A 71620-nucleotide genomic window follows, 5' to 3' on the forward strand; every position below is an offset into this window, starting at 1 on the left:
CCTGGCCCCTCCTGTCCTGCCTTGATGGAGGTGACGCGGACCTGGCCCCTCCTGTCCTGCCTTGATGGAGGTGACGCGGACCTGGCCCCTCCTCTCCTGCCTTGATGGAGGTGACGCGGACCTGGCCCCTCCTCTCCTGCCTTGATGGAGGTGACGCGGGCCTGGAAGCTTGGACTGCTCAGAGCCCTGACAGGCTGAGTCACACGGTCTGGCCCAGGGACGTGAGAAGGCACCGACACTGTGTCATAGCGTCGGAGGAGGCCAGGCCTGGTGGGGCCTTGTGCAGCTGAGCGTGAGAGGAAAGGCGCCTGTGGGAGGAGAGCTGGGGCCGGCTCCAGGCCGCCTGGTCCCCACACAGAGCCAAGGCTGCACTTGGGCGGCCTCCGCACGCACAGGCCAATACAGACCTGACCTTCCCTCCTGGAACCTCCTCCCTGGCCCTGCCTCTCTGACCCTCGGGGTGGTGGTCAAGACTGAACTGTCCCATACTTCTGTCATTTTAACCCTCTCTGGGCTGGGCCTCAACAAACTCACTCTGACACGGAGACCGTCAGAGTCCAGGTAGAAGACATAATTCGTTCTGGAGACCTGAATAGAGGGAAACTGCTTGGAAAGACACTGAAAGAGGAAAGCGCAAACACGGGGAAAGGTGACCTAGAGGGCACAGGACAGGGAGGCACCGTTCCTGGGCTGCGGACGGAGAGGAGGTGGTGCTTCCAGAACCCGGCGAGAGCTAAAACCGCGGACAAGATTCCCTGGCAGGGCTGGGCCCAAAGGCGGAGCAGTCAAAGGCAGAGAGCTTCCTCCCTCTTCCTCCTCCCAGTCTCCTGGCAGTGGGAGATGGGGACCTTGGCAAATGCAGCTTGCAGGGATAGGTCCCTTGTGATGAAAAGAGAGTAGAGGGAGGGTAGGGCATGGATCTGAGGCCAAACAAGCACCGGAGTGACCTAATCGTCAGCTGGTCAGACCTTCACAAAAGACCTGAGGCAGGAGAATTGCTTGAACCCCGGGGGCGGAGGTTGCAGTGAGCTGAAATCGCACCGCTTCACTCCAGCCTGGGTAACACAGTGAGACTCCAGTCCCTGCCCCCCCCCCCCCAAAAAAAAGGAAAGAAAAGGAAAAAAGTCCCAGGAGAAAGAAAGAAAGAAAGAAAGAAAGAAAGAAAGAAAGAAAGAAAGAAAGAAAGAAAGAAAGAAAGAAAGAAAGAAAGAAAGAAAGAAAGAAAGAAAGAAAGAAAGAAAGAAAGAAAGAAAGAAAGAAAGGAAAGAAAGGAAAGAAAGGAAAGAAAGAAAGAAAGAAAGAAAGAAAGAAAGAAAGAAAGAAAGAAAGAAAGAGAACGAACGAACGTCGCATCCCTTCATCCAACGGGGAGATCCAGAGGACTAGCCTCTGAAAAGTAAACTTACCTCTGGAGATATTCCCAAATCCTCTATTGGTGATTGCAATTTGTGGTAACATCCAAACATTTTCTCTGTCCAGAGTGAGGCAGAGAAAGAGGATAATTTTTGGAGAATTATCTGTTTTCTGTGCATTTCTCAAAAGATAGGGGAACTTCTGATAGTTAAAACACCAGGTATTCTGTTAGACCCTAACGTCCATCTTCAAGGATGAAGAACCTGTGGCCAGCAGTGAGACAGACTGACAGGCATGGGAAGAGGGGGTGCTGGACCTTGAACCCAGAGCCTGAGGATGTCCTAGCTCGACCGTTCACTTGTCTTGGAGCCTCGGGCTCTGCATCTTTCAAAGGGGACTCTGTTTTTCAGGGTTCCGTAGAAGTGAACAACAAGATGGAAGCCAGGGAGGCTGTGGATGGAGAGTGCTCTGATAGAAGGCTTCTGCCAGGAAACATGCACTCTCCGAGGGCAGCTGCTCGGCTGTGTTTTGCAGCTAATATCACAACATCCTTTGCAGAGGGCACCTATAATCTTTACCTCGTAACAGTGGAAACAGAGACAGCTGGATTCAAGAGTCCAACCTCTCCCTTAAAGGAAGAATTTGCTCTGCAAAATACTCAAACTCTTGTCCTCCCTCCATCTTTATCTTCTATCCCCTTCCCGCTTTTCCTTCCTCCCTTCCTGCCACATGTACTTCGGTGCAGTGACTGTTTGTCAGGCACTGCGCTGGGTGCTGTGTCTGCAGCAGTGAATGCAGACAGATGTGGGGTGCTCCCCTCACGGAGTTTACAGTCTAGCACTTCAAAGTTTCTGCAAGCAATCTCTGTTGAATACCCCTGGTAACAGGACGCTCACTACCTTCTGGGACAGCCTATTTTGTGGGTTGGTTTTTCCTTATTTAAACTCTGTCTCTCTGTTATGCTTATTCAGACCCTTGGAGTTATATAGCATAAGTCTGACTCCGTTTCCTATGTCACAGCCCTTGAAACATGGGAAAATAAACACATTATACCCAGCAAGTATTCTCACTCTCCAAGTTGCACTTGTGAAAGGGAAGCTCCGTGAAGTTAAATTTTGTGAGGTCCTGATAGCCCAGGGCAGGCTCTCATCTGTGTGCCTGAGCTCTGCTCCTGGTGCACCTGAGGCCAAGGGAAGCTCTGGGGTAGAGACTCGTGAGGGGACACCGGCGGAGGTTCGCAGGTGGTGAGGGAGGCGGACTTTAGTAGAGCGAGGGGGTCCATCAGTCTGGAAGGTGGGGTGTATGTAAGGCAGGCTCTGGCCATCTGCCCAGGACAAGCCTGAGCTCCAGCGTTTCTGCTCTGATTCACAGCTTCCTCTCTTCCCAAAGGAATCCCCTTTATAGCTCTCTCAGCCTGACCTCAGCGTCCCTGTGAATGTCGACGGACAGCTGCGCAGAGTGCAGCGGCGGCGGCGGCAGCTCTGCCGGGTGCCAGCTGGACGTGCTTGGCGGCCAGGCCCTGGGAGCCACCTCTCGGGATGTCAGAGGAGAGCTGCAGGCCGCCCTTCCGTCAGCAGGAAGCCCAGCCACAAACACTTGGACAGGAACCCGCGTGCTGGCCAGCTGAGCAAGCTCTGGTTTCTCCTGCGTCTGAGGGTTTGGCCCAGGGCAGAGGAAGGCGAGCCAGGTGCTGCGGGCTGCACTGCCGGGGCCGCGGACTCCCCCTTGGGCTGGGAATGTGGGTTCAAGGGTGTGAGCGGAAAAGCATCATCCAGGCTGGGGCAGAAGGAGGTGCTTCCTGGAGGAAGGGCGAGGGAGCAGGGAACACAGCGTTTACCAGTGCAAGGCCAGCTGGCTGAGGATACGCAAAGACCCCGGTGTGATGGCGTCAGACAAAATGTGTTCCTTGGGCCAGTCCTCCAGCACAAACCCCTGGGAGCACACACCGCAGTCCTCCAGCACAGACCCCTGGGAGCACACACCGCAGTCCTCCGGCACAGACCCCTGGGAGCACACACCGCAGTCCTCCGGCACAGACCCCTGGGAGCACACACCGCAGTCCTCCGGCACAGACCCCTGGGAGCACACACGGCAGTCCTCCGGCACAGACCCCTGGGAGCACACACCGCAGTCCTCCGGCACAGACCCCTGGGAGCACACACGGCAGTCCTCCGGCACAGACCCCTGGGAGCACACACCGCAGTCCTCCGGCACAGACCCCTGGGAGCACACACCACAGTCCTCCGGCACAGACCCCTGGGAGCACACACCGCAGTCCTCCGGCACAGACCTCTGGGAGCACACACCTCAGTCCTCCGGCACAGACCCCTGGGAGCACACAACGCAGTCCTCGGCACAGACCCCTGGGAGCACACACCGCAGTCCTCCGGCACAGACCCCTGGGAGCACACACCGCAGTCCTCCGGCACAGACCCCTGGGAGCACACACCGCAGTCCTCCGGCACAGACCCCTGGGAGCACACACCGCAGTCCTCCGGCACAGACCCCTGGGAGCACACAACGCAGTCCTCGGCACAGACCCCTGGGAGCACACACCGCAGTCCTCCAGCACAGACCCCTGGGAGCACACACCGCAGTCCTCCGGCACAGACCCTGGGAGCACACACCGCAGTCCTCCGGCACAGACCCCTGGGAGCACACACCGCAGTCCTCCGGCACAGACCCCTGGGAGCACACACCGCAGTCCTCCGGCACAGACCCCTGGGAGCACACACCGCAGTCCTCCGGCACAGACCCCTGGGAGCACACACCGCAGTCCTCCGGCACAGACCCCTGGGAGCACACACCGCAGTCCTCCGGCACAGACCCCTGGGAGCACACACCGCAGTCCTCCGGCACAGACCCCTGGGAGCACACACCGCAGTCCTCCGGCACAGACCCCTGGGAGCACACACCGCAGTCCTCCGGCACAGACCCTGGGAAGCACACACTGCAGTCCCGTGGGGCGGACGTCCACACATGCCCAGCTTGAAGGACAACTCCTCTCCAGGGAGGCCGCTTTCGAAACTTACCAAGCTTCATTGAATGAATTTATTTAAAATAGTATGTGTTCAGCCAGGGACAAAGGCAGCTTTCCATCCAGGGCTGACATTTTTTCTTTTAAGTTCTTTTTTTTTGAGACAGAGTCTCGCTCTGTCGCCCAGGCTGGAGTGCAGTGGCGCAGTCTCGGCTCACTGCAACTTCTGACTCCCGGGTTCAAGCGATTCTCCTGCCTCAGCCTCCTGAGTAGCTGGGATTACAGGCACATGCCACCATGCCCAGCTAGTTTTTGTATTTTTAGTAGAGACAAGGTTTCACCATGTTTACCAGGATGGTCTCGATCTCCTGACCTCTTGATCTGCCCACCTCAGCATCCTAAAGTACTGGGATTACAGGCATGAGCCACCGCACCCGGCCTTTGCTTGTAGGTTCTGTGCATGATTATCTTCGAGGCTGTCTGTGTGCACATACAGCTCATACAACTGTCGTGAACACCCTCCAGGTTTGCAGACAGCTTAAACTTTTCACAAGTCATTCAGGTATTTTTTTCCCTCACACTTGCTTCTCACAGCCTGCTAGGCCAGTGAGAGACGGCTGGTGTCAGGGGACAAGGAGGTAAGCGGGTTGGCTCAAGGTCACATAGCTGAGTGGTGGCAGAGTCCCGCCCACCACAATGACTTCTGCTCCTCTGGAAAGAGAACTGAATGACTGCTTCCCGAGCATCTGAGCATCCTCCATCTTATTCTGGCTTGTGCGCAGGCCCGCCTGGGGGATGCGCTCAGGACTGGAGTCTGCTGCTAACATCCCATTCATTTGTCAAAGCCCAGTTGGAAGACCTCCTCCTGAGTGCATCCTGCCTGTGGCTTTAGTCGCTCTCCTCGACTTGGTCACAGCTCTTTATTTGTGCCTTTTTAATAATCTACATTTTATTGTACTCCATGGCCTCTGTGGTTCTGACTCTAGACCTGGAATCGGCAGTTTTTAAAATAAAGGGATAGATAAATATTTTAAGCTCTGTGGGACATTATGATCTCTGTGGCATCTACTCAACTTTGCCATTGTGGTACAGAAGTGGCCATAGACGATATGTAAATGAATGAACATGGCTGTGATTCCAATAAAACTTTATTCACAGAAACAGGTAATGAGCCAGAATTGGCCCCCAGGTCTTTGTTTGCTGACCACTGCTTTAGAACTCCTTGAAGGCCAAAACTGTTATTTTTGCTTATGCAACCACAAGCATTATCTCTACCCCAACACCCATGTCAGGTTGACCACATTTATATTTTGTATATATATTAGTGCATATACCCTTCTAGTTCTTGTATATTAATAGGAGTTCAGTGTTAATTCAATGAATGAATGAATGAGTTTTGCAAATAATACCATTATAGAACTGGTTAGGCTTCAATTCTGACCTTTGCCTGCAGTGATATAATGTGGTGAGTGCAGTCTCATAGAAGGGAATGCGTAGGCCTGGTTTGAGCACCAATTCTGCTACTTTCTAGCTGTGAAAACTTGGGCATGTAACTGGCTCTTTCAGTCTTAGCTCTCAGTTTGCCCATTTGAAATATGTGGTGATACCTCACTCAAAGGGCTGTTATAGGATAAGCAGAGAGTGGAAAGCTTGGGCACCAGGGCTGGGCACATAGTAGGTGCTGATGAGATGGTGGGAATTGCTACCTGGAAGAATGCATTGTTACTACTGAAAGCCACTTGTGCTGAGGGTCAAGTTCCAGGTTGGGCCTCAGCATCCCCTTGCCCTGTGACATATGAAGATACTGTGGGAATAAGTGGAAAGATATCCCTTAATCTGGAAAAAGGAGGCTCCTATAAACACAAGCAGTCTTGCAGAAGTGTCTCCTCCATTGCCACTCTTGTAGGCACCTAAACACACTGTCCAAAATGACCTCTTCATCTCCACCCTCCACCTCTCAAACTGCTCTTTCTTCTCCATCTCCCAAGGTCTCAAGCCAGAAACCTGACGTCCTCTGCATCGGGATTTCTCCCTCCACCTCAGGACCAGCAACCATCAAAGTAGCCGAGCAGCTCCATGATCCTGCCTGCTCTGGGTTTTGCATCTGTGGGCTTGCAGTAGCTGCTGCTTCTGGCTCTCTATGCCATCCATTTATCCACTTTGCCATTTGATTTATGTTTCAAGAAACAAATCTGGTCCTGTCCTGCTCAGCCTCTATAATCATCAATGGCTCCCCACTCGCAGTGGGCCAATGTCCAGTTTCATGACCAGAGCCTTATCCACTGGTCTTTCCAGCGTCATCCTTTGGCATTCTTTGCTTGGCACATGTTTTTTAGCCTCGCAGATGGATCTCACTATATACATTCTTATCTCTTGCACTTTAATGCCAGTTATGTCTTGTCTCCCTGCCAGAATTTCCATCTTCTCCAAGATATCACAAATCAGTCATTCAATGTATCTCGTGACCCCAGAGTTTTTAAACACGTTGTTTAGAGGCATGTTACTCAGTTCTGTTTGGAATTCAGCTCTGAAAATCTGCACCAATGGTATACTTTGAGAAAAGTTTTTTTTTTTTTTCCAACTGAAAGGAAACTTAGGTTTCAGATGCCTTCTTATAAAAAGCTTCCTTGATCATAAATACCCAGGCAATGGGCTCATGGCACACATGAGGCTTCCAGCCTGGAAGGGTAATGGCATGGCAAGTAAGGATGCTGTATTGGAGTCAAGTGGCCTCTTCTGGATTTCCTCTTGTGTCACAGAACAGAGCCTTGCAGCCCCAGGACCCTCCAGTGGAAGCTGGCATTCGCTGGCGTGTCAGTGTGGGGCCACTCATGAAACAAACAGACCCACAGCTGATTTTTGGCCTCTGCGACTTCAAAGCCCTCAGCCCAGTGAGTTTGGAATGAAGAATAAGGCCTCCAGGCTACAGGAAGGGTGAAAAATCACATTGGTGTCCTTTTTGTCCTCCTGTGACAGGTGATGATAACTCTCATTGCCCTTGAAAAGGTCTCAAGTGCAAACACCTAGGGTTGGTCCATCCGGGTCTCTCCGTTTGCCTCTCTCCACCCCCACCCCCAGCCCTGCCAGTAGTCCAGCCTGCCCTGTCCGGGTTCACTGAAATCCTACCGGCTCCTCTTGTTCTCCTGAGAATAGGAGACGAGGACACGGTGCTCTGCACAGTGTTGACTGGACTTTTACCCCCACCTGTTTGCATTCCAAAGTTAATTAATCAAGTCCTTTTTTTTTCAAAGCTTTTTTTTTTTTTTCTTTAGAAAAGCAATGCATAAAGGTGCAATTCTTCTCAGAGGTCAGCAGGGCTGAAAACTTGAGCAAATGAAATGAAATGTTTTTCTTAAAAAGTAGAAGAAGACACTTGTTTTTGCTTAAAGTCTGCTACTCCTAACCTCTCTGATACAAAATTCCTATTCAGTTTAAGAGCAGTGAAGTGTAATGGACACAGAATGAAATGGAAAATTTCCCCTTAGTTGCGGAAGGAAACTAGCTCATCTCTATCTTATAAGATGCTGCCTTTGATACTAACTCACTTACATTACGTTCTAGGGCTGTTAAGAAAATCATTTCTGGATTAAATTTGTACAGTGTTTTGCATTGTTAGTAAGAAAGTACTGTTGGAGGCATATTTTGGTTTTAGAAACCCGAATTACTAAAACTTCAACTTATCAAACATACAAGTTGATGGATTTTGGCTTTGTAAAATAATCCACAACTTTAATAAATGAATATCACAATGCACTAGAAATGTAATTCAATTTACCGAGGTTTAGCTTAACATTTTAGGTAAACTTTATATGGCCTAAAACAATTATAGGACTTAAAAAAATTGTATTGATAGGATTAGGCTTGGTATAAACGAGGTAGAAGTTTGGTTCTGACTCATGTAAAAGTCCAGGTGGGTGGTCTGGGGCTGACATTGCCTCCCTGGTATCGGAGACCCAGGCTTGCTCATTCATTCATTCACTTAGCAAATATTTATTTAGCACCAACTAGGCATTGGGATAACAGCAGTTGGGGAGTGGGGAAAAGACAAAAATCCCTGCCCTCATGACATTTACATCCTGTTGGTCCACTCATGGCCTTGACCTCATGGTCCAAAATGGCAACATCTCTTCATTCTAGACAGCAGGATGGAGGAAGGAATGAAAAAGAGGAAGGCAAGGGGTGAACTGACATAATCTCTTAAGGAAGGTTCTTGGAAGCTGCACAACTGTCTCCCTACGTTTCATGCAGTGTTTAGTCACACAGCGTGTTAGGCTGTTCTTGCATTGCTGTAAAGAAATATGCAAGACTGGGTAATTTATAATAAAGAAAGAGGTTGTGTTGGCTCATGGTTCTGCAGGCTATACAAGAAGTATAGTAGCACCTGCTTCTGGGGAGTCCTCAGGAACCTTACAGTCATGGCAGAAGGCAAAGCTGGAGCAGGCACTTCACATGGAGAAAACAGGAGCGAGAGAGAGAGAGAGAGTGGGCGGGGGGAGGGGGTCACATGATTTTAAATGACCAGATTTTGTGAGAACTCACTATCATGGAGACAGCACCAAAAGCCATGAGGGATCTTCCTCCATGAGCCAAACACCTTCCACCAGGCCTCATTTTCAGCAGTGGGGATTACAATTCAACAGGAGATTTGGGCTGGGGTAAATGTCCAAACTATATCACAAGGTCTCACCTAGCTGCAAGGGAAGCTGGAGAATGCAGTCTTTATTCCATGTGGCTACCATATGCCTAGCTGGAAATCTATTATTAAGGAAAAAGGGGAGTTGAATAATTGAGAGAGGGATGCTCCCAGTCTTTTTTACAAATAAAACTTGAAATGTAAAAAATAACACATTTTATTTAATCTAATGTGTCCAGAATATTATTATTATTGTTGTTGAGGCAAAGTCTTGCTCTCTTGCCCAGGCTTGAGTGCAGTGGCACGATCTCAGCTCACTGCAATCTCCACCTCCTGGATTCAAGTGATTCTCGTGCCTCAGTCATCTGAGTAGCTGACATTACAGGCGTGCACCACCATGCCCAGCTAATTTTTGCATTTTTAGTAGAGACGGGGTTTTGCCATGTTGGCCAGGCTGGTCTCTAACTCCTGGTCTCAAGTGATCCACCTGCCTGGGCCACCCAAAGTTCTGGGATTACAGGCACGAGCCACCATGTCCAGCACAGTATATTATTATGCCAATGTGCAACTAACATAAAAATTATTTCATATTCTTTTTTTGTACTAAGTCTTTGAAAACTAGTATATATTTTAGACTGACATCACTTATTTATCTCATTCATTCACCTACATTACGTCCCTATTCAGACTAGCCACACTGCAAGTGCTCGGTAGTCATATTAAACAGTGTTCTGCAGCCTGGCAGCTTGCAGTGTGGTCCATGGGCCAGCAGCATCAGCATCAATGGGGAGCTTGTCAGAAGTTCAAGACTCCAAGGCCCCACCCTAGATCTCCTAAATTAGAATCTGTATTTTAACAAGATCTCCACGTTATTTGAGTGCGCATTAAAGTATGAGCTGCACTGTTCTGTAATAATTCTTCAGATAGGATTTCCATTAGAATCTAACAAAAGAGTCTAGACAAAAGAGACACTACCTGAATGAACTCTGAAATCAAGCATGGAAACTTGTCAGATCCCATTTTTCCTTTTTCTGATCCCATTAGACTGCTAATTAGACCTTCTAAGAAGGGGTGATTTTAAAGTAGTTACATTCAAACGAATCAACTTAATAATGGTTAACTGACCGGGGAAAAATTTAAAAACCCAAACAATATAGAATTGTTGGACTGCGAGTGGATTTAATTTTCAAGGCTAACCTCCAATGCCATGAGCAGAGCTTTAAAATATGTTGGATTTCTCCTAAACTTCTCCCCTGTTTTTTAAATAGCTTTATTCAGATACAATTCACATACCATACAATTCACCAATTTCAAATGTATAATTCAAAGGTTTTTCATATATTCACATAGTTGTACAGCCATCACTGCAATCCATTTTTGAACATTTTCATAACTCCCAAAAGAAATCCTGTACTCATTGACAGTCACTCCCCATTTCTTCCTAGCCCTAGGCAGCCACTAATGTACTTTCTGTCACTATAAATCTGCCTATTCTGAGCATTTCATGTCAATGAAATCATACCACATGTGATCTTTGGAGACTGGCTTCTTTCACTTAGCCTCGTATTTTTAAGGTTCATCCATGTTGTAGCATGCATCAGTACTTCATTCCCTTTCATGGCTGTATAATATCCCATGATATGGATACACCGCATTTTGATTATCCATTCATAAACATATAATGTTTTAATACAGAAGCCAGAGAAGAAGGGAAGAAAACAGTAAGCGGGAATCAAGGAAATAATAGCTCCTACTGGATTCAGAGTCACAGAAAGTCAGAACTGAAAAGAACCTTAAAACTCATACGGTGAATTGTTGTCCATGTGGAGAACTAAGACCCAGCAAATGAAAACCCTTTGTCCAGGGCTCTCCAACATCAGGAGGCCCAGCTGGGACGAGGATCCAGACTGTTCTGACTCCTGGTCCTCTGCGGTACTCTGCCACCACAAACACCCAGGGCTTCAGGCTGTGTCTCAAGGTAGCCATGGGGACAGTAGTCCTGGCAGCATCAGGGGGAGGCACAGGTCTTCATCTTAGTCTTGGTCTCAATTTTAGAAAACCATGTGGCGTTGAGAACCCCAGGGTGGATCTGGAGTTAGTTTTGGAGAGCTGTTTTCAAGCTCTACAGTAAAATGTCTGTCTGATATTCTGAGCCTCTTTCCATGTCACATTCAGATATATCTCTGTTTTTCTCTGAGACAGAGTCTCGCTCTGTCACCCAGGCTGGAGTGCAGTGGTGCGATCTCAGCTCACTGCAACCTCCGCCTCCCAGGTTCAAGCAATTCTCCTGCCTCAGCCTCCTGAGCAGCTGGGATTACAACACACACCATAACACCCAGCTAATTTTTGTATTTTTATTAGAGATGGGGTTTCACCATGTTGGTCAGGCTGGTCTTGAACTCCTGACCTCATGATCCACCCGCCTCGGCCTCCCAAAGTGGTAGGATTACAGGTGTGAGCCATCACGCCCGACAGATATATTTCTTAATCATCAGAACGAATATATTAAAAGCTCAGGAATCATAGCCGGAATAATCTTGATGCCTTCTCTCCAATAGAGGCCCATAGAGGGAAGGTGATTGCTGACGGACCTCCTCCAGCATGTGACAGCCAGTGTTCCCAGGGCACCATCTGTCTGTGCTTCTCATACCAGTTGGTGCCTTGCTGCTAAACCACAGAAGCTGGTTCTCAATCATGGGATCCCTGGGATGCTTGCTGCCTCTCTGCTGGACTCTTGACTCTGCTGCCACCATCATACATCAGCTCTGACAATCTCCATGTCCTTGTACTTTCCTATTGGATTCACAATCTCAGGCATGAACGGGTGACTGACTGAGCGCCTTGAGGTGTGGAAAGTGAAGGTCTGCGACCCTTCCACCTCTGTGACAGGAGGCGGGGCCAGAGGCGGGGTCAGAGGCGGGGTCAGAGGCGGGGTCGTACTTCTCACCTATTTTGGAATTCTTCTAAATTAGGAAGACAGGATGCTGAGTCATCAAAAACAACAGGTGTCCACAACAGTTACAAATATAATATTCTCAAGTGAGAAAAACACCAAAGCTTTGTCCCACCAAAAAATACCAATGTTGTGCAACGACTCAGGGAGGCAGCAGCTGGTGAAAGACAGGAGACAGGCATTTCCAGAAAGACTGAGGACCTTTCTAGAATGTGTTCCACTCTGGCTGTCTCTCAGAGAGACAGAAGCAAGTTGAGTGGGGGATGGGGGCCAATGGAAGATGAGGTGTTTCTAACAACCAGAAATGCCCACCACGTAAATGGAGTGATTCAGAAGGTTGAGCCGTCTTCACACCTGGAAGTCTTTGCACTGGGACATTGTCAAAGGGAGCAGATCCCCTCAGGCATAGGAGGCCCTAAGGCTGTACTGTCCATGACAGAAGCCATTAGCCCCATGTGCACTCTGAGCACATATTGAAATGATCATCTGCTTGATTGAACTAAGTAAAATGTATTATTATAATTAATTTTCCCTGCTTCTTTTGATTTGTTGATGTTACTAGGGAATTGACAGTCACCTATGTGACTTCATTATATTTCTGCTGGGTTGCTAGAAGTTCTCTTCTGGCTCTGAAATGTCTCCATCCCTAAACCTGCTGACATCTCCTCCCTTCAGGGCTGCACCAGGTGTCCCTGTGGTGGGGCTCTAGGAAGCCCGATGAACAACAACACCCTTTCTTCTTTCAGAGTCCAGAACCAACTGAGAGAAAGTGTTTCCTTTCTCAGTAAATTGGAGGAAGATGCGGCTTCAGGTATGGCCAGGCAGGCTGTGCTAATACATCACGCCTGGGACAGACAGCCTTTATTACCTGCTAGGGCCTGGCGCAGCTGGTCAGCTGCCAACCCCCCCCCCAGGCTGGAGCCCAGCACAGAAGGCTGCCTTCTGCTCCAAGAGGCAGAGGGATCGAGCCCCACAGGCGCAGGTTTTCTCCCAAACTCATGAGTCAGACAAATCATCCTGCTCCTGGGGAGAAGCGAAGTTGGGAGTAATGTTGAGGTTTCTCCCAGGGATACCAGTGTAAGGAGGAGTGGGAGAGGATGCAGACTTAGATTTTCTCAGCCTTAAACCTCCAGAAATAGTTCAGTGTCCAGCATGATGAGATTCAGGGAAACTGGGGCTGGCCTTTGGGCAACTTACTCCAACTGTTTAAGCTCTGTCTTCTGACTGGTGCTAGGAACACCCACATGGGCACGAAATGTGACGATGCCTAGTAACGCACATCACCTTGCTGAGTGCGGACTCAGGGCTGAGCACAGAGCAGTTACCGCTTCTTCCCTGCTGCTAGCACTCGGTGTGAACAGTGTATCACAGGGAGCAAACTGCGGGCGGAGCCAGGGTTTGCCTATCTCGTACCGGTCTTGTATCTAAGACCAGTCATAGAATTGTGGGATTTCAGAGCCGTTAGAGATCCCAGATACCATCTCGTCATGTGGCAGATTAAGTAACTGGTCTGTAAGCGAGGAAGGGAGGCCACAGTCAGGAAGAGGGCCATATGGGGGTGGTAAGTGACACGTGCAACCTCTCCACCCGCCCCCACCCCGTCGCCACACTTCCTGGACCTCGTAATTCAGGAAGGCAGTCTGTCTGACCAAAAGGCAGGAAGTCCGCCGGGCCCACTCCCATCCCGGCGGCGTGGCGGCTGGGCTGTATTCTCAGGCTGCCAGCACCGCACTCCCAGTGGGCGTGTCAGGCAGGTCCTGGCTGCTCACTTCAGTTCTAGAATCTGCCACATTCAGAGTCTGGTTCTTAGTTGTTTCTGCTTTCCTCATATTTTATATCACTGGGACACCCTCAGGGCATCTCAGGTTCCAGTGGAGCTGTCCCAGATCCAGCATCTGAAAAGAGATAAAGATATATTTTTGTAATTCTTTTTAAGATACTTTTTCCATTTACTTTATTGTTTTTGAAATGGAAAATATTAAGTTGAATATTTTAATGCAAATCTATTTCTGACTCCAATGATGTGATACTTAAATATTTTTATATTTTTAAAAATCAAATAATCAGTGATACATTTAATAGGGTATGCATTACAAAAATTATGTGTGTGTGTGTGTGTATATATATATATATATATATATATATTTTTTTTTTTTTTTTGGAGACAGAATTTTGCTCTGTTGACCAGGCTGGACTGCGATGGTGTAATCTCAGCTCACTGTAACTTCTGCCTCCCAGGTTCAAGCGATTCTTCTGCCTCAGCCTCCCGAGTAACTGTGACTACAGGCATGCACAACCACGCCTGGCTAAATTTTTTTGTATTTTTAGTAGAGACGAGGTTTCACCATGTCAGTCAGGCGGGTCTTGGACTCTTGACCTCAAAGGATTCACCTGCCTCGGCCTCCCAGAGTGTCGGGATTACAGGTGCGAGCCACCGCGCCTGGTTTACAGAAGTAGTTTTTATCTTAAAATAAATTGAACGAGGCCAAAATTTCACCTGCAGTTAACCACAGTGAGATGTATTGATACCACCGAATCCACGCCTCTGTCTATTGTCGTTTCTCTAATATTCTTTCTGTATACACAAAATACATCCTAATCATGACTCAAGATAGATCAACTGCTTGGAGAGTGATAGAGATTGATGACAAGGAATAAACGATTTTCTGTTTGGAGAGAAACATAGACGGATGAGCTTGAATTTGCTGGCAGTCCTCTTCACAGCACAAGTGGGGAGCAGCATCAGAACTGGACTCAGAGACCAGGGTTCTTATCTCCGCTTTGCCACCATTAAACTGGAGATCTGGGGCAAGTCACTTCCCTCTCAGCTACCTGGTCTCCAGCCTTAGAAGACCAGCCCAGCTGAGCCTTGCTGGATAAGGACGGCTCTGGGATTGAAGGAGGAGCCCTGGTGCTGTGCCCTGTGCCATAGTGAATTGCAGGGGTGGCGGCTCTGAGGTGCCAGTGCAGGTCACCCACCGTGAAGGGCAGGGGAGGAGACCGTTCTTCTGAGTAGGGCAGTCCTGCAGCTGGCCACCCATAGCCTTTCTGTCCTGTTTTATGAGATCTTGCCCATGTTATGAGCGTCCAAAATTCATGACCCAGTCCCTCTAGTTTTGTCTTCCACGTTGTCCTACCCACTGATTAAATAGCCTTTCTTTGGTATACACTTTTGAAACTTCCCTGTTCAAATGAGACCCCTCCCAAGGGGGTCCGCGTGAGCAGAGAAAATGCTTTCTTTCCACCTCTGGTTGGCTGTCTGTTCTCATGTGTTCCCGGACTTCAATTTCAGCCTGATTGTGGGTATTTACGTTAAGCAGTCAGCCTGGACTTCATCGACAGGGCAGTACTTTAGGGAATCTAGTTGTAGGTCGAATGTCTGGGATTTCAAAGGGTGTAAGCTTGAGTCTCTGACCTGAACGCCGGAGACTAAAGGTTGTCACTGAAACTGCCGTCTTTGTGGAGGGTGGACAGGGAGAGGGTATTTAGTAAATGGGGCTTTCTCCTAATGTGGTTAAAGGAGACCAGCAGCTCCAATTCAATTCAAAGGCAACTCAGTGAGGGCCCAGTAAGGGTCTAATGCCGCATTCATCACTGGAGTCTCCTGCTTTTGGCTGAAAGTCTATCCGCTCCCAGGAGAGTGTTAATTGAGCACTTACTATCTGACCAGCCCTGTGCCAAGTGCTGTGTGGGATCTAGTGGTGGTGGTAGGCAGGGGCCTAATGTACAGAAGACTACACCATGTAGATGCTGGTGGCTTTCAGCTGTGCAAGCTTCATCCAGACAGAGGGTTCCTGCAGCTGGGCCTGACCGGTCCACCAGCAAGAAGGGGCTGACATGGTTTTCCTGTCACAGTCCTGGTACCCGAAACACCTGGAATGAGCTGGCCTTTTGCCTTTAGCACTCTTGTTCCCCAGCTCAGGCTGGAACCCTGTCCTAAACCCTGCTCCTTTTAACTGGGATTCGGGCAGCCAATCTCTTGCCACCTTCTTGCCACTGCTCTCTGTATCTTCATCTGGGGGTCTGCTGTCATCCGGATGGCTGTCAGCTTCCACCTAGCCCCTATCGCAGCCCTGCAAACAAGCAAGACCAATGCAGACTCATCATTGTCAACATTTCCCCCACGTCCTTCGATCTGCTGCCATTTCTGTGTTTCCCCCTCAGGGAGGGACACCTTCTCCACCCAGGCACCCAGCTAGAAACCTGAGAATCATCTGAAATCATTTCTTCTCTCTCACCACCATCGTCCAAATACAGTTGATTTGTGATCTCTCAAATCTACCAGTTGCTCTCCATTCCCAGTTACAACCTTCGTTCAACCCACCCGTGTCTGCTTTGCTCACCGTTGCAGTCTCTGCACCCAGCACAGGACCTATGAAATGGTTGCTCACACCATTTGCAGAATGGAAGATGTAAGTGAGAGTGAATGAGCCAGCAGAGAGGGGCTGCCAGGATGACCTGACCCTTGTTTACCTCTTAAGCCTCATCTCTCTCCTTCACCGCCACTTACTCTTTACCTGGCAGCTCTCCTGAGCTCCTGGAAGGTCCCTCCCTGTACAGCCTGGGTTCTTGTCCACTTCCTCCAGAAGCCTCCTCTTTTCCTGTCTGAATTAGATGGTCCCTCTGTGCCCCAAGTGCCACACGCCTAGCCCATTTCCTGGGGAGCACACATCCCACGACACTAGCATTGCCTGTTTGCATGTCAGTTGTTCTCTCTTGATGTTAAGTTCCACAAAGCGGGCTCTGTGTTTTACGCATCACTGCATTTCCAGCACTTAGCGCAAGTAGGTGCTCCTTAAATATTTGTTGACCAAAGGTCTAGAAACTCCTACTTTGGTGCCTAACTGCTTCCTGCCTCATGTCTTTCCCCCAGCCCTCCACCCCCAATCCATCTGGCTTCTGGCACTGGTCACTCTGAGGTACGCACCTGTATTGGGTGGCCAGTGACCAGGCCTCAGGGTCAGGCTTCCTGCGCAGCAAGTCGCCCAGGGCTGTGCAGGCTGGTGCTGACTGCTGTCTCCCTCCCCACCCCAGGGGCCCTGGGGAAAGGGTGCCTTGCTCCTTCTCTGCCCTGCTCTCCCCATATGGGTGCCCCTCATTCTTTTCATCAAAGTAAGCAGCACGACTGCAAAGTGCTTTATGTCCCCTCCAGAAAGGCCACGAGCCAAAGGTTTGCTGTCTTCCTCACCATCACCGCCACTGTCTTCCTCATGATCATGGCCACCATCCTGCTTGCCCTTTCCCATATCCGAACAAAGCTGCAGAGTGTACACCATGTTCCTTCATTATCCCATTTTGACCATCACAGCTGCCATTATTCACTCTTACATTTAAGGACACAGAGGTTCAGAGAGGTCGAGGGGCTAACCCAAGTCACACAGCCCGACTTGAGGTGGAGGGAGGGAGGATGGATTAGGAAATCTGCTCTGGAATCCCTCTTAGAAAGTGTCAGCAGGGCACAAGTGGAGTCTGCGTGTGCACCTGCGTAAGTGTGTCTGTCCTGATTCTCTCTGTGTGCACCTGTATCCGTCTATGTCCTGAGTGTGCTGTCGTAGGTGTGGATGTGTGGAGTTGTGCTGGGAGTGTCCTCAGGGTCGAGTGTGTGTGCATGTGGCCGGGTGCAGACACATGCGTGCACATGGATGCTCCACCCGCTTCTCAGATGTCTTGGCTGTGGGTTTGACAACTGAAACCCAGCTGCGCTCCGGCCGGGAAACATCCGCTGTGGAAACCTGGGAGGAGCTGACAGTCCCTAAAGAGGGGTTACACATGCTGGCAGCAAGCGCGCCTGGCCCACTGCCTAATTCCCTGCAAATGTTCTTTAAATCTGTTTCTAATTTGGACTCTGCCTTCCCCGGCCCCCACCCATCCCTTCCCACCCTCCCAGCTCGCCTGAAATCAGTCAAATTATGCTGAATAATGGCTGCAGAGGGGGGGAGAGTGCTAAAGGTCGCCGATGGGCTGTCAGAGGGTGTAATAATGTCACATTTTAATTTACACAGGGAACGGCGCACGAATCAAAACCAATAAATAATTCGGGCTGCACCAGCAGCTGCAGCCAACAGTAACTCCTACAGGTCATGCCACTTCCCGGGGAGAAATCACTAACTGTCACACTCCAAAGTCCACTATGCTTGAGAAAACCCATGTGCGTAGGTACAGATGCAAAATACAGCATTTTCTCTCTGCAAGGGACCGTATTTGGAGACTTGCAGCATCAGCAAGAATCTCTCCAGTTGTCTCAGTATCACCCAGATGTTCTGGGTATTAAGATTCTAAACCAAAATATGCCTTCTGTATATTTTGCTGCTCTGTGAAAGACTCAGCTCCAGGCTGACCCAGATGCATGGGAAAGTGTATACAAAGCAGGGCGAGGAGCGTGGAAAGCAGGACTGTATGTCCACATTGATGGCAGCTCTGAAAAGCCAACCTCCATGCGGAGACAGGTGGGAGGGGCTGCTGGGAGAAGTCTGTTGGAGCTTGTTCATGCTGAGAGGTTGGGGGTGTGATTTGAGGTACAGTTTTTTCAATAATTAGTATGAAGTTAAAAAAAAAAAGCATGCATTCTTTTGAAGGCAGGGGCCTTGCTCTACTGACCCCTTTTGCTCCCTTGTGGACCGAGGAGTCAGGGTAAGGGAGCCCAAAAGTGGGGAGGTCCTGAGATGGTTCTCACCGGTGTGTTGTGGCTGGTTCTCACCTGTGTGTTGTGGCTGGTTCTCACCTGTGTGTTGTGGCTGGTTCTCACCTGTGTGTTGTGGCTGGTTCTCACCTGTGTGTTGTGGCTGGGTAACTGGGTAACCTGGGAAGCCGGGAGGAGGACGAGCTGCAGGTTTTGACGGCATCTGGAGGCCTTTCCTGGGAGGCCCTGCCTGCGGTGTTCTGGTGAAAACCCGTTCCTTCCCCCGAGCCTCCTGAGCATCTGCAACTGGTATGCGCTCCAGGGGCTGCCGAGGGGGCCTGGCCTGCTGCCCACCTCTTAGCTGGCTCTGCAACTGCAGGAAGGAGGGGTCTGCACCCCACGGGGCCACTGCCTTGGAAGCTGTGAGGCTGTCAAGACTCTGGATCTGCAACTTCTCCATCTGGCTGGAAAGGAAGCAGGGGAAGAAGCTGCTGGGATGGAATGACGCCCTGAGGATTTCACTCCCCTCTTCCTACCACACACCAGACCGGGCCACCAGGATGCCTGGGTAAGAAAGGGGGGGGCCCACACTTGTACTGTGCACCAGAGCCTGTCTCCTATTTCATCCCTCAAGGCGCTTCCCATTCATATCTTTTTCCATTTTCAAACTGTTGGCCATTTATTTAGTCGTGTGTGATACTAAGGACGCTGCCTATGTCAAAAGCCTCATTTAACCCTCAGAACACACCTGCAGAGTAGAATAAACTATAAGAAACTAGAAGAAAGCTAGCTGTGCACTGCAAGGGCGTACTTCTTCTTCCTTTGTGGTTGAGTTCCTGCTAGGATAGAGCTGCTCATTCTCCCACCCCCTTACAGTGAGGTCCAGTCCTAGGATCAGGCTCTGCTCAGTGGAGTGTGAGCAGTGGAGTGGGTTGCTCCATGCCGGAGCCTGCCCCTAGAAACCTCCCAGCAAGCAGTCTCCAAGCTCCACCCCTTCTGCCTGGATGGAACAGGGGCAACCTGCCATGACCTCGGAAGCTACAAACTTAAAATGGCAGAGCATCTGTCGCCTTGGGGTTTCGAATGGCTGTGTGGAGAAAGACTGCCCAGACAGCATGTTCCCTGCCCTGTCCTGAGCAAGAACATGAACTTATATCCTAGTGTTTCCCAGCCGTTATGGTTTTTGGGATTTGTTTTAGCAGTGAACTTACCCCTCAGTGATTGATTAGAAATTTTCATTCCTGTTGTAGAAATGAGGAAATCGAGACTCGGAGAGGGAAATTCATTGCCCAAGGTCATATATTCAGTTAATAGTCAAGTCACGATGCCAGTCCAGGCCTTCCTGGCTCCAAAGTCATGCTCTGGTTATGTGAGTTTCCCCAGGTGTGTTCCAGAGAACACTGTTAAAACCATTGCCACCACCACCACACCACCCCCACAGCTCCTGTGCTCGAATAAGTTTGGGAAATGCCAACTTCAGGTCAACAGGTTTCTTTGCTGCAGTCCTTTCCAGGGTGTCACCACGCTCATGAAACCTGTGAATTACCACCAGGGCCTCTAACATGAAGGATCTTCCAAATGTGTGAGGCTACAGCGCCCCTTCTCCACAGAGCTGCTTGTGAGACTGGCATGCTTAGAGCTCATCTTGGTAGAGGCTAAACTTCAATATGCTGTCTGATATGGGTTGAACTGTGTTACTCTCTCAACCCCCAAAAGGATTCATTGAAGTCCTAACACTTGGGACCTCGGCATGTGACCTAATTTGGATATAGAGTCTTAGCAGATTTAACCAGGTGAAAATGAGGTCCTTAGATGGGCCCTACTTCAATATGACTAGGGAAATATAAACACAAAGACAAGCAGACACAGAAGGAGGATGACATGGAGACACCCAGGGACACACAGCAGATATGCCATGGGAAGAGGGAGGGCTGGAGTAGTGCGTCTGTAAACCAAGGAATGCCAGAGATTGCCAACAAACCCCAGAAACCAGAAGAGGCAAGGAAGGATTCTCTGTCAGAGCTTTCCCAGGGAGCACGGCCCTGCTAACACCTTGACTTTGGTCTTCTAACCTCCAACACTGAGCGCACACGTGTCTGTTGTTTAAGCCACCCAGTTCATGGTAGTTTGTTATGGCACCCCTGGGAAATGCATACACAGCCTCTGGCTCTTTTCAAAACCAGAAACCAAAGCTTCTGGGCAATGTTATCTTACTGATAATCATCCAAATGACAAACTGTGGTGGCTTTAGTTTACTGACAAACAGGTGAAGGAAAAGAGAATCTGGAGGGACAAGGGGTAGCAGCACAGCGTAGCTCAGGCCTTCAGCTTTGGCGCCGTGCAGCTGGCTTTTGTTGCATCCTGGGGCGCAGTCCTCCACCGCTCTGAGCACAGTTGCCTTTTCTATAAGGGTAGGGCTGACACTCACCTCGTAGGTTGAGGGGAGGGTTAAACAAATTCACATACCCTAAATGTTTGGTCTAGTACCTGGAAGATACCCAGTATCTGTTCTTTTGAAATTGCACAAGCAGGATTGCAGACCTGCGCTTGAACCCAAACTCTGCTATTTACCAACAGTGTTGCTGTGGGCAATTTGCTCAATCTTTCAAAGTCTGGATTTCACCATCTATACAAAGAGAAAATAATGCCTGTTGTTAAAAAATGGTTTTAAAACAAGTTAAAAATCATGATTCTACAATAGATAAAAATTAGCACGTTATTATTGTGAACGAGTGAGCCAGTGATGTTACAACTGATTCAAAGAAGAATCCAAAGAACAGATGTGTTTATGGTTATGGAATGTGGATTTTCAAGCGGTCGCAATGATCTCGCTTTTGCCCCGTGTAGGAGGGTGGATGGAGCTCATTTGCGGGTCCACAATTCAGGGTCACTGTGTGTCCTCCGTTCCTTAAAACTTACAGAGCAGTAAATTAGCCCAAAGGCTGGGATCAGATAATCCAGAGAGTCTACTCTCAACAATAAGTAGTTTTCTCTTGGAGAAACCCTGTAATCTTTGCTTACTTCAGATTTCCTTAGAGTCTCATGTATTTATATGCCTAGGATTGGGAAAAGATGCATACATGGAAAAAGCAAGTTGCTGAATCAGGTATAATCTCACTTTTATAAAAACAAACGAACTGTGTGTATGCGTATACATGTGCACACACGAGTGGGTGTGTATATATAATGATTAAATATACACAAGTGTCAGGAAGAATACACAAGGATTGTAAACAGTGGCTACCTCTGGGGGGCAGGTCTGGTGATGGTGATGGTGGAGGGAGACTTTCATGATGTATTTTCTAAACTTCTGTGTTGTTTGAATAAAAACAAATACCTACTTCACCGTATATTGTGAATAAGGAATGTCTGAGTGAGAAAAGCATCCATTGTGCTTCATCACGCAATGGGTAGCATTCAACAGATCACAGGTTTCATCATTGTTATTATTTATCACAGGTTTCATCATTGTTATTATTTTACGTTCAACTGTCCCAGAGCCCCCTAAGCCTATTCCTGGGAAGGAAATTGCAAACGAGAACAAGGCTGTTGCAGCCCAAGGACTTCTCCCTTTGTGGGAGGCTAGTTTTGAAATCCTAGGCTTGCATTTTGACTCCCTGGAGACTGGAGGAGACCTCCATGCTGAGCTACAGCCTTGGAGTGACTCTTGTCTGTTTTATTTCCTTAGCCCCCACCAGCAGCCCCACACTCAGGCCCACCCAGTGTTCAGCTGCGACAAACTCCTCGGCCACAGGGGGGAGGTCTGGCTGGGGCCAAACCGAAGGGCGAAGGGTTGCCTAGGCCCCGTGCCATCCTCTTGCCCAGACTGGGACTAAGAGACACCCATTAGCTCCATTTGAGTCTGGTTACCATCCCCTACCCAGGGAGGTGGTGCTGGTCACAACAGGCAAAGAGACAAAATAAAGTTTTTGATCACACAAAGCTAAAGATCTAATTTCAGCCTCTGACTCATCCCCTAAAGGGCGGCATTGGTGCCTCCAAAGGGCTTGGGATGGAGTCAGGAGACCTAACCCTGGTGCAGGTTTGGCCACTAACCAGCTGCATGTCCATGGACTGTGTCTCAGTTTCCCTATCTGCCTAATCAGAGTAAGAAAAAGGTTTACCTCCAAAGGCTATCATGAGGCTCAGCCGAGGTGATGTCTGTGAGCTGTGGGGTGCTGTAGAGATTTAATTTTGGTTGATGCAACAAGGTACTTCAGGGTGCTTAACATGCTTTAATAGCAAATGTTATATGGCACGTACAACCACATGCAAGGTCCTGTTATATCTGATTTACATATATATAGTCATTCAATATTCCCAGCAGCCCTGTGAGGAATGCATTGTTATCCGATCCCCATTTTACAAATGAGAAAATAGAGGCAAAGAGAGCTAAACAACTTTCCCCAAACCTTCCCTTGGCAACAGTCCCACCTGGACAGCATCCTTCCTGAGGGACCCGTCTCTCAGACCCACAGACTTTGTTGAGTTTTCTTTTCTCTTCTTTTTTCTTTTTCTGTCCTTCCATTGTAGAATGCTTCAATTGCATGAGAGTGAAAAGAATGTTAGAATACATTTCCAGGAATTCCCATTACCTAGCTTTATTAATTATCAGCTCATAGCCGCCATCATCCCCTTCACACCCTGAATTACTCTAGAGCAAATTCCAGACATTGTAGGTACATACATTTTATTTTCTATTTATTTACTTGTTTTTTGAATGCCCAGTTGGAATGCAGTGACGCCATCATAGCTCACCGCAGCGTCAAACTCCTGGGCTCAAGCGACCCTCCCACCTCAGTCTCCCAAGTAATTGGGACTGTAGGCATGTGCCATCATGCCCGGATAACTTTTTAATCTTTTGTAGAGAGGAAGTCTTGCTATGTTGCCCAGGCTGGTCTTGAACTTCTGGCCTCAAGCAATTCTCCTATCTTGGCTTCCCAAAGTGCTGGGATTATAGGTATAGGCCACCACGCCCAGCCTTTATTCTTTATTTCCATAAGACAGAGAGTCTCCAGAAAACATTAACCATAAGATCATTAGGCCACTTAAAATATTTTAACAGTAATTCAATAATTCCATAATACCATTGACTATTCAGTCACTGTTCATATTTCCAAGATTTTCCTACATATTAAGAAAAATTAGTTTTCTGTACTTGAATTGAGACCCAAAAGAGGTTCCCGTATTGTAACCGGTGGACAGGTGCCTTAAGACCTCTCTACAGGTTTCTCTGTCAATTTTTTTCTTGCATTTTTGTTTGCTTGTTTGTTATTATTGTTTCGAAGAAACTGGGTCACTTGTCCTGCAGAGTTAACCACAGTATAGATTTTGCTGAATGCGCCTGTGTGGTTTGTTTATATGGTTACAATTCCTCTGTCCTCTAGATTTTTTGTAAAATGGTAGTTATGTTTAGAGGGCTGCCCAGATTCAAGCTAAAAAACAAACAAACAAAAAAAAAACCTCTAATTTTTACAGCAGTTTTAGGTTCACAGCAAAATTGAGCAGCAGGTACAGCAATTTCCTATATACCTCCTGCCTCAACACATGCGTAGCCTCTTCACGATCAATATCCCCCACCAGAGTGGCATTTAATACTTACATTACAATTGATAACCATACACTGGTACGTCATTATCACCCAGAGTCCATAGTTTACATTAGGGTTCACTTTTGGTGTTGTCCATTTTCTAATGACATGTGTCACTATTATAGTATCATACCGAGTAGTTTCACTGTCTTAAAAATCCTCTGTGCTCCACCTGTTCATACCTCCCTCCCCACTAACTCCTGGCAACCACTGGTCTTTTTGCTATCTCCATAGTTTTGCCTTTTCCAGATGTCATATAGTTGGAATCATAAAGTATGTAGCTTAAGGTTAGCTTCTTTTCTTTCTTTCTTTCTTTTCTTTTCTTTTCTTTCTTTTTTTTTTTTTTTGAGACAGTCTTGTTCTGTTGCCCAGGCTGAAGTTCAGTGGCGCTATTTAGGCTCACTGCAACCTCTGCCCCCCCCGGTTCAAGTGATTCTCCTGCCTCAACCTCCCAGGTAGATGGGATTACAGGCATGTGCTACCATGCCAGGCTAATTTTTGTATTTTTAGTACAGGTGGGGTTTTCCCATGTTGGCCAGGCTGGTCTCGAACTCCTGACCTCAGGTGACCCACCCACCTACCTACCTTGGTCTCCCAAAGTGCTGGGATTACAGACATGAGCCACCATGTCCAGCCTAGATTAGTTTCTTTTACTTAATAATATGCATGTAAGTTCCTCCATGCCTTTTCATTCCTGTTAGCGCGTTTATTTTTTAGCACTGAATAACATTCCATTATCCGAATGAATTAATACCACGGCTTGTCTTTTTACTCATTGCAGGACATTTGGTTGTTTCTAGGTTTTGGCCATTATGAATAAAGCTACTATAAACATCTGTATTCAAGTTTCTGTGTGGACATAAGTTTTCAACTCCTTTGGAGAAATTTCAGAGATCATGACTGCTGGATTATATGGTAAGAGGATATTTAGTTTTTTAAGAAACTGCTAAAGTCTTTGAAAGTGGTTGTACCAGTTTGCATTCTCACCGCCAGTGTGTGAGAGCTTCTGCTGCTCCATACCCTCGCCAGCATTTGGTGCAGTGTTCTGGATTTTGGCCATTCTAACAGATGTGTAATGGTATCCAGTTGTTGATTTTATTTGCATTTCCCTGATGACATATGATGATATGATGTGGAGCATCTTTTCTTCATATGCTTTGTCATCTGTGTATCTTCTTTGCTGAGGTGTCTGTTAAGGTCTTTGTCTATTTTTTAATCGGGTTTCTTTTTTTCTTTTTTCTTTTTTTTTTTTTTGAGATGGAGTTTCGCTCTTGTCGCCTGGGCTGGAGTGCAATGATGCAATCTCGGCTCACTGCAACCTCTGCCTCCTGGGTTCAAGTGATTCTCCTGCCTCAGCCTCCTGAGTAGCTGGGATTACAGGCAGCCGCCACCATAGCCGGCTAATTTTGTATTTTTCGTAGCAATGGGGTTTCACCGTGTTGGCCAGGCTGGTCTCGAACCCCTGACCTCAGGTGATCTGCCTGCCTCAGCCTCCAAAGTGCTGGGATTACAGGTGGGAGCCACCATGCCAGCCCAGTTTCTTTTTCTTACTGTTGAGTTTTAAGAGTTCTTTGTAAATTTGGAACACCAATTCCTTAACAGATATGTCTTTTGCAAATGTTTTTTTCCCAGTGTGTAGCTTCCCTTCTCATTCTCATGACAGTGTCTTTCACGCAGCAGAAATGCTTAATTTTAATGAAGCCTGGCTTATCAATTCTTTCTTTCATGGATAGTGGCTTTGGTCTTGTATCTAAAAGCCATTGCAAAACCTAGTCATCTCAATTTTCTTCTGTGTTATTCTAGGAGTTTCCCAGTTTCACATCTTATGTTTAGGTCTGTGGTCCACTGTATTACTTCTTGTGGGTGGTGTAAAGTGTGTGTCCAGATTCACTTTGTTGTATGTGCATGTCCAGTTGTTCCAGCACCATGTGTTGAAAAGACTCTCTTTTCTCCATAGTATTGACTTCGCTCCTTTGCCAAAGATCCATCAGTTATACTTATGTGGGTCTACTTTTGGTCTCTCTATTCTGTTCCATTGATCTATTTGTCTATTATTTTGCCAATACCACATCATCTTGATAACTTTATAGTAAGTCTTGAAGTTGGGTGGTGTCAGTCACCCAACTTTGTTTTTCTCCTTCAATACTGGATTGGCTATTATGGGTCTTTTGCCTCTGCATATAAATTTTAGAATCAGTGTGTATCATGATTTACACAAAGTAACTTGCTGGGATGGACATTGTATGAAATCGATAGAACCAGTTGGGAAGAACTGACATCTTGACAATAATTGAGTCTTCCTATCTATGAACATAGAATATTCTTCATTTATTTAGTTCTTTGATTTCTTTCATCAGCATTTTGTAGTTTTTCTCAAATAATGCTTGTAAATATTTTGTTAGATTTATCTCTTAAGTATTTCATCTTTTGGGTGTGCTGGTACAAATGATATTGTGTTTTTAATTTCAAATTCCACTTGTTTATTGCTGGTGTATAGGAAAGCAATTGACCTTTATACATTAACCTTAAATCCTGCAACCTTGCTGTAATTGCTTGTTAGATCCAACAGTTTTTGGTTGATTCATTTTGATTTTCTAGATAGACAATCATGTCATCTGTGAACAAAGACAGTTTTACTTATTCCTTTCCATCTGTATACCTTGTATTTCCTCTTCTTGTCTTGCTGTATTAGCTAGGACTTTCAGTACAGTGTTGAAAGGCATGGTGAGAGGGAACATCCTTGACTTGCTCCTGATCTTAGTGGTAAAAAAGCTCCGAGTCTCTCACCAGTAAGTGTGACGTTCGCTATAGGTTTCTTACAGATATTCTTTATCAAGTTGAGGAAGTTCTCCTCTATTCCTAGTTCACTGAGTGGTTTTTTGTTTTTTGTGTTTTTTTAACTATAAGTGGGCATTGAATTTTGTCAAATTCTTTTTCTGCATTTATTGAGATGACCATGTGATTTTTCTTCTTTAGTCTGTTGATGTGATAGGTTTTACATTAACTTTACATTACTTTTACATTACATTTACATTAACTGATTTTTGAATGTTGACTCCAACTTGCATGCCTTCGATAAATTACACTTGGTCATGGTATATAATTTATACATTGTTGGATTTCATTTGCTAATTTTTAAAGCATTTTTACATCTGTGTTCATGAGAGATATTGGTCTGTAGTTTTCTTTTCTTGCAACATCTTTGTCTGGTTTTGGTGTTAGGGTGACGCTGGCCTCATAGAACGAGTTAGGAAATTTTCCCTCTGCTTCTATCTTCTGAAAGAGATTGTAAAGAATGGGTAAAGTTTCCTTTTAAAATACTTGTTAGAATTCCTCGGTGAACTCATCTGGACTTGGTGCTTACTGTCTTGGAAGATTATTAATTGTGAATTCAATTGTTCAATTTCTTTAATAGGTATAGGCCTATTCTTGGCTCACTGCACCTCTGCTTCCTGGATGCAAGCGGTTCGGTTCGCCTGCCTCAGCCTCCCGAGTAGCTGGGATTACAGGCACATGGCACCACACCCGGCTAATTTTTTTTTGTTTTGTTTTTTAGTAGAGGCAGGGTTTTGCCATGTTGCCCAGGCTGGTCTTGAACTCGTGAGCTCAGGCAATCTGCCAGCCTCGGCCTCCCAAAGTGCTAGGATTACAGGTGTGAGCCACTGCGCCCAGCCTTTAGATTGTTTGTTTCTTCTTACATGAATTTTAGCAGACTGTGTCTTTCAAGGAATGTCTCTTTCATCTAGGTTATCAAATTTGTGAGTGTAGAGTTGTTCATAGTATTCCTTCATGTTTTTTTTTAATGGCCATGAGATCTGCAGTGATGTTCCCTTTTTCATTTCTGATGTTAACAATTTATGTCCTCTCTTTTTTATTCTTAGTTTGCCTGTCTTTTATTTTATTTATGCTTTCACAATATCGGCTTTTCAAACCTTCAAAATCAGGTTTTCTTGATTTTGTCTGTTAATTTTCCGTTGTCAGTTGCATCTCAATTTCTGCTCTAATGTTTATGTCTTCTGCTTACTTTGGATTTCATTTGCTCTTCTTTTTTTTTAGTTTCTTATGGAGGAAGTTTAGATGATTGATTTGAGAGCTTTCTTCTTTTTAAATATTTGCATTCAGTGCTATAATTTGCCCTCTAAGCACTATTTTGGTGCATCTACAAATTTTGATAAGCTGTACTTTCACTTGTATTTAGTTCGGAATATTTTTAAATTTCTTTTGAAATTTCTTCTCTGATTCTTATGTTATTTAGAAGTGTATTGTTTAATTTCCAAGTACTTGGGAATTTTCCAGTTATCTTTCTGTTGTTGATTTCTAGTTTAATTCTATTGTGGTCTGACAGCAGACATTGTGTGATTTCTATTCACTGAAATTTGTTAAGATGTGCTTTATGTCCCAGAATGCTATCTTGGTGAACTTTCTTTATTTTTTCCTTTCCTTTTCTTTTTTTTTTTTTTTTAAGACAGAGACTCGCTGTGTCACCCAGGCTGGAGTGCAATGGCGTGGTCTTGGCTCACTGCAACCTCTGCCTCCTGGGTTCAAGCAATCTCCTGCCTCAAGCCTCCTGAGTAGCTGGGATTACAGGCATGTGCCACTATGCCAGGCTAATTTTTGTATTTTTAGTAGAGATGGGGTTTCGCCACATTGGCCAGGTTGGTCACGAACTCCTGACCTCAGGTGATCTTTCCATGTGACCTTGAGAAGAATGTCTATTCTGCTGTTGTTGGATGAGGTAGTCTATAGATGTCCATTATATCCAGTTGATTGATGGTGTCATTGACTTCAACTGTATTCTTAACTTATATTCTGCCTCCTGGATCTGTCCACTTTTGATAAAAGGGTATTGAAGTCTCCAGCCAAAATAGTGGATTCATCTACTTCTCCTTGCAGTTCTGTTGCTTTTTGCCTCACCTATTTTGATGCTCTCTTAGGAGCATAATTAAGGATTGTTATATCTTCTTGGAGAATTTATCTCTTTATTATTGTGTAATGCCCTCTTTATCCATGATAACTTTCCTTGCTCTGAAGTCTACTCTTTCCAAAACTAATATATCTATCCTTGTTTTCCTAATTAGTGTTACTGTGTTATATCTTTCTCTATACATTTACTTTAAATCTATCTAGATTCTTATATTTAAAGTTTGTTTCTTGTAGACAACATGTAGTCAGGTCTTGTTTTTCAATTCACTTTGACAATCTCTGTCCTTTAGTGGGTGCATTTAGGCTGGGCATGGTGGCTCACACCTATGATCCCAGCACTTTGGGAAGCTAAAGCAGGAGGAACACTTGCATCTGGGGGTTTGAGACCAGCCTGGGGACCACAGTGAGACCCCCATCTCTATGAAAAATAAAAAATTAGCCCTGCATAGTGGTGCACACCTGCAGTCCCAAGTACTCCGGAGGCAGAAGTGGGAGGACTGCTAAAGCTTTGGAGGTCAAGGCTGCAGTGAGCCGTGATTGTGCCACTGCACTCCAGCCTGGGTGACAGAGTGAGACCCTGTCACAAAATAATAATAAAATAATGATAATAATAATTATTTTTAAAATGGGTGCATTTAGGCCATTGATATTCAAAGTGATTATTGATGTAGTTGAATGAATATTACCATATTTATTGTTGTTTCCTATTAGTTGTCCTGGTTCTTTGTTCTTATTTTGTCTTCTGCTCTTTTTCTTCCTTTTGTGTTTTAATTGAACATTTGATTATTCCATTTTCTCTCCTTTTAAGCATATCAGTTTTATTCTTTTACTTTTTTAGAAGTTGCCCTAGAGTTTGCAATATACGTTTACAACGAATCCAAGTCCACTTCAAATAACGATACCAGCTGGGTGCAGTGGCTCATGCCTAGTCTCCCATTGCTTTGGAAGGCCAAGGTGGGAGAATCACTTGAGCCCAGGAGTGAGCCATGTTGGTGCCACTGCACTCCAGTCTGAGAGTGACCCCATCTCAAATAAAACAAAAAATCCAAAGAACACACACACAAACAAACAAACCCCAAACAACACTGTATCGCTTATGGGTAGTACAAGTAACCTAAGATAACAAAATAATTTAATTCCTCCCTTCCATCCTTGGCATCATTGCTGTCATTCATTTCACTTATACATAAGCATATACAATTAAATACATTGCTGCTATCATTATCTTGAACAGACTGATATCTATCAGATCAATTAAGAATGAGAAAAATAAGGCCAGGCACGGTGGCTCATGCCTGTAATTACAGCACTTTGGGAGGCCGAGGCAGGTGGATCACCTGAGGTCAGGAGTTCAAAACCAGCCTGGCCAACATGGTGAAACCCCAACTCTAATAAAAATACAAAAATTAGCTGGGCACGGTGGTGTGCCCCTGTAATCCGAGTTACCCAGGAGGCTGAGGTAGGAGAATAGCATGAACCCAGGAGGCAGAGATCAGAGCACTGCACTCCAACCTGGGCAACAAAGCGAGACTCCATTTCAAAAACAAACAAACAAACAAACAAACAAACAGACAAATAAGAAAAATAAAGGTTTTTGTTTCACCTTCACTTGTTCCTTCTCTGATGCTTTTCCTTTCTTTATGTTGATCCCAGTTTTTGATTTGTATAATTTTTCTTCTTTCTAAAGAACTTCTTTTAACATGTCTTGCCAGGCAGTTGTATAGGAAAAAAAAATTTTCTCAATTTTTGTTTTTCTGAGAGTCTTTACTTCTTCATGTTTGAAGGATAATTTTTCAGGGTACAGAATTCTAGGTTGGTGGTTGTTTTCTCTCAACACCTTAAGTATTTTAGTGCATTCTCTTCCTGTTTGCTTTGTTTCTGAAGAGAAGTCAGATATAATTCTTACCTTTGCTCTTCTGTAGGTGAGATGTTTCTTCCCTCCGGCTTCTTTCAATATTTTCTTTATCTTTGATTTTCTATAGCTTGAATATGATATGCCTGGGTGTGTTTTTGGGGCATTTATCCTGCTTTGTGTTCTCGGAGCTTCTAGAATCTGTGGTTTGGTATCTGATCTTAATTTGAGGGAAATTCTCAGTCATTATTCTTTCAAATCTTTCTTCTTTTCCTTTCTCTCGTTCTTCTCCTTTTTATATTTCCATTTACACTGTTTGTAGTTGTCTTGCAGTTCTTGGATGGTCTGTTCTATTTATTCCAGTCCTTTTTCTGTTTTCTTTTCAGTTTTGAAGGTTTCTATTGAAATACGCCCAAGCTCAGAGATTATTTTCTTAGCCATATCCAGTCTACCAATAAGCTCATTGAAGGCGTTCTTTTTTCTGTCACAGTGTTTTTTATCTCTAGCATTTCTTTTTAGTTCTTAGAATTTCCATCTCTCTGCTTACATTGCCCATCTGTTCTTGCATGCTGCTTACTTTATCCATTAGAGCCCTTAGCATTCTGGTCATGGCTGTTTTACATTCCTGGTCTGATCATTTCAACATCCATGTCATACCTGAATCTGGCTTTAATGTTTGCTCTGTCTGTTTGGAATTTGTTGTTTTGTCTTTTAGTATGCCTTGTAACTTTTTCTTCAAAGCCTGGCATGGTGTCTTGGGTAAAAGGAACTGTTGTAAATGGGCCTTTGGTGATGTGGTGGTAAGGCATCAGGCAATTGGAAAGTGTTCCACAGTCCTATGGTTTCGTCTCAATCTCTAAGGGAGCCTATGCCTCTGGACTGTGAACTTCACACCTGCTTCTCGGTACCCCCTTCTCTCCTGTGGGTGGGACAGGAAGATTTGAGTGGGATCCAGTTGGGTATTTCCCTTCCTCCAGGTCAGTTAGGCACTGATAAAACCCCAGTAGTTTAGGCACTGGTAAAATAGTTTCTCTTGAGGGCAGACCTTGTTAAGAAGAACAGAATGTTTTTATGTATTCCAAAATGGCTCCTTTCCCCCTCCCTGTGCTGGAAACATGAGGGATTTTTCTCCAATATTCAATGTGAGCACCAGGTCAAGCTCTTGGGGGTAAAACTCACAAAAGCGTAGGACTCTCCCATCCCCATGACTCAGTCTTAGAGGTTTTCACTCTTAGAGTTATCCACACTGAGCCTCCAGCATTAGTCAATTATAGTGTAAGTTTTCCTACCCTGGCCCTGGTTCCCACAGTTTCTGCTCTGGTCTGTTGTGATTCTCTGTATTCACCTGCCTGTCCCTTCAACTTGGGAGCAGTGGTTTGCCCTGTAACTTCTCTTCTCTTATGGATCTAAGAAGAGCTGTTGCTTTTTCAGTTTGTTCAGACTTTATTTATTTATTTATTTATTTGAGACAGAGTCTGGCTCTATCACCCAGGCCGGAGTACAGTGGCATGATCTCGGCTCACTGCCACTTCTACCTCCCAGGCTTAAGCAATCCTCCCACCTCAGCCTTGGGAGTAGCTGGGACCACTGGTGTGCACCATCATGTCTGAGGAATTTTTGTGTTTTTTGTAGAGACGGGGATTTACCATGTTGCCCAGACTGGTCTCAAACTCCTGGGCTCAAGTGATCTGCCTGCCCTGGCCTCCCAAAGTACTGAGATTACAGGAGTGAGCCAGCATGCCTGGCCCAGCTTTTTACTTTTTGTTAGAATAGTGTGGCGACTTCCAAGTTTCTTATTTGCTGGGATGGAAACTGGAAGTACTTTTCTGCCGCCTCCTCCTCCTCCTCCTCCTCCTCCTCCTCCTCCTCCTTCTTCTTCTTCTTCTTCTTCTTCTTCTTCTTCTTCTTCTTCTTCTTCTTCTTCTTCTTCTTCTTCTTCTTCTTCTTCTTCTTCCTCTTCTTCTTCTTCTTCTTCTTCCTCTTCTTCTTCTTCTTGAACACTTCATAGGTGCTGTCCTTTTCCTCCATCCAGCCCCCCAAACATTAGTCTCTCTTCTTCCTAGTATCTAGGATGCCACCTGGAAAGAATGTGTGCTGGGACTAGGGACACCTGGGGTCTATCTGATGGGCAAGGCTAAAAGGGAAGTGGCTCAAGATGGCATCTAGAGAACTCAGTCTTTACCTGTACCTGATATTTAGTGAGGAAGTCATCACTTCATAGTAATAAGAATCATAACCATGACTTCTGGAGTGTATACAATATGTCAGCCACTGTTTTAATTGCTTTTAATGTAAAAGCTAATTTATTCTTCTCAACAACCCCATGTGGTTGGTACTAATATTATTACCATTTAGAAATGAGGAACCAAGCCCGGAAAGACGAGATCATTTGTCTAAAATGTCACCACTGTGCTTGCCAGAGAGAACAGTCCTATCTTGGAGAGTCCTTGACTTAGAGGCTCTTCGGCTTCTATCATCAACACACTTTGAAATGCTGCATTCTCACCCTGATTGACCTCTTGTGGTCTCAAAATAGTGCATCAACTACAAATTCCTCTTTTATCTTGGCGGGTGTTTGCCTGCCAGGGCAGCCACTCACCTCCAGACTTCTTGTCTCAAGGTCCTCTGTAGACATAAGAATTATGCCTTCTCATTAGGCAGTACTTTCAAAGCTAGATTCAGGCAAAATGGCCCATCTACCTAGAGCCGTTTGGCCTTCTGGAAATGACAGCTGCTTACCTTTTTTTCAGTGCCAGAGGACCACAGTAATATGGTCCTATAAAGGCAATCTGTAAGATACTGTTTAGTTTTACCACTTTACAAAATATCTACTCCCCTCCTCCACCACTCACACTCTTGAAAAAAAAACCAAAAAAAAAAAAAACCAAAAAACCCCAAAAAAAAACCAGTTCCCCTCCCACAGGTTTTAGTGTTGGAGCTGTTCCTACCTAGCCCTGGGGAACTGGGGTAATGATCTTTGTACCTTGCAGGGATGTCACTTATCTAAGATTCTGGAAAAAGGGAACTAGTAATAAATTATGTAAAGGCTTCACGAACTGAACCTCAAAGTTCTTTTGGGACCAAACCTCTCTGCTCCCAAATCATGGAGCAGGAGGAGTGTGGGGCTGGGCGTAGAGAGTGGCAACAGAAGCTGTGAGCAGGACCAGGGCCTAGGACAAAATGGAAATGTGGGGCCCCTTGTTAAAAAATGATCAAGAACTTCAAGATAACATCAACATGGCATTAATCCAAATATGGAGCCGTTCTAAATGCGGGCCTTGTGTGAACACAGGTGATGTGCTCACGGAGTCGGCTCTGGCAGTAGGGGGCCCTCCTGGCACTTTGGGACGCATCTGAAACACTTGCAAAAATGATATAGTGTTTGTAAAACAAGACGGAGCTCGACTGCGTAGTATATGAGGCTATTTTCTTTTTCTTTCTTTTTCTTTTTCTTTTTTCTTTTGAGACTGAATTTTACTCTTGTCGCCCAGGCTGGAGTGCAATGGTGTAATCTCAGCTCACTGCAACCTCCACCTCCAGGGTTCAAGCGATTCTCCTGCCTCAGCCTCCCAAGTAACTGGGATTACAGGCACCCACCACCACACCTAGCTAATTATTGTATTTTTAATAAAGACGGGGTTTCACCATGTTGGCCAGGCTGGTCTCGAACTCCTGACCTCAGGTGAGGCACCTGCCTCGGCCTCCCAAAGTGTTGGGATTATAGGCGTGAGCCACCGTGCCCAGACATAAGAGGCCACTTTTCATTGTGGCTCAGATAACTCTGAACTGTGGCATATTCCAGACAGAGGTATAATAGGACTAAGCACGGAATGTCCTAAGGGAAAGTCTCCAGGTTTTTGAAGACCACATCATGGCAATAATGGCCTAGCACAGCAATTCCTGCTTCACGGCGAGGAAGCGGAGGTTAAGGGGCAAATAGAGTATGAAAAAGTACATTTATTAATTTAATCACAAAAACATGGAAAGTAAAACCCCTAAAAGTCTTCTTGGCCCATTCAGATGCAGAAAAGGTAGGGTGAGAAAGCATTGTGCAGGGTTGGCTTAGAGAAGACTGAGGAACGTGAGAAACAGTGCCTTAGCTTTTTATGTTTACTTTTTAAAAAAGAACAGCAACGCAAGGAGAAACATTTGGGAGATGCTTATCAATGTAAAAAACATCTGGAAATGGGAAATAGCAGATGCAGATGATTTTGTTCTAAGGGAGGATTCTGCTCCTAAATTTCTCTAGGAGACCCCACACAGCAGAATGGAAGCTTCTGGTGACCAGTCTTCCACTTCCCTTGCAGAGGAGACATTGATCACCATGAAGACAGGCCGTAAGCAAAAGCTGGGGACAGAAATGTTTGGGGTTGTGTACCAGGCCGTTGTTTCTAGGTACCTCTGCAGGATCTCGAAGGACTTCCCTGAGATCACCAAGGGACAGAAATTCACATTGCACACCTCCGTGGGTCACCATTCACATTTCAGTCTGCTGGGGAACGGTACTCCAGGGTGCCTTTCACACGGTCTACAATGGGGGATGTGTAGTGTGACTCAGTATTTTCCCTCTCTGTGTTTGATAGATGTCTCTGGCATTCTATAAAACAATGGCTTTTTCACAGGTGGTCCTGGCACCTCCACTGGACTTCAGTGGGGTACTCCCTGCTCTATCGCCTGTCTTCCTGCTATGACTGGATACAGGCTGGTAAGAGAAGGGTGAGCATGTCATTCTGCGTTCTTTTCCCTTTTCTGCTAACTCACGAAGCTCTCCAGTGAATCGCCATGAGCAGATGAGACTAAATTAGAACAAAATCCCTCCACTCCAGAGACTGAAGCTAGGTCTTCCTGAAAAAGTATTTAATATAGTTTTAATGCTCATATAATCCTTAAATCTGGCTAATTTTTAAGAACCTTCCATTTGCAAGATTACATTTACGACTTTCTCTCAGTGCCTCGATTTTCTCATCTGTAAGATGGGCTGTAATATAATGGGTTATTGAGAGCATCATATGAATTAATATAAGAAAAGTCCTTCTGTCAAGTACTAAGTGTTATTATTAAATAAGAAATGTAATAAATAAGCACGTACAATGATGGTTTTTTTTCTTTTTCTTTTTAAATAAGATGGGGTCTTGCTACGTTTCCCAGGCTGGTCTCGGACTCTGGGGCTCAAGTGGTCCTCCCACCTTGGCCTCCGAGGGATTACTGGGATTGCAGGTATGAGCCACCACACCTGGCCTACAATAATTGTGAAATCAAAAAGATCACTTGTAATACTGGTTTTGTAGTAGCACTGGTGCCTTCCATAGGGCAATGTTTTGGCCTGTGGATGAAATGTTGAGTATTACTCTCTAAAAGCAGGCTCCTGACTGACGCGAAAGTCATCATGCCTTGTGTCCGCATGAGCAGATTCTTTCCTGCCTTCAAAGAAAAATGAGAAGAAAAGAATTGATTTCTTCTGTGGAGTTGGACCCTTTCCAGAACTTCATGGCTATGTTTTAAATTGATGAATGGCTGACTGCCGGCGGAGACCCTGACAGGCTGGGACTGCTGGGATGTTAAAATAAAATGATAGAAAATGAAGACAATTCAGCTTGAGTTTCCACAGGGCTATTTGATCCGACCAGAATCCTTTCCAGAGCAAACGAGGCCAGAGTGAGCCAACACCTGTAACAACATCGCTGTGTCCCTGCCCGAAGGGTGGCCACTGGAGGCAGAAGGGAAATAAGGAGTCTGTGGGGCAGACAAAGGAAAGACACAGGCCTGGGGACCCAGCTGCCTCATGCCACCTTTGAAATGACAATGGGGATTTTAAAAACCGACTGCAATTTAAAACAGGGAAAGCAGAGTCTCCCTACCTGTAAGGTGATGCTTCGGGTGGGGCCAGTCCCTTCAGGACTTATCTGTGTTGCAGCTTTGTCACCCCCTGGGGCCTTGGGCCTGATTTCTCTTGGGAGGCTGCCCTCCAGGTGGCTGTGCCAGACAGCAGCGGGCTCCAAACTGAGGGAGGTGAACTCATCTTCATAACACTAGATGCTGAAAATCTGACACTTTATCCATAGCAGGTAAATAACTTAAAAAGATTATTTTAAATAACAAAATAAAATAAAAATAATACCCTTTGGGAGGCTGAGGCAGGTGAATCACCTGAGGTCAGGAGTTCGAGAACAGCCTAGCCAACATGGCGAAACCCTGTCTCTACAAAAATACAAAAGAAAATTAGCCAGGCGTAGTGACGGACCCCTGTCATCCCACCTCTTAGAAGGCTGAGGCAGGAGAATCGCTTGAACCTCGGAGGTGGAGGTTGCAGTGAGCTGAGATCATGCCACTGCACTCCAGCCTGGGTGACAGAGCAATACTCCGTCTCAAAAAAAAAAAAAAAAAAAAAAGTAATAAAAGTAATACATGTTGGAAGAAAGTTTAGAAAATATAGAAAAGTAACAAAAAGAAGATATTATTCATGTCTCACTACCTATAGCCAACATTTGTTAAAAGTTTGGTATGTTTTCTTCCAGACTTCAACAAAAACACCCAGAGAGCTATGCTTTAAAAAGTAGTCATGACTATGTCTTACTTAATATTATTTTATAATCATTCTACGTGGTATGATGACATTTTATAGACACAGTTGAATGGCTGTGTAATTCTATCAAATACATGGATTATTAGTTAATTTTCTTTTTAATGAAAGGATATTTTGACTATTTTACTTTTTACTAGTATAAATAATGCTACAATGAGCACTTCTTAAATAACTGCGTTTTGAGATGTAATTCAGGTATCATAACATTTACTTTTTATGGAGTACGATGCTGTAGATTTTAGCATATTCGCAGTTGTACAACTATCATCACCATCTCATTCCAGAATATTTTTATCACCCTAGAAAGAAATCCCGTACCCATTCCTCCCTCTCTCCAGCCCCTGACAACAACTAATCTATTTTCTATTTCTATGGATTTGTCTATTCTGAACATTTCATGTAAATGGAACCACAAAATAGGTGACCCTTTGTGTCTGGCCTCTTTCACTGATCACAGTATTTCCAAGGTTCACTCATGTTATCACAGGTGTCAGTACTTGATTCCTTTATATGGCCAAATAATATTCCATCACGTAGATGTACCACTTTTGTTTACCCATTCACCAATGAGCGGACATTTAAAGCTTCTCTTTCACCTTTTGGCTATTACGAACATTGCTGCTCTGAATATTTACATATGAGGCTTTTGTTGTTTTTTTTTGAGACAAGTTCTTACTCTGTCACCTAGGCTAAAGTACAGCAGCATGATCTTGGCTCACTGCAACCTCCACCTCCCTGATTCACGCAATTCTCCTGCCTCAGCCTCCCAAGTAACTGGGATTATAGGCGCCCACCACCATACCTGGCTAATTTTTGTATTTTTAGTAGAGATGGAGTTTCACCATGCTGGTCAGGCTGGTCTCAAACTCCTGACCTCAAGTGATCTGCCTGCCTCAGCCTCCCGAAGTGCTGGGGTTATAGGCATGAGCCACTGCACCTGGCCAATGTACAAGTTTTGTGTGGACATGTTTTCACCAATCTTGAGTATAAACCTAAGAGTGGAATTACCAGCCGTGTGGTGACTCTGTGTTTAGCCTTCTGAGGAACTGCCCAGCTGTTTTCCAAAGCGGCTGCACCATTTTGCATTTCCACCAGCACTGTGCGAGCTTTCCAGTATTTTCACAACACTTGCTGTTTTCCGTTTTAATTTTTTAAATATCCATCATAGTGGGTGTGAAGTGGTATCTCATTGTAGCTTTTATTTTCATTTTCCTGGTGACTAGTATGTTTAGCATCTTCTCATGTGCTTCTTGGATGTTTGTGTATTTATCTTCTTTGGAGAAATGTTTATTCAAATTGTGTGCACAGCTTAAAATTATGTTATTTTTCTTTTTATTGTCAAGTCACAAGAATTCTTTCTACATTCTGGATAAAAATCCCTTATCAGAAATATGGAGAAAATGCAAACATTTTCTCCCATTCTGTGGGTTGTCTTCTTACTTTCTTTATGGTGTCTTTTGATGCACAAAAGTTTTACATTTTGATGAGGTCTGATTTATCTATTTTTTTCTTTAGTTGCTTGAGCTTTTGGTGCCCTATCTACAAATCTATTATCTAGACCATGGTCACGAAGATCTACACCTTTGCTTGCTTCTAAAAGATTGATAATTTTTGATTTTATATTTAGAGCAAAGTCTGCATCACATGGAAACATCTAGGACAGGGAGACTTTGCTGACTTAAATGGTATGAAAATTTTGATATAGTCAAATCACTTTCCAAAGTGGTTGCACCAATTTGCATGCTTATTAGCAAATGAGAGAGCCCATTTCATTGTATACTGTAAAGCTTTTTTAAGGTTCCTATTACTCTTGTTAGACTAGATATGACCAAATTCTTGCTATGGATCCCCCAACTTTACCTTTCATTCTTTTCTGACCTAAGTTTCTTAGGCATTAAGGTATTCAGCGATGAGTAGATATTTCTTGTGTCATCATAACTGATGTAATTGACTAAAATTGAGGTAGCCATAAAATGATTTAACTCATTGTTGAAAATAAACATCTATTGAGCATCTGTAGAGGGTGGGGGGAAGGGTGGAGGGGAGGGAAAGAGGGGATGGGGGTGCAAAGATGAATGAGACACAACCCCTAGTACGGAGAACACTTACGTTTGTCAGGAACACTTTTTTTTTTTTTTAAAGTACAATTTCCATTTTATTTTTCTCCAGAGAATAGTCTGTCTCAGCCTTTAAGGACTCAGCTCCTTACATGAGCTTTGGTGGGGGACGTGGGGCAGCACCCACAGGTCTAAATCGGGGAGGGGGTGTTCGGTCCTTGTGGGCTTCACAAAATCGATTCCTGACTACTTTGCTGTGAATTGCACAACTCACACAGTAATGCAGCTTCACACACAGCTTGGGAAGCACATAGCCATCGAAGATGCTCGCCTCAGAAATGTCCCTGACCGCTGCGGCCTCCACTATGTTTCGAATGACGAATTTCTTAATGGCCTTGTCCTTGGGCACGCATCGGGCACAGTTAGTGCAGCGAACAGGCTGCACATGGCCACGGCCCTTTTTGGCACGACCATTGTTCCTTCTTCTCTTTGTCATCTTGGACGTACGGACCGAAGAGAGCAAGGAACACTTTCATAGCTGTGTGCCTGGGGGTCCTCTCAAACAGCCCTGGTGTTACGTCAACAAGATGCCATCCCTGTTGTAATGGTGAAGAAATTGGCCCAGAGGTCAAATGAATTGTGCAAGGTCACATGGCTAATGAGGGAAAAGAGTCAGTCAACCAGTATTTACTGAGGACCCTCTATGTGCCATACATGCATCCAGAGATATAGTATTGAAAAAGGAGCCTCCATTCTGGTTGAGAAGAGACAGGCACAAACAGTCAAGAAACAGATAAGAAAGAATTGCATGAGGTGGGTAGAGGGACACAGTTTTACCTAGTGTATTAGGGTTCTCCAGAGAAACAGAGTAATAGTGCATGTATAGATAGAGAGAGAAAGATTTATTATAAGGCATTGGCTCATACAATTAAAGAGGCCGAGAAGTCTCACAAAGCCGGCAAGCTGGAGGCAGACGGTGTAGCTCCAATCTGAGTCTGAAGTCCTGAGAACTAGGAGAGCCGATGGTGTAAGTTGGAGTCCAAAAGCTGGCAGGCTTAAGACCCTGGAAGAGCAGATGTTTCTGCTGGAGTCTGAAAGTAGAAGAAGACTGATGTCTCAGCTCAAGGAAGTCAAGCAGAAGGAAATTATTTCTTAAGGGAGAGTCAACCTTTTTGGTCTATGCAGGTCTTCAACTGGTTGGATGAAAGCCACTCACATTAGGCAGACCAATCTGTTCTACTCAACCAATTCAAATTTTAATCTCATCCAAAGCACCCTCCCAGATACACCCAGAAAATATTTGACCAAATATCTGGGCACCCTATGGCCTAATCAAATTGACATAGACAATTAATATCACACCTAGGATTGCTGAAGGCTTCACTGAAATAGTGACATTTGAACTAAGAAACACGAATATTTGGGGAAGAGCTTTCTAGGTAGAGGGAATAGCAAGTTCTGAGGTGAGAGGAAACCAGAGTATTTTAGGGACAGCAAAAAGATCAGCATGTTTGGAAGAAAACAGCAAGGAGAGGATTAGTAGAGGAGGAAGGTGGCAGGGCCAGATTGCATGAGGTTTGTAGACCATGATTAGAAGTTCGCACTTCGGCCAGGCACGGTGGCTCATGCCTGTAATCCCAGCACTTTGGGAGGCTGAGGTGGGCAGATCACTTGAGGTCAGGAGTTCACGAAAGCCTGGCCAGCATCGTGAAACCCATCTGAACTAAAAATACAAAATTAGCCAGGGGTGATGGCATGTGCCTGTCATCCCAGCTACTCAGAAGGCTGAGGCAGGAGAATTGCTTGAACTCGGGAGGTGGAGGTTGCAGTGAGCCAAGATTGTGCCACTGCACTCCGGCCTGGGCAACAGAGAGAGACTCTGTCTCAAAGGAAAAAAAAAAAAAGTTTGCGCTTCATTCTAAGTAAAGTGGAATGGTTTTGGAGGGATATCAGAAAGATCAAGGTGATAAAATGAAAAGAGCACATCATGCATGTGGACAGGGAGACCAGTTACAAGGTCAAGATCACGGTACCTTGAAGTAGGGTGGGGCTCGAAAGGTGATGATGGTCAGAGGTTGGACACATTGTGGAAGCAGGACTTGTAGAATTTGTCAGTGAATTGAACGTGGAATGTGAGATTTATGGCAAATCAGATATTACTCCTAGATCTTGGTCTGAGCAACTAGGTGGATGTTGGTACTACATTTATCAACATGGAGAATTTTTGCTGGGGCTTTGGGGTGAGAAATGGAGTTTTGGAGAAAATTAGAAGTTATCTTTTGGCCTTGTTAATTTGGATTTGTTACTCTGACTAGAACCCAGGCCTTCTGTCTTAGTCTGTTGGGGATGCTATAACAAAATACCATAGACTGGGTGGCTTATAAACAACAGCAATGTATCACAGTTCTGGAGGCTGCGAAGTCCAACATCGAGGCACTAGCAGATTAAGGGTCTGGTGAGGATCCCCTTCCTCAAAGACAGGCTTCTTTTTACTGTAACCTCACATGGTAGAAGGGGTGAGGGAGCTCTCTCAGGCTTCTTCCCTAGGAGCAGGAATCCCATTCATGAGGGTGCCACCCCTCGTGACCTAAGTGCCCAGCAGAGACTCCACCTCCTAACACCATCGCTTTGGGAGTTAGGATTTCAACATATGAATTGGGGCAGGGGGTCATAACCATTCAACCCAGGTCATAACCAGTCTGCATATTCTGACCAGAACAGGTGTTTTTCCTACAAAGATACACTATTTATTCATTTACAATATGTTTATTGAGCCCCTGCTGTGTGCAGGGCTTGGTCTGAGATGCTGAGAAAACGGCACAGAACACAGCAGGGGCATTATCGATAATGGTGCCCCACAGAACCAGCAACTCTGGGTTGAGGCTCTGCTATGTGCTGGGCATTGTGCAGAATACAAAGTGAGTCAGACACATTCCCGGTGCTCCAAATGCTTTCAACTTAATTGGACAGTTTAGGCAGAGAGACACATGACAACTGATGGCCATGAATTAGTTCACAATACACTTATTGAATACACGTTATATTCCAGGCGCTGTGCTAAACATGCTACATTCTGAGACTACAAAGATGAGTTAGAATGCATTCCTGTCTCCCAAAAGCTCACCTTCATGTGGAGGAGAGATTTAGGCAAGCCCACGATTTCAGTTCCATGTGGTCGAGGTAGGACAGTATGGAAACACAGGTACGATGCTTAGCCGAGGTTACTGTCTGGCATTGGGGGAAACTACCCCGAACAGATCATACCTCAGCTGTGTCTTGCAGGATGAGGCAGACCGGAAGAAGACTGATGGCATTCCTGGCTAAGGGGACAGCTGCAAACAGGACAGTGGGGGACTTGGGGACAGGGGAGCAGAGCTGAGGGGCTCAGGATTCATCCTGTGAGTGACAGGGGCTACTCCTGGTTCTCAGCAGAGGGTGGGCTCTGTGGATGGGCTGGCTTGAGTTGTACAGCTTCGTATATGTGGATAACGGGCGGTTGAGGAGGAGGTGTGGGGGGACTGGAGGTGGCAATGCCAGCTAGGAGGATGTGCCCAAAGATGACAGCTAAGAGAGAAAGATGGGAGCCTGAGATGAACGACTAGTGGGGTTCAGTGGGGCAAGTAAGGGCCCTATGATCCTGCTGACCTCAGTAAGCAGGGAAGGTTTCACTAGGGAGGAAGGGTGGAGAAGGTTGGAAGGGAAATTGGAAGAAACTGGACCTAGCTCAAGAGGTTGTCAGAGAAGGTTGAAGGAGGGGTGTGATCCATGACAGTAACCAACAGACACTCCCCTCATTAGTCAACAATCCCTGATGTCATTTAATCCTCACAGCTGTGTTGTGGGCTAGGCACACACCCCATTTCAAAGGCAAGGAAATGAAGGGTTGGAGAGGTTGAGTAATGTGCCTACGGTCACAATGCGCAGTGGTGTGGGTTTTCAGGCCCTCCCTTTGTTTTACTCCCTGTTGTCTGGTATCTCCCCTGGCGGTGTGGTTTAGAACTGAGGCAGTGCCACCCCAGGGGCCAGAGTGCCAGCCTCCTCATAGCCCAGCGGCCCCTCCCTCCGGGGGCTGTGCATCACCCTCCCCTAAGGCTCCTCTCTTGCATTCCCTGAATCCCAGCAGGCGTGCCTGGCAGCCGTCAAGCTCATCACCTCTGAGATCAGAAAGGCTTGGAAGTAGACGCTGGGGGGCTGTAAGCTGAGGAAACGCACAGAGGAGCAGTTAAAGTAGCGCAGGGTGCCGAGCCTGCCTTTAATGGTTTGCAGCTGCAGCAAGCACCAGCTTCCCCGTGGGCTCTGCCCTGCTATGGGGGCTGGCTGGCTGTATTTCGCATCCCGACCAATTAGATCCCCATGTGTGCTGCAGGCGTGAAAAAATAGAAAGTGAATAATCCTTCATTCGCCTCTGCATGGCGAGCAGCTTTGATCCTCTCGGTGAGGTGGCCCTGTTCCATCAGAAAGTTCATCTCTTCTCAGCTTCCTTCTTTTTTTTTTTTCCCAGTTTCCTTGTCTCAAAATGGCATTAACCTCCACCCAGAGACCTATGAAATGACCACGATTCATCTTCAGACCCTTCTGATCAAAGCTGGGTTGGATTTTCTTCGCCTTCTCTCTTTTAAACTTCCGCTGTGCAGTCCCTCCTTTCTAACATTGGTTTGGTGCCAATGTTTCCAGGCTGAAATCAAAAGGAATAGTCTATTAATATCAGGCTCCTGTAACAAGGCCACCATTGTTTGCTTCATTTCAGAGTACCTATGGTCTTCTGGTGAGAAAGAGAGATCAGGAGCCTGAGTGTGGAGCCTGTGTGTGTGTGTGCGTGTGCATGCACGTGTGTGTGTGTGTGTGTGGTTAGATAAGCAATTTCAAAATGAGCAAAAATAGAAGGAATTGATCCTGGTTCATTTCAAATGCCTGCTAAATCTCAGTGACTCTGGCTATGGATTAAAACACTGATCACCCGTTTTGTTTCGGAAGCACCAAGGTCTTAGAGGCATGTTTGGTCAGAAGACCTACCTTAATGCTACAGGTTAGGTGGGGGAGCTGCTGCTGGAGGTGGTGTGGAAGGGTGGGCAGTGGAGGAGGAGTGGAGAGAGGAGCAGCTGGGGGTGTTGCTGGAGGAGGAAGCAGAGCTGGGGCAGAGCTGGTGTGGGTGTTTGTGCAGAGGAGGTAGAGGTGGGGTGGTGGGGTGCTGGAGGGGAGGGGATTAGTAGTCTTGGTGTGGAAGGCATGAAGAAGGTGGTGGAGGTGGCAGAAGCAGTGAAGGAGGAAGTAGAGGAGGCTCGGAAGGGTTGAGGGAGGTGAAGAAGGAGAAAGTGGAGGCAGGGGTTGAAGGGTGCTGGTGGTGGAGGTGTGGAGGAGATGGAGGAGGTGGTGGTGGCAGTAGACGAGGAACTAGAGGAGGGGATGGAGAGGATGAGGGAGAAAATAGTGGTGGGGGGAGATACTGGGTGAAGCAGACTTACTGAAAACAGAACACACTGCTGTCCATGCTTCCTTCACCCCATCCCAGTGATCCCACAACTGGGAAGACTCAAAAGGTTATCCCGGAAATCGCAGGGCAGGTTTAGGGTGGTCACTCCCAGCCGAGGCCTCTTTGGATAGCCCTTGTTGGAAGCAGCTCTGCCTGGATAGGAACTGCCTAGACATAGGTTTATATCATTCAGGTTTGTGACACAAACCATTACAGTGTAACCCTTCTGGAAGTGGGGGGTGGGGTGGGATCACCTGGGTCATCTACACAGAATGTGCCTGGGATTCGTGAGTGAACTGCATGGCTCAGTGAGAAAAATGAACGGGGAGTCCCAGGCCTGGGTGCCAACCCTGCCTCTGGTGAACTGCGTGGACTTCTCCACTTTACTTTCCAGTCTCCCATTGTGTGAAATGAGGTTGTTGAATTAGGAGTGCCGGCTCTAACAGACACTCTGTTTCTACCTAGGAGAAACTGTGTAACCATTAGCGCTTTGCTTGAGGTGGTTCCTGAGCTTTTAAGGATAGAGTCTTATTTTCCATTTTTCCTGACTGGTCCTTTTCTGAAGATAGGGAAGAGTGGGACTTAGTTTACCTTTTGACAGCCTTGGATAACTGGATGGGCTATATCACCCAGTGCCCATTACCCTTAGGCCATACCCCAAACCAAACCTAGACCAAAGTCAGACAGATTCTTGCCACACTTAACTTTGAGGAAAGGTCACAAGTTTGGATGAGAGGGTTCCAAAATGGCCTGATGGCTGGGCACAGTGGCTCGTGCCTGTTAATCCCAGCACTTTGGGAGGCGGAGGCAGGAGGATCACTTGAGGCTAGGAGTTGGAGACCAGCCTGGACAACATAGTGAGATCCCATCTCTATTATTTTATAAAAAGATAACCTGTTGTTACCTGTGACTACTCATTGCCAGAGACAAGAAATGCAAGTCCCAGTCCCAGAGTAAAGTCAGACTGTCAGGAGACCAGCCAGTGAGCAGCTGCATCCGTCTAGAAGAGACAGCAGAACTGGGCAGGGGAGGGTATGAGGCAGGGAGGGCGATTCTGGAGTAAAGTTTCTGCTGCTGATAATGAGTCATCCGCAGTTTCTCTGTTGCTTGCTGCCACACATTTTGAAGCCGTGGGGAAGGCTTTTAAAGGGTCAGAGCCAAGTTGTCCCTTTGGACAAGAAGTCAGTCCCAAGATGTCAGGATGGTTACTAGTCATGAACTTTTCCAAGACAAGATTGCTCAGGATACTGTGGTGTGGCAGGAACACTGAATTTAGAGGTTGGCATTGAGGGGCTGGGCATGGTGGTGTACTCCTGTAAGCCCAGCACTTCGGGAGGCCAAAGTGGGAGGATCTCTTGAGTCCAGGAGTTTGAAACGACCCTGGGCAACATAGTGAGACCTAGCCTCTACAAAAAATATCAAAATTAGCCAGGTGTGGTGGCATCTGCCTGTAGTCCCAGCTACTCGGGAGGCTGAGTCGGGAGGATTGCTGGAGCCCCATAGGTCAAGGCTTTAGTGAGCTGAGATCTGCATGCTCCAGCCTGGGTGACAAAGTGAGACCCTGTCTCAAAAAAAGGAAAAAAAAAATGATTGGCGTTGAGGCTTGGTTCTGAAACTTAGTTTTGAGACCTTGAGTATATCGCTTCTCCTATAAAGCCCAATTTCCTCATCCTCATTGTAATGGGAACAGTAACAATTTCAGCTTCTATGTTGCCCTGAGGGTAGGAGCACTTTGGGAACTGCTCAGTATTCTACACGTGTTCAAGACTTTTTGTTACTACAGCTCTCCATGACTTCTCTGACTTGCTGTGATGGGGCAGGTAGGAAGGAAGGTGAGCTGGGTGCAACTTCTGACACGCCTGAGCAGCCTGAAGCCACCACTGACTTAATGATGGATTTCCAACGGTCAGAGTGCTGCTTACAGACCTAACTGAAATGTTCTGTGAGGTTCACTGGCTGTAACCACGTCTGAATGCATCAAACGGTGTCATCACCCAGCTGAAGAGCCATGCCTTGAAAGCAGGAGACTCAATATTTCCTGAGTGTCAACTATACATCAGGCTAGCTGCGGCTCGCAATTAGTCACTATTCACTCCTGGAAGGTAGATATTATCATCCTTATTTTACAGCTGGGGAAATGGGGGCTCAGAGCGATTAAGTAACATGCCCAAAGTCACAGAATTGTTCAGTGAAAGAAACGTGATTCGAATCCAGTTCTGTCTGTAAATGTCTCCACTATACCATGTTGATGCTTTGCCAAGACAAGCTGAAATCTTTCTGTGATATATATATATATATATATTTTTTTTTTTTTTTTCTTTTTTTTTTTCCAGACAGAGTCTCCCTCTGTTGCCCAGGCTGGAGTTCTGTGGCGCGATCTCAGCTCACTGCAACCTCCATCTCCTGGGTTCAAATAATTCTCCTGCCTCAGCCTCCCAAGTAGCTGGGATTACAGGTGCCCACCACCACCTCTGGCTAATTTTTGTATTTTTAGTAGAGACGGGGTTTCACCATGTTGGCCAGGCTGGTCTCGAACTCCTGACCTCAGGTGATCCACCTGCCTCGGCCTCCCAAAGTGCTGGGATTACAGACATGAACCACTGTGCCCAGCCTGTGATGGATTTTTAAACAAGGTAATCATGGTCTGCCTGACTCTGGGCCACTAGAGTTGATTTTCCTTTTTCACACACAGTTCTCCTGTCCGCAGATGAACCATCAGGGAGGGCGGTGGAAGACATGCGAGGGAAAACCTGAATGCTGTTTTCCAGCGTTAATTCTCATTCCCAAAAAAGCAGAATCTGAAGGTACCTTACAAACAAACAAGTAAATAAAGCAATCGATAAAAGGACATTCCTGGACAAACTCAGAGGGAAAGGGTCCCTTTTTCTCGGTTTTGTCTGTTTGAGGGCTGGGGCAGAATCGCTCTAAAGCGTTGATAATGACCCACGCGTGATGGGTCTGGGTGGTCAGTGCTGGTGCAGAGAGACACTCGGGATATAGCAACCTTGGCAGCTTAGTGAAAGCGGCAAACGGCCCTTCCGTGTCCTGGGGCCTCAGCCACCTAAGAGTAACAGCCACCTAAGAGAACAGGAGCCCTCTCCTCATCCCTATGCCCAGCCTTGGCTGAAGTCTGAAGTCCTCTTAGACTTCAGAAATCCCTCAGTTATTGTGTGTTCCTTGGGCTGCATCTCTGGCCACTGACTTGGCATCTCCGCTGGGCTAAGAGACCTCTTGAGCTTAACGCATCCGAAACAAACTCTTGGCGACCGCACCACCACAGATGTGCTGCTTTCCCAGTCTTCTCCATGTTAGCAAATGTGCCACCATCACCTACACTCAAGACAAGATTGAAAACGTCCTTGGCTGGGCGCGGTGGCTCACGCCTGTAATCCTACCACTTTGGGAGTCCCAGGCAGGAGGATCACCTGAGGTCGAGAGTTTGAGACCAGCCTGACCAACATGGAGAAACCCCGTCTCTACTAAAAATACAAAATTAGCCAGGTGTGGTGGCGCATTCCTGTAATCCCAGCTACTCGGGGGGCTGAGGTGGGAGAATGGCTTGAACCCGGGAGGCGGACGTTGCGGTAAGCCGAGATCGCCCCACTGCACTCCAACCTGGGAAACAAGAGCGAAACTCCGTCTAAAAACACAAACAAAAACAAAAACTAAACAAACAAACCAAAAAAAGTCCTATCTGATTCGTCTCTGTCCTTTACAGCGCACATCCAGTCCATCAGCAAGTCATGCCAGCCTCACCTCTCCAACACACTCCACAGGCACCCCTCACTGCTTCCCTGCTCCCCACCTGGTCCCACACACTCTTCTCCGGGCTGGACCACGGCAGCAGCCTCTTGATTTATCCACCTGCTCTCGCATCACCACTCCTAGGCCATTCTCTACACGGCAGCCAGCGTGGTCATTTTGAAATGTGAAAAAATCACAACACTCCTCTACTTAGAAACCTCCAATGGCGGCTCCCTGATACCCATAGAATAAAATCCAGTCATCCTCACAGCCTGCAAAGCCCTCTGTGATCTGCCCTTTGCCCACCTCACTGACCAAGCTTCATGTGCTCTGCTTGCAGACTGGCCAGTTCCTCCGGGCCGTCTGCTGGAATATTGTCCCCAAGATCTCTGCAGGCTGGCATGTCCTTCCAGTTCAGTCTCAGCTTACATGAGGCCTTCTCAGAGAAGTCCTAACACCCGATCAAAAATAGCACCCCAGTCTCTAACTTCTTACCATATTTTATTTTCTTCCTGACACTTATCATTATCTGAAACTAACGTATTTGCTGTTTTATCTTTATGATCTGTCTCTGGCAACAGTATATACATGGTACAAGGGCTTATTTTGCTTATTGTTTTACCCTCTGCACTAAAACAGTGTCCACATCTGTGAGGACTCAGTGAACATCTGCTGAACGGGATGAATCTTAAAGCCTTCGACAATCATATTAAAAGATGAAACTCTTTACAATAAGAGAGAAAGCGATCATCTTTTCTTGGGCATTGGAAATACTGAGACACTAGGGGACAGAAGGCACCAAAAATTTAGAGAAGAGGGGCTTGTGACAAAACTGAAACAGGTGAGCTTGAGAGCATCAAGGAAGGACAAGGGTGGCTGTATGGACAGGTGGGAATTTGGTCTTGGTCTGTCTATGATGAATTTGGAGACTGCAAATGATAGAGTCAGAAGAAGAAAGTCACTCAAAGATCTGTGTAGAGTCCTTGGCTTTTAGCGTGGGCTTGACCACCAACTCTCTCTGGAATCTCAGGCCAGTTGTTTAGCCTCACTGAGTGTGGGCTTCTCAGGGCACTGGGCTGTGTGATCGCTGAGGTTTTGCCAACTGTGATTGTTCCATGCTCATTCGCCCATGGTTCATTCAATCACTCAAAGTATAACTTGAGCACTGTGTTCCTGAAATGGTGCTACGTGCTGGCATGCAGCAGAGGACAAGGCTTAGTCCCTCTCTTCATGGAGCTTCTAACACAGGAGACAAATAGCAAATAATTACGCAAATAAATCCGTCAGTTCAAATGATGATGGGAAGGAGAAGTGAAAGGTGCAATGAGAGTGCGTAAAGGGGTGTCTTATGGGGATTGGAGGGTCAGATAAGTCTATTCTTAAAAGAATGATATTTTCTTCTTTTTACAAATGTTCAAGCTTTGGGGAAAGGAGCTAAGGGAGCTCTGGAGAGTTTCTGGCCGGGCTCTGGCAGCGGGCTGTGCATTTGAGCAGATGCTTTCCCCCCACACAGTGATGGATTCTAAGGCTCCTTATACATGACATGGTGGGTCCTCCCGGAGTCAGGCAGAGAGCCCAGCAGGTTATTCCTTGGCCGGGGTGGGGTGGGGTGGGGAGAAGATGTTTTTGTTTGTTTGTTTGTTTTTGTTTTTGTTTTTTGAGACGGAGTCTCGCTCTGTTGCCCAGGCTGGAGTACAGTGGCGCAGTCACGGCTCACTGCAAGCTCTGCCTCCCGGGTTCACGCCATTCTCCTGCCTCAGCCTCCCCGGTAGCTGGGACTACAGGCGCCCGCTACCTCGCCTGGCTAATTTTTTTTTTTTTGTATTTTTAGTAGAGACGGGATTTCACAGTGTTCGCCAGAATGGTCTTGGTCTTCTGACCTCGTGATCTGCCTGCCTTGGCCTCCCAAAGTGCTGAGATTACAGGCGTGAGCCACCGCGCCCAGCCAAGGAGAAGTTTTTGATAGTGTGAAGAACCATTTTCTTCTGTGTAGCAGATGAAGGTGAAACTGGGTGTTATCAACTTTTTATGCCAATCCCCTGACCTCACCCAGCCAAACTCTTATCAGTAGGCTGAGTACATAGAAGTGAGAAGTTGGGGGGCCGCCTACTAACCCATTTTGTAGTGCATATAAATCTTAGTACATGAATTTATTTGTATGAGAAATATCACTTTCTTTTGTTTAAAATTATCTTAAATCTTTCTTTATGCTTCCATCCTTCCAGGTGGAGGAAATTAAATTCCAGTCACGACTGAGGTCCTCTGCTCTGCTCCCCACACCAGGTCCCAGTGGAGGCTGAGAGCCCCTGGCCTTCCTACATGTGGCCTTCCCCACGCCTTGAGGGCCTGGCCACCTCCACCAACAAAACTCCAGGGCCCCCTCCTAGGCTGGGAGAAATTCCTCATCACTCTTCTGTCCTGGGCTACTTTAAAAGGTCCATCTAGGACACCCAGCATCATCTCTGCATTTTGGCGTCTACAAAATACAGCAAGAGATTTAATTTTCAGGTAGCATTTTGCTTACTGTCCTATAGAAACCCCTGATGCAGAACTGTCTAACTCTGTGGAGAGCTTGTGAAAATTCAGGAAAAACACACACAAAATCAGTACTTATTAAAAAATCATGGCCGGGCGCGGTGGCTCACGTCTATAATCTCAGCACTGTGGGAAGCCAAGACAGGTGGATCACCTGAGGTCAGGAGTTCGAGACCAGCCTGGCCAACATGGTGAAACCCCATCTCTACTAAAAATACAAAAATTAGCCGGATGTGGTGGCGCACGCCTGTAATCCCAGCTACTCGGGAAGCTGAGGCAGGAGAATCGCTCAAACTTCGGAGGTGGAGGTTGCAGTGAGCCGAGATCACACCATGACACCCCAACCTGGGAGACAGAGAAAAACTCGGTCTTAAAAAAAAAAAAAATTATTCTGCCATAGAAGTGGGACTCCACAGTCAGGGAAAACCTGTGTTTGTCTGAGTCCTGGCTTTGCCTGGGCAAGTGGCCACCTCTTTCAGCCTCATTTTTCTCATCTGTAAATCAGAACATTGTAGAGATTCCTTCATGGAATTGTTATGAGAATTTAATAAGATTCCCTGAAAAATGCTTAACACAGTGTCTGGCACATGACAAGTGCCCAGTAAATATTGTCTATGATTCACAGATACATCATGTTAGTGATGGTATGAGACGTACTATTCATTGTTACTGTCCAGCGTAGAGATCATGTATACAGGCTTTGCAGAGGGTGGCCCCCGGAGTGCCGCTGAGCCCTCCCCTCTTCCACCCACTGGGAATGGGGCTTGGTGAGGCGCGTAGCATTTTTCATCCTCCTTAAAGAACAGGTGCAAGTCCGGTCACGACTTCTCTCCATCAGCTTCTTGTCAAACCTGTAAAAAATCATCTGTCCTCCTTGGAAATTCCTACTTACTACATGGCAGCTTCTAAATTATACCTCTCTTGCTCAGGTACATCTTTTTCTTTCCTTTACTGCCCTGCCCCCACTTCTCCTCCAAAATACTACAGGCAAATATCATTTATATTGATTTTGTGAAGCTCCCTTCCCACGCATCGCCAGTCCCTGAAAGTCTGGGAAGCCAGCCTCTGATTATATGTTTCTCAAGCCTGAATCCAATTTTTGTTTGTTATGGAAACATTAAATCTTTTAAAAAAGAAGTCTTAAGTCTTTGAGACAAATATTGGTGTGGACTATTTTAAATATATATATATATATGTATATTTGAGACAGAGTCTTGCTCTGTCACCCAGGCTGGAATGCAGTGGCACGATCTTGGCTCACTGCAACCTCCACTTCCTGGATTCAAGCAATTCTCCTGCCTCAGCATCCCTAGTAGCTGGGAGTATAGGTGCTCACCACCACGCCCGGCTAATTTTTGTATTTTTAGTAGAGGCGGGGTTTTACCATGTTGGCCAGGCTGGTCTCGAACTCCTCACCTCAGGTGATCTGCCTGCCTTAGCCTCCCAAAGTGCTGGGCTTACAGGCGTGAGCTATTGCACCTGGCTGTGTGTACTATTATTTTTGCGCAGACTGATGACAGGAGAGGCAAGGCTTGGAGTTTAGTGAGGGTTTTATGGAAGAGGAGTGAGGAGAGGGAAGAAGCAACATTGGGAAAAAGGGAAAAAGAGAAGGGTTGTCTCTGGGCTTGAGGCAGAGAGAGACAGAAGAGATAAACAGGGATGAGGACCTGAGAAAATTAAAGAAAGCCAGTTGCCTGTAGGTTTCTGAGGTTCAAATCTACAGAACAACTCAATGTCAGAAAGGAATGAATGCTTATATCCAGCTTATCAATCCTACTATGCAGCTAATCCCTGAATGAAATTTCCTGTGTCTGAGTGTAGGTTATGAATATGCAGTGAAATCATCCATTAATGCCATTTTCCTTACATGCACTTTTTTCCTCATTTTTTTCTAATGTTGAGTCACTCTGTAGACTCGAATAGATGATCTCTGCATGTATTTATACTTTCAAGAAACAAGAAATACCACCGACTTTGTTGGTTTCACTGATGGTGTGTTTGAGGGCTGTTTTTATTCAGTGTCTGAGATGCATTAAGTGTTTCGTAGTGGAGCCTTTATAAATGTGTTTGAATCAAGTATAAGAACAATCCTGGGTGGGAGATACTATTTTTCTCTTCTATAGATTGTGGAAAGTGAGGGTCAGAGTAGTTAATAATGTGGTCTGTAAGTACAGCAGCTGGTATTCAAACTCGGTCTGGTTCAGGCTCACTTTTGAGTCTTGTCTATCTCGCTAGACAGGACCAGGATTATCTCCCCGACGTTCTAGCGCCTTCTCTGGCTTTCAGACTGTCAGTGTTTATGAGACCAATTCCTCACGCTCCCTCCCTTTCACAGCTGCATCCACTCAAGACATCGCCCCTCCCCTCACCTGTGAACTTCCTTAACCACTTGCTGCACCTCTCAATGACCCACAGAAGGGCCAGGGCATCCCAGGTATGCTTCAATTATGACTTGGCCTGACAGCCTCCCAAGGACATTGTTTGTTAACCCCTTGACAACAAGCACAGTATCTTACTTTAGCAATCAGATTCATCAGTGACTTTCCAATTTGAGTTTCTGTATTTACCAAAGTTACATATCCACACAATTTGGAGAGTCAAATAGATCCACAAATGTTGTCCCTAATATGCTTGTGTTTCTGTTTTTGATTTTTTAGTTTTAAGCATTAAATCTTGAATTCCCACCATGAAAGATGAGTTTAGCTTTTTCTTCTTGTGCCATGACCTCCCCTCATATACACACTCTTTCACTCTATATCCTTCCACTATTATTATATGCTAATATCATTTTTTTCATCATTCTTTGTTTCCATATGAAAATATAAATTCGATTTATAACTGTGCCCTGAAGTGCAGTGTGATTGCATTTCTTTTCCTAGAGTTAGTAACTGTCTTACTTTTCCATTTGTTTTGTTTTTTATTATTGTTGGGTTTTGTTTGTTTGTTTTGAAATGGAGTCTTGCTCTGTTGCCCAGGCTGGAGTGCAGTGGTTTGATCTCGGCTCACTGCAACCTCTGACTCCTGGGTTCAAGCGATTCTCCTGCCTCAGCCTCCCTAGTAACTGAGATTACAGGTGCCCACCACCATGTGTGGCTAATTTTTGTATTTTTAGTGGAGACAGGTTTCACCATGTTGGCCAGGCTGATTTTGAACTGCTGGCCTCAAGTGATCCACCCACCTTGGCCTCCCAAAGTGCTGGGATTATAGGTGTGAGTCCATTTGTTTTGTTTTCATTGTATTAACTAATAATAAAGGTTCAAACTCTGCCAAAGTTCTAAATCTCCTCCGTGGTGATGTAGATGATCAGGTCTCCTATCGAATTTGTCTTTCTGCTGAAGCCTGTCCCAGGGCTGTGCCCTGTAGCAGTGTGGGCCAGCTGTCCTCCCTGTGCACTGGGCATGCAGCCTTCCTCTGGATGACCCTGCAGCCTCCTGGGGATTGCCTTCACCATCCTTCTGTGTTGGAGCTCCTGTCTCCCAGAGCCCTTGCCTTCCTCCTTCTTGGTTTACTCTCTTATTTGTGAGGAGCTCATTTTCCAGTAATGTCACCAGAAAGGGGCATGTGGCCCTGTTTTTAAAATCTGGGCATCCCCGGCATGCTCAATAAATGTTTACTGAATTAATGAAAGAGTGAAAGAAGAAAAGACAATAAGGAAACATCAGCAGAGATAGATGGCATGATCACAAACTGAGATTAAAAGGAAACAACGCATTCTGATAATCTGATGTTTAGATAACTGACCTAAGCTTTTAATTTGTGATTGACATCAGTAATAATAAAAGTTCATGAGAACGCCTGGATTTAGAGAACTTATCTTTTCAAATGGCAGTCTGGCACAAGAAAGAATATCGGCTGTGAATGAGTTATTTAAACTTGCTGTGTCTTGGCGTCTTTGTCCATAAAAATAGGGATGCTAGCTGGGCACAGTGGCTCATGCCGGTAATCCTAGCACTTTGGGAAGCCAAGGCGGGCAGATCACAAGGTCAGGAGTTTGAGACCAGCCTGGCCAACATGGTGAAACTCCGTCTCTACTAAAAATGCAAGAATTTTCTGGGCATGGTGGTGGATAACTGTAATCCCAGCTACTCAGGAGACTGAGGCAGGAGAATCGCTTGAACCCGGAGGCAGAGGTTGCAGTGAGCTGAGATTACGCCATTGCACTCCAGCCTGGGTGACAGAGGGAGACTCTTGTCTCAAAAAAAAAAAAAAAAAAAAAAAGAAAGAAAGAAAGAGAAACAGATAAAATAGGGATGTAATGCCTACTTATCAGGAAAACTGTTGCACTGGGTGAGAACTAAGGGTGAGTGAGTCCTTTCACAAGTCATCTTATGAAAATGGCATTTAAATAGAATCAATTATATGCAAAATAGCACAGTGCACTTGACAAATGGGATTGACTTCCCTTCTTTCTCCTCTTAAGAGTGAAGGACCTCTGAATTGCCAACTGTAACAGTTATTGATTATGTTGAAAAGGGTTATAAAAAGCTTAGTTTGGGATTCAGATGTGGTAGTGTGACAGCCTTGAGATGCCCTGGTTTAATCTTGACTCTCACCGTGATTTGCTATGCATCCTCGGGCCAGTATCCTTCCTTTCGGAGCCTCTGGGCTTTCTTTGGGAAAATGCGGGGCTGGGTGGCTGGGGACTAAGGTCTGACTCTGTCAGGCTCTACCCTTATTCTATGAGTTGCCCTTCCAGAACCCAACAGACTCCACCCAGCTGCTGTGAGCACAGTTTGCCTTCAAAGTAGATGCTATCTCTGTCCCTGGCACCGGCCTTCTTAAGGCCCGGGCCGGAGGTTGACATCCTGTGAGGTCGCCTGGGAAGAAACCCGCATTACATTCTTCTGCAATGTAATGCAAAACAGATCCGGCCTCGGCTCCAGCCAGCACCAGGGAAGTGGACTTCATTGTAAAAGCCACCTTGTCAGTGTCAGGCCTGGGTGATTAATGACTCTTTAATCTCACAGCAGAATACCTGACAAAATACGCCTGGGCCAAAAAGGCAGAACAAACCTAATTAGCCTAGTCGACCCACTCACAAGGTGTGGGTTGCTACGGATCCCAACAGCTTCGAAAGGACGCCTCTCCCTGCCTGTCCCTTTTAGGTCTGTGAAAGAATCAAGTGGCCACAATGGGGAAGGGACTCCATTAAAAGGAGGGGGCCGGCCAATGAATAAACATGCAGGTTACCGTGTTGGTATTTCGCTGAATGCTGTTCTGAAGTGGGGTGTTTGAGGCCTCGGAGGCCGGCGCCCCTGTATTGTGTTGGGGGAGGGACTGGCCATTTGAAGTCAAGGTGAGGACATACTGGGGCAGATGGAACCTGCTTTGTTTGTGAAAGAGTTTTTCTGCTATTTATGCTAATGAGTGGGAAACACTTCTCAAGCATTTCAGATGATTCTGTAATGAGGCCCGGCAGAATGTGCCAACATTGTTGGCCCAGGACAATTTCAAACTCCCACTCGCCACATTAGCAGCCCCTTTCTTTACAGGAAGGCCCTTGGAGGGTGAAAGAGGACAATGCGGGAAGAGTGAAAACATCACAAAGAGGGGCTTTTGTTTCGCCTTCCTTTGAACCCTCTCAAAAGCCCAGTTTCAAGGGGTGTGTTGGGCCTGCCTTTCAACGTTACTGAACCCAGAATCCCCTGTTGTTTAGCAACATAGAAAGCTGACCTTAATTGACTCCACTTCTGAGCAGGCTTTGTAAATCACTCTGCCCCGGAGTGGAATTTCCTGATGCCATCCGTGTGTGATATATAACGTTTGTACACAGGATGCCAACGTGCCAATGCAATCTACATGCCTTCACGTGTGCGCAGTGATTTACAGCTTACAGCTCACTTTTACATGCATTCTCTCACAACGACCCTACCTCTGGATTAGGAATCATTATTCCCATTTTACAGAGAAGAGAATTGAGGCTCAGAGAAGTCAGGTGGCCTGCCCAGAGTCACCCATCAAGAATGAATCAGAGCTGTGACTGGAAATTAGATTTCCCTGACTCTCTGTTAGGGAGAGTTGTTCCAGGGGTTGTGTTAAATAGACTGTGTAAATGTGTATTCGAGAGACATGTCTTCAGTAATGAGTTTCTTTAAAGCATCATTCTGTGGGTAAAGAAGAACATCGCTAGGTTATAATAATATTTTGGATTTCCCCTTTAATTTCTGGTCATAATAGCATTTTCTTGACAAGACTGTTTCCACTGTACTCTGGCTGTGCCCGGCGGATTTCTACTGTCCCCCCTTTCCTTCCTCATCCTCAAGTCACGCAGCTACAGACACATGGCTCTCAGGTAGGGCAGTACTGGGAGTTCCATCTTCCCTCTGGGACTATGCTTCACTGAGCCTCATCCATTCTACGGATGTTGTGAGGAAGGTGCTCCACCCTGGAATTCGTCTAGAAGTTCGAATTCCAGCCTGGGGCCTGAGAGACACGTCTGTACTCTTATAGCCTCTAGACTAGGAATACTCAACGCTGACTTTGCCATGTGGCCCTGAAGTTCTGTTATAGAGGACTCTGTGCTGAGAAGGGTCATGTGCTTGGCTTAGTGCCCTTCTGTCACTGTCTTGACATTCTGATAATTTCATCTTTGAACTTCTTTTTTGTAAGTGAAGCCCAATGAGACGGTGGAGGAGAGGCGAGTCATGCCACTGCAGTTCCTCGCTATGCCATTCATACAGAGCATTCTCCATGCCCAGGAGTCCAGGAGTGCAGTGGGCCCATGATGCCCAGGAGTTCTTCGACACTCAGGGAGGTAAGCATGCTCTGCCCACACCTGAGTAAGTGGGCACCGATGGCCCTGAGAAGCCATGCACTCCTTGCAAACCAGAGCAAAAGAATACAAAAGAGCCGGGTGCAGTGGCTCATGCCTGTAATCCCACCACTTTGGGAGGGTGAGGTGGGTGGATCGCCTGAGGTCAGGAGTTCGAGACCAGCCTGGCCAACATAGTGGAACCCCCATCTCTACTAAAAATACAAAAAATTAGCTGGGTGTGGTGGTGGGTGCCTGTAATCCCAGCTACTTGGGAGGCTGAGGCAGGAGAGTAGCTTGAACTTAGGAGGTGGAGGTTGCAGTGAACCGAGATCATGCCATTGCACTCCAGCCTGGGCAACAAGAACGAAACTCCGTCTCAAAAAAAAAAAAAAAAAAAGAATACAAAAAAAGACAGTGGAGGTCTAAGAAACACAATTGACCAAAGAATCCCGTCACATCCTTTCTTACTCACCTTATGTCCTTGTGTTAGCAAAACAGATCCATTAAAAATGACACAAGAAGGAAAGAGAGAGCTAGGACGATCCATAGCTCCCTGCCCTCTCATTCAGCCTCATCATAAGTCAAAGGTACAAAGGGAAATGTGTGTGTATTACCAACAGAAGTAAAAACAGTGGGGTTAGTTTTGTACAGCACTTTCACTGTTCTGGTAAGAAAAAAATATATATATATATACACACACATATATATACACACACATACATATATAGACTACAAAATAAAAATTCTGCAATTTTGGTGATTCTGCATAGGAGTTAAATGTTCTTATATTTGCATTTAAAACTGGCACTATTCAAGTTAAAGATGAATTGTAAAACTCATGCTAATAATTTAAAATGTGAATTTTTCTTTACTTAGAATGACACTAAATAGCAAATAAAATCCACAAACTCTGGAGCTAACCCTGTTTCTGGCAGAAGACCTATAAAAATGAATATCATATGTTTGAAAAACATTATGTGATCTCAGATCTTACAATCAAAAGAGCCACTGTGTCAATGCCTTCCTCGAGCTTTCTTGGGTTCTGTGTGGGACTATCACATGGTGCCATATTGTTCTTTGGCAAAGGGTAGTGGGTGGAGATCACAGTGGTCCCATTAGCTATGTGATCATGAACAAGCCTCTGCCTTCTCAATCTGCAACAGAGAGGTAGCATATATCTTGTCATTTGTCAGGAGTTCCTGTAAAAGAATGCACATAAAGGTGTTTTGGAAAACATAAAATGTTGTGCATGTATAAAGTATTTTATAATTTTTATTACTATTAAAAAACTACAAAGCAGGAACCACGAACATTGCTGTCTTTATTCTCTCTGATTTGTAAATTCCTGCCAAATTTGCATAAATCTACATTCTTTTTTTCTATTAAATTTGGCAACAACCATTTAGATGGTAGTATGAAAATTCAATATATTCACAACTTTCTCTCACTTTGCAGTAATACACATCAGTGTTTTTAAAGGCTATAGGGGTTAGTCCAAAGTAATGAAGTTTTACTCTAAAGTTGTTTATGCAGTTTTCTATGATTAAACAGTTGTCAAACCTGTGTATAGAAAAAATGATAGGCCGGGAGCAGTGGCTCACGCCTATAATCCCAGCACTTTGGGAGGCCGAGGTGGGTGGATCACTTGAGGTCAGGAGTTCAAGACCAGCTTGGCCAACATGGTGAAACCCTGTCTCTACCGAAAAAAAAAAAGAAAAAAAAAATTAGCCTGGCATGTTGGTGCACGCCTGTAGTCCCAGCTACTCAGGAGGCTGAAGTGGGAGAATCACTTGAACTCAGGAGGTGGAGGTTGCAGTGAGCCAAGATCGTGGCACTGCACTCCAGTCTGGGCAACAGAACGAGACTCCATCTCAAAAATAAAATAAAATAAAATAAAAGTCTAACAAACAGAAAAATAAACGACTTGATATAGAAGATAAGTGAGCCATAATAACATAAGGCTCTATCATAACACGGCCTACTGTCTTTATCATAAAGTTAGGTAACTTCTGGATTAAAAATATATCTCTCCAAATGGAACAGCTACTCACAGGCAAAGGCTGATGAACCTGCTGAGACTACAGTGAATGTGCTAATCTTATCCCTCCAATGCTAATATCATAAATAAATAGGTCTCTATTATATAATAAGAACCTGTAATAAATGATGGACTGACACTGCAGAATATTAATTGTAGTGGGAGGCAAACATGTTTTCCCTGTGACTTTGAGAACGTAATTTCTCTTAGCTTGGGTCTCCATTTCCCCATCTGTACTTGGGATGGAGCGAACTGTGAACTCCAAAGGGCCTCCCAGCACCAGCATTCTTTGTTCTGATGGCTTTGATTTGACTTGGAAGCTTTAGTGCCACCTGAAGCCAGGTGATAAGGACACATGAGCACACCTGCCAACACAAAGTGATATAGCAGATCTGGGGTTTGGGATACCTGTTCCAAATCCAAATCCAACCTCTCCGTTGGGCTTATATCCTCTTTGCTAAAGGGGACTCATTATCCCAGAGTGGGAGACTCTGTGCCTGTTTCCCCATGGTTCAGAGGGCTGACCTTCACTTTCTTTCTGTGGTTGTCTAGCCATCTCCCCACCATGTCAGCACCAGCCCAGAGCCAGCACAGCAGGTGACTCCCAAGTGTTTGTTGAAGACTGACTTGTGGTTTCATAATTTATTGCTTTTTAAATTTCTCCTTCTAGACTTGCAAGCACTTTATTTATTTATTTATTTATTTATTTATTTATTTAAGAGGGAGTCTTGCTCTGATGCCCAGGCTGGAGTGCAATGATGCAATCTCAGCTCACCTGCCACCTGTCTCCCAGGTTCAAGTGATTCTTTGGCTTCAGCCTCTTGAGTAGTTGGGATTACAGGCATTTGCCACCACACCCGGCTAATTTTTGTATTTTTAGTAGAGATGGGGTTTTACCTTCTTGGCCAGACTGGTCTCGAACTCCTGACCTTAGGTAATCCACCTGCCTCAGCCTCCCACAGCGATGGGATTACAAGCGTGAGCTACCACACCCAGCTGCAAGCACTTTAAAAACAGGGCCCTCATCAAATTCATCTCTCTCAGTCGATGGCCCCTTGTTCACCGACAAGGCCCAGCACATAGTGGGAGCTCAGTAGATGGGAATACACATGTTCTGAGTAAGCTGGAATGATGCCAATACCCATTTTGCTAAGATGGGTATTCTTGCTCATGAGGAATCCCAGAGGCCGCCCTAGATCAATCTCAGTATATGCCCTCTGCCCATCGGTGAGAGGAACAAGGATGCAACTTGTGCTGTCTGGGGAAGGCGACGACAATAGCTGGAAACTGTCAAGTCCCAGAAACTCTTCTCAGTCTTGGCTGAAGGCAACACCTTTCATGACCTCAGGCTTTTCTTGCTTTGCAGTCTTTTTAAAATGGCATTTGGGGCCGGGCGCAGTGGCTCACGCCTGTAATCCCAGCCCTTTGGGAGGCCGAGGCGGGTAGATCACGAGGTCAGGAGATTGACACCATCCTGGCCAACATGATGAAACCCTGTCTCTTCTAAAAATACAAAAAATTAGCCGGACATGGTGGTGGGCGCCTGTAGTCCCAGCTACTCGGGAGGCTGAGGCAGGGGAATAGCTTGAATCCAGGAGGTGGAGGTTGCAGTAAGCCGAGACAGCGCCACTGCACTCCAGCCTGGTGACAGAGCAAGACTCCGTCTCAAAAAAAAAAAAAAAAAGGCATTTGGAATATACCCTAATCCTATGACTTAGAAATGAATAATATTATGAGACTGTTCATAGCAGCTATATTCCTAATATCCTCAAACTGGAAACAACTTAAATACGTATCAGCAGGAAAATGAGTGGACGAACTGTGTTACAGCCCTCCTACGGAATGCTACTCAGCAATAAAAATGAGCAAACAATGTGGATGAATCTCAAAAGCATCATCTAAATAAAAGGAACCAGACACAAAAGAGTACATTCTCCCATTTAAAGGTAGTTCTAAAAACAGACAAAACTAATTGAGAGTGATAGAAATCAGAACAGCGACTGCCAGCTAGGTCCAGTGGCTCATCTCTGGAATCTCAGCACTTTGGAAGGCTGAGATGGGAGGATTGCTTAAGGCCAACAGTTAGAGACTCCATCTCTACAAAAAATACCAACAAACTAGGTGGTGTGGTGGTACACACCTACAGTCCTAGCTACTTTGGAGGCTGAGGCAGGAGGATCACTTGACCCCAGGAATTCCAGGTTACAGTGAGCTATGATCCTCATATTGCACTTCAGCCTGGGGAACAGAGTGAGAATCTGTCTCTTAAAAAAAAGAGCAATAATTGCCTAGGAGGTTGAGTGGGATATGATGGGCTGACTGGAAGGGGGCACAAGGGAACTTTCAAGGGTAGCAGAAATTTTCTATATCTTGACTTGGGTGGTGGACACAAAACTTATTGTTTGTTAAATTAACCCTCAAATTTAAAAAACCCACAGTATTTGGAGCTGAGGTTTACCAGCCTCTCAATGGCCGGCTGTCTCCTGGATCAGACACCAGGAGAGGCAGCTGTGATTCGTGCACCTGTGGCCACACTACTGATTTCCTCACATCCGCAGGGGCGGCCCCAGCACGTGGCCCATTTTTCATCTGGGCACTTTGCTGGCACTTGGTGAACGCCGGTCTCTCCCTGGGCTCTGTCCCGGGACCCACAGCAAACTCTCATCCTTCTTCCCGTTGGCACTTCTTCAGCTCCCAAGTCCTCTCTGTGTTTTCTTTTCTCCAGATAAATCCCTGGGTTTTCCATCCAGGCTTCACTGGATGTGGTTTCCAAACCCTTCTTCCTTGTAGTTTCTCTCCCCTGGATATGCTCCAGTTGCCCAGGGCCCATTTCAAGGATTTCTTGAACACTTTTGCTGATGAACTTGACTTCTACCTTCAAAGCGATTTTAAACGGAGGAGGTAGACTGTGAGCCTTTGTCTAGCCCATCAGATTAAATTTTATTTTTTCAAATAGTGAAGAGACATGAAAATGTAGTGGGAATTCCACAAAGGCCCCTGCAAATGACTGACATACATTTGGGCAGACCTCGTCTTCGTGCAGTGCCAGGGGGCTGATGCGTTAATAGATATAATTTGTAGGCTCCCAAGGAGAGGTTAAAGAGGAGAGCACAGGTTCCTTTGAGTCGACTTGGTGCTCCCGTGTCATCTGTCCCCAGACTTAATCAAGTTATCATATCAACCCAGTGTTTCCTGGACCCCAGCTCTCTGTCTGAATGAGGAAAAAATTTGCAGACAAATTTCTAGCAGCAGGAAGTTGGTGCTCTCCTGCGAGGCTGGATAAAAACTATGTGTAACCTCTCAAGGCCTCCCTCCCGCTCCTGCTGGGAGTTCAGTTCAAGTGGTTCCCTTATTTGATTACGCCTCTCAGGCCTTCTCTGGTGTAGGTATCCAATTCACTGCCATGCCCACCGGCTCCCCACAAGGCAGCAAACATTAGAGTCACTCTTTTGTGAAATTATGGGGAGGCTGAGTGGGCCAAGCACTTGTGTGTGCGCGCGCATATGTGTGTGCATGTATGCCTCTCTTTATACACATCTGTGTGTCTCTCTTTATACACATCTGTGTGTGAGGAGACACACAGATGTGTATAAAGAGAGGAATGCCGTCTGTCAGCAAATGTGGCATTGATTTATAATCACTTCCTTTAGTCACAGAATAACTGAGTGGCATCTTTAAATTCTCAGGATTAAAAAAAAAAGAGACAGTGAAAAAAAATCCTAAGTGCTAAATATCTAAGTATTATGCATTATTATTCTTAAGAGCTTGCAAAAGGCTTATAGCATGTATGATTTATAATTAATGGACCTAATTCTTTGAATACAGGTTTCTTCCTTCCATGACTATATAATTCAAGTTATACTGCTAAATATTTTATAATGAGAGTACAAATTATGATGGCCTTTGTAACTGTTTTCATGGGAGCATTTATTATTGGGCTGATGTTGATGGGTTAGTAGATTTGTGCATATTCGTTTCTCTTATTCATTACCTTATGAGTGGACAAGAAGTGTGGGAATGCGTGCTGTGAACATGTGGCCACTCTAGATTTTTCTCAAAAATATAAAAAGCATACATTTGTTTCCCAGCACAATCACAAAAAGAAAGAAAGAAAGGGAAAAAAAAAAAGGTAAAAAATCTTTGCAAGGCAATGTTTTGTATTCATTTTCAGGCAATGTCAACGTAATCGAGGAAAATAATAGCAACGCGTGTTTTTCATCTGCAGGTGCGGAAGACGTACTTAAAACCTGAGAGTCCAGAATAGGAGAGGCGCTTTCAGATCAGCCCGAGTCTTCCGCAGCGCGCAGGAGCTAGTCGTGCTGCAAAGAATGAAATTGGACTTGTCCAGGCGAGTTTCGGACAGTGCTGGGCTGGTAAGAAACGGAGTCACCATTCATCTATTCATTCCCAGAAAAGAAGGGAAATACACCCTCCCCAACTCAAGATGCCCATTGATTTATCCCCTTTAGCTGGCAAGACACTCCAGCCCCAGTGTCTTCGGGCTCGTGAGCGTTTTTGTTGAGAGAAGAGCGTCCCTCCCAGGTTCCCACCGGGGCTTGGAAGTCAGGGGAGCCGGGAGGGGCGGCGGGGGCCGGGGCAAGAAGCGGGGCGGCTTTTATTTGGCGCCATAAAGGGCTGCACAATGTCTGCTGGAATTTCAACAGTTAAAGAGACCCCTCTGCACAAAGGGGCGCCCCGGCTGCAATCGGGAAATAAATTTGATTTTGTGAATTCTGTGGCAGCTGGTGACAAAGGGCCAGGTAGCGCCGCGGCGGGGGGTGATCCTTGCAGAAGGCGGCGCGCGGCGGGGCGTGCGGGCCGGGGGGACAAAGGCAGGCCCGGGCCAGGGGGCTCCGCGCAGCCGCTCGTCTGCGCCCGGGGCCGGGGCGGCCGCTGTGGGCGGCTGGGGCAGAGACACGCCCGCGCCGGAGCCCCCGAGCCTCCGAGACCCCGGGCCCGGGCCGCGTCTCGGGCTTTCCCGGCCCGGCCTTCGGCTCCAGCGCCGCCCCCGCGGCCGCCCTCGCTGCCGCCCTCGCTGCTCACGGCCCTGAGGCCAGGAGACCGCCCCACACTTGGCCGTGTCCCGAACCTGGGACTCCAGGGGCCTCCTGCTGGGGCCGCGCACACCGGACTTTCAGAGCTGAAATCACTTCATCAAGAAATGCCAGTGAACCCTTGCCCAGCTCCGCCTCTTGCTGGTCACCAGGGATGCCCCTCGCTGTGAAGTTGACCCAAATCCCCCCGGCTCAATGAACCCAGTGTGCCCCCTTGCCTTTGTTTATCGGGTGACATTTTGTCATTTAATACGTCTTACATGCCTGTCCTTTAAGTTCTTCTTCTGCAGAGGGGGATGGTCCTTTAATGACAAAGCAGGTGTTGGGGGGACGGGATGCCCCGGGGAAATGACACTACCTGCTTGGTCTCTAAGGGCAGGAATTCATCATTCAAAAGCACTGGGCGCTGCCCTCCTCACTCCCCAGCCCTGCTCTGATCTCCCAGGTGTCTTCACCGCCTCTGGCTCCAAAATCGGCAGCTGCACCAGCACCCATCAAACTCTCCTGTAAGGGGAAGTGACAGCTCACCGGTAGCCCGGAAGACCCCTGTGGGCAGAAGCATGGACTTACTCTTCCTCACGCAGATGCGGCTGAACCAGATTTCCTTGGCACCACTCTGGAACTTTCCACAGCCACCACCTCAGACACTAGCCAGACTTTAGGTCCTTTCCTTTCATGTCTAAAATGAGACAGTTCACAATGTTGATTTTATTTGTAGGGGATGTCAGGATTCCAGAAAAGCAGACTTGGAAAGCAACAAAATGTTAACATGCAGCTCACTGAGGCCCTTACACTTGGTCTGGGCACCTCTGTATGTAAAAAGAAGTCCAATATCTTTGCTGGTTGTAGGTGGCCATATGTTTCAGCACAGAAATCGGGCTCCCCTTGCTAGACTAATTTTTCCTCAGGCTTCATTCATTCATATTCTTCTGCTTGATCCTGACTATCAGGACCAACAGTACCAAATAACACCAAAGCCTCTTGCCTCCTGTCCTCAGAATATTCTGTCTCAGAGGCATCCGCTTCCCTGCTGGAGCCATTTCATTTCAGGCTGATCCTTAATTAAATTCAGCGAGATGCAGGACCAGTGTGTGTGAACGACAACCTGTGTGTGTGAGTGTGGACCTGTGTGTGTGTGAACGTGGACCTGTGTGAGTGTGGACTTGTGTGTGTGAACATGGACCTGTGTGTGTGAGTGTGGATCTGTGTCTGTGAGTGTGGATCCATGTGTGTGAGTGTGGACCTGTGTGTGTAAGTGTGGATTTGTGTGTGTGAGTGTGGGCCTGTGTGTGAGCATGGATCTGTGTACGTGGACCTGTGTGTGTGAGTGCGGATCTGTGTGTGAACGTGGACCTATGTGTGAGTGTGGACCTGTGTGTGTGAGTGTGGATCTGTGTGTGTGTGAGAGTGGATCTGTGTCTGTGAGTGTGGACCTGTGTGTGTGAGTGTGGATCTGTGTGTGAGTGTGGGCCTGTGTGTGTGTGGCTCTGTGTGTGTGAACGTGGACCTCTGTGTGTGTGTGGGGGGGCAGTGCGTGTGAGTGTGGATCTGTGTGTGTGAGTGTGGCTGTGTGTGTGTGTATCTGTGTGTGTGAGTGTGGGCCTGTGTGTGTGTGAGTGTGGATCTGTGTGTGTGAGTGTGAATGTGTGTGTGTGTGTATCTGTGTGTGTGAGTGTGGGCCTGTGTGTGTGTGAGTGTGGATCTGTGTGTGTGAGTGTGAATGTGTGTGTGTGTGTATCTGTGTGTGTGAGTGTGGGCCTGTGTGTGTGTGAGTGTGGATCTGTGTGTGTGAGTGTGGTTGTATGTGTGTGAACGTGGACCTGTATGTGTGAGTGTGGACCTGTGTGTGTGAACGTGGATCTGTGTGTGTGAACGTGGTGTTTACAATCAGCAGGAAGAAGCCTGGAAATGAGTCCTGATTAAATGAGAATTTAAATACAGAACAAGTACCCTAGGAGTTCTAGAAAGATGAATAATTCTCAACCCAGCACAGTAACAGTTTACAATGTGTTTGTGTATGTTATAATGGAGTGGGTTTTGTTACATGTGTAATGCTGATATCATAAGAAGAGTATTGTCATGCTCACAGGATGTCAAGTACAGAAGGTTCTAACTGTTTTGTTGTATTACTTATCTATTGCTGCATAACAAATTACCACAAACTTAGTACTTTTAAACAGCACATTTATTATTTCCCAGTTCCTGTGGGTCGGGAGTCCAGGCACAGTTTAATTGATTCCTCTGTTTTAGGTTCTCTTACAATGCTTGAATCCAGGAGTCAGTCAGGGCTGGGGGTCTCATCTGCAGCTTGACCGGGGAAGGCTCTGCTTCCAAATTCATGTGGATGTTGACAGAATTCAGTTCCTTGAGGGTTGTTGGTCTGAGGGCCTCAGCTCCTTGTGGGCCCTCAGCCAGAGGCCACCCTCAGTTCCTCTCCAGGACCTCTCTCTATGGCAGCTTACTCCATCAAAACCAGCAAGGGAGACAGTTGACAGCAATAGTCAGCTGGTAAGACGGGCGTTCAGGTCTGCTGGAATATATTAATATAATGACACGGACTTCGCCACCATTGCCATATTCTGTTGGTTAGAAACAAGTCACAGGTGCTGCCCACACTGGAGGGAAGGGATCCCACAAGGGTGGATACACCAGGGAGCATGGACCATGGAGCCTCCTGGGAGTCTGTCTCCCCTATTCACTTCACCCACAAGTAAACTGAGCCCCCAAATTCGGGTGTGCCCTGGCCACAATCTCAGAGAGTTAGTTTAGTGGCTAGACTCAAATCTAGGACAATTATTCTAAGTCTTGGGCTCTTTCCTCTGTAACATGCCTCCATAATACAAGTTTCAAATAGGTGAAACCTTTGGTTCTGAAAAGCAGCCCATAGTCTCTACCCAGCAGTCTTCGCTGCTCCGGTGAACTGCCACCCCAACCACGAAGCCACTGTGGTCCTTCACTGAGGAACTCAAGGAACCGCTGCACCCTGGGCCCCATAAAATATTCCTAAACCAAAATGGTGGAAAGGATCCCTTTCCCAGATCAATTAAATCAGGAAATTTTAAGAACCTGAGGGTTTGCTTAGTCTCTCACTCCCACCCTCTTAACAAGTGAGAAACCCGAGGTCCAGAAGTAAGAAATATTTTATTCAAGCTCACCGTGATGACAAAGCCTTATTCTTTTTCTTTTCTACAAATTTCAAGCAATCACAGAGAATGGATTGGCTTGCAGAGCCAAGCACAGGAAGGGCTGACCAATGGGACACCTGGAGCCAGGACTCAGAGGCCCTCAGGGTCACCCCTGCCCCATCTCTCCCTGCAGGCTGCAGTTTTCAGTCTCCAGCTGACACTGAGACTCCAGGATCTGAGACCAAAAGGAAAACAATCAAATAAGCAACAGTTCTGATCCCAACAGGCCAAGTTGCCTCTTTTAGGAAAACTCTGCTCACATCATGAATTCTGGACATGCAATGGCTGTCAAAATAGTTCATTCCCAAGAGACCACCCTTCACTGATAGAGACAGCTTTGTGTAATACGACTGTAGCCTCGTCTCTGCAATTTAGGTAAGATTACAATTCCCACCTCAAGAGGTGGAAGTGAAGTCTAATTTTCCACAAGGAGCGTGTGTGCATGTGGATGTGTGTGTTTTTCTTTTCCTCTGGGTCCAAGTCTTTATCTTGCTAAATCTCTTGCACCTCCTCCCTACCTGTCTGCACTGGAGATGCAAACTGGCATTTTCCGGCCTCAGGCCATTGCATTTGGCCAAACATTCTCCCATCGAAGTTATGAACAAAATTTCCTCCTCCATTTGGGCTCTTCTGAAAGAGACCTTGGCTGCATTCACCGTCCACTGTCCTCAGAGAATAACTGCAGGAACAAATGAAACCAGATATAGTGAGTTCTGTGCCTGTTCATCTTGAGTTTCAATGAACTTATCTCTTTGCTGGCTTTGAAGAGCTGAAATCACTCCACGTGCTGGGGGTAGTTTAGAGAATATGAAGAATGTGATCCTTGGATGGGCTAAATAGTTGTGATCCTGAGCTTCTTTTGAGTTGTTTCTCCTTGGCTGAAATGGACTTTCTGAAGGCACTTGTCTTCAAGAGAAATCAGAAATACGCTTCAGAAAAATAACCATCAAATCATTTTGGAAGAAATAAGATAAAAACATTTATTTTAGCAACAAGATAACGTCTTCTGGGATTCATAACTAATTTGGTGGAAGTGTTTCTATTTTAAATAAAATCCACATCAGTATTAGAAGTATGTGGATTGATTTTCAGTGCCATTTAGGGCCACCAACCTCAGCATGTGCCGAATGTGGACTCAAGGACTCCTTCTCTTTGCACATGCTGCTTCCTGTTCTTGGAGAAGCTTCTACCTCCTCTTTCCGACAAACTTCTTCCTACTCACCTGGCAGGGTCCAGCTGCACACCCCCTCTTCCGTGAGGCCTGCTGGCGCTCCCACTTCCCCAGCTTCTCCTCAGTGTGCACAGGGGCGGGCACTCTCCTCTTTGGACGTTCGCAGCCTCTTTTCATGGTTCTATCTAGGGCTTTGCTATATTTGCCCGGGGAGGCTGTGATCAACATGGGAACAGGGGTTTGGTTTTGTTCATTTTCATTTTCGCAGGACTTGGAGGACTCACACAGCTCCTAATGGCACAGGCTTGATGGATGGATGAATTGGAAAATCATTTTGAGGAAAATCTCTTTGATGGGTATATTTGATTCCTAGTTAACAAACTACCTGCTAGCATTCCTGTGTATATGGCTCCCAGATATCTAACAGCATTGAAATGAAATGAAACTGCTTTGTGCAAAGATGTGCTTTACAGAAGATAAAGACTGCCAGGTAGAAATGGAGCATATGAGTCACTGCACTCTTGGCAATCGAAAGGAAATTATGTCCCTTATACTGCACATTGCTAATCCTGTCTTACATCTACTGAGTGTGCACAGTGTGTCCAGACAATCTGCTAAGGGCTTTATGAAGACTACCACAATGTCCTTGGAGGTAGGTCCTGTTGTGCTCATTTTACAGATGAGAAAACCTAGGCGCAGAGATGAGTTAAGTTACCCTAGATCACCTGGCTAGTGACAGAGGCAAGTGTCCGAGCCTGAGTCTCACCACTCCAGAATGCAGGTCATAACCTCTAAAGGAACACAGAAACTTTGTCCAAGGTATACATTGGCTGAAATGCAATTTAACGTTTATTGAGTGTCTATGGCACACTGGTTCCTGTCCTGGCACTGTGAATACACAAATGAAAGAATCAGGTCTCTGCCCTTGAAATTTTCTAAGGAGGGGTGGGGGCGAGAGCTCAGGCAAGCACACAATTTATTAGAATGCAGGAGGAAATGGAAGTGTCGTTAAGAGGCATGATGTGCTACACAGGTTCTTGGAGGGAGCATGTACCATCAGGTGGCATGGATTAGGAAAGGCTTCCTGGACGAGGTGGCATGTTAGGTGAGCCCTGAAGGACGAGACATCTGTGGGAGAGATCCAGAAAGAGGCTATGGAGGAGGGAATCTGCAAGATGAGGTGGGAGCAGTGGGAAAGGAGGATGAGAGGGTAGGCGGGGCCGGCACAGGGAGGCCAAGAGGTCTGCTGGGAGGTTGTGGCCAATCTGGTGAGAAAGCCAGGGACTATTTTAAATGAGCAAGGAGACCTGCTGTCCAGAAGGATGAAGCACTGTAGTGGGTCCGAAGTTCCAACGACTAGTCTAACACCTGTGTGAGACTAGTTCCGATGTGTCCCTCCATTCCAAAGTCTTCATCTTCACGGTTGCTTTGTAATAGTGCTCTACTCTTCCAGCTCCTGCGTCCTCTCCCCTCCCTGCGTTACCTTTACATTTTGATTTGAGAGTTCTATGGGAATTTCTTCTTACCCTTCATGTATTTCAAGGTGGTTAGTAACTTGTTTCTCAGTCACCCTCCTGATGGACTCTCACCTGGTTTTGGGTGCTCCCTGTCCCAGTTCCGTGATCATCCTCTGGGTTCTCTTAGCTGCTCCTCTACGTCCCCAGCAGCGCTCAGCCATGGGGCCCTGATTCTTTAAAAATACACAAATGGTCCTTTTGGCCTCTCTTAGCCTAGACAAACATGATTAAAACCCCATTGTCTATAAGGCCAACAGAAACTCACTCATGAGAATCCACTTAATGGCTTTATAATGAAGCACTGCCCCAGTGCTCAACCTGAAATGTTCAAGGGAAAGGGCCAGGGTCTACCATTTCCATGACAGATTACCCTCCGCCTTTGCCTAAATGCACCCATGTCACCTTCCAGCAAGACCCAGGGAGGCAACCCATTCTTCCAGTAAGAGACTTAGCCTGAGTCACTAATGGGGGTTAAGTCCAAACGTCCTGGAGAAGCTGAGGCCACAGGCAGGAGCTTGGTATATCCACTTCTCTCTGCCCAGTGGCTTCTGCTCACTCATGCCTTCCACTCCCTGTGGCTTCAGGAGATTGAACAGAAATCCAAAACATTCT

The 71620-nt window shown here is 46.2% G+C and overlaps 2 long non-coding RNA genes and 1 pseudogene across 7 annotated transcripts; 1 reads left to right on the top strand and 2 right to left on the bottom strand.

Annotated features, from left to right (window-relative positions):
- Window positions 1-11257: 11257 nt before the first annotated feature.
- On the bottom strand, window positions 11258-20911 carry LOC105470823 (uncharacterized). The gene is made up of 4 exons (XR_980791.3): window positions 20750-20911; window positions 18686-18999; window positions 13686-13811; window positions 11258-11843 (listed from the first exon to the last, which is right to left on the bottom strand). It is a non-coding gene; the product is annotated as an uncharacterized lncRNA (long non-coding RNA).
- LOC139361824 (uncharacterized) lies at window positions 18063-37126 on the top strand. 6 transcript variants are annotated; one of them, XR_011619521.1, is made up of 5 exons: window positions 18063-18362; window positions 18915-19103; window positions 24926-25040; window positions 35150-35616; window positions 36025-37126. It is a non-coding gene; the product is annotated as an uncharacterized lncRNA (long non-coding RNA). The 6 variants fall into 6 exon arrangements; XR_011619526.1 differs by lacking the exon at window positions 18063-18362 and having other exon boundaries at window positions 18994-19103; window positions 36025-36117; window positions 36259-37126; XR_011619524.1 differs by lacking the exon at window positions 18063-18362 and having other exon boundaries at window positions 18994-19103; window positions 36025-36117; window positions 36262-37126.
- A 2530-nt stretch (window positions 37127-39656) lies between these two features.
- On the bottom strand, window positions 39657-40036 carry LOC105470987 (small ribosomal subunit protein eS26 pseudogene; annotated as a pseudogene).
- Between the last annotated feature and the right edge of the window lie 31584 nt (window positions 40037-71620).

Source organism: Macaca nemestrina, chromosome 2, assembly GCF_043159975.1.
Source record: "Macaca nemestrina isolate mMacNem1 chromosome 2, mMacNem.hap1, whole genome shotgun sequence".
Lineage (NCBI taxonomy): Eukaryota > Metazoa > Chordata > Mammalia > Primates > Cercopithecidae > Macaca > Macaca nemestrina.